The 71580-nt window shown below is 41.3% G+C and overlaps 5 protein-coding genes across 6 annotated transcripts; 2 read left to right on the top strand and 3 right to left on the bottom strand.

The window, feature by feature from the left end:
• Nucleotides 1-16721: 16721 nt before the first annotated feature.
• LOC145411678 (UPF0764 protein C16orf89 homolog) lies at nucleotides 16722-25303 on the bottom strand. The gene is made up of 8 exons (XM_080281684.1): nucleotides 25060-25303; nucleotides 24063-24164; nucleotides 22662-22838; nucleotides 21048-21202; nucleotides 20104-20275; nucleotides 19376-19528; nucleotides 17644-17872; nucleotides 16722-17100 (listed from the first exon to the last, which is right to left on the bottom strand). Exons 1-8 carry the CDS (start codon nucleotides 25301-25303, stop codon nucleotides 16722-16724), a joined length of 1611 nt encoding a protein of 536 aa, XP_080137810.1.
• A 1337-nt stretch (nucleotides 25304-26640) lies between these two features.
• LOC145411701 (transmembrane protein 208) lies at nucleotides 26641-32117 on the top strand. Its single transcript, XM_080281719.1, has 5 exons — nucleotides 26641-26664; nucleotides 27473-27628; nucleotides 28930-29066; nucleotides 30458-30542; nucleotides 31081-32117. Exons 1-5 carry the CDS (start codon nucleotides 26659-26661, stop codon nucleotides 31216-31218), a joined length of 522 nt encoding a protein of 173 aa, XP_080137845.1. The 5' UTR covers nucleotides 26641-26658; the 3' UTR covers nucleotides 31219-32117.
• Nucleotides 32118-35204: 3087 nt separating this feature from the next.
• LOC145411522 (uncharacterized) lies at nucleotides 35205-41400 on the bottom strand. Its single transcript, XM_080281534.1, has 8 exons — nucleotides 41317-41400; nucleotides 39990-40123; nucleotides 39205-39345; nucleotides 37933-37996; nucleotides 37340-37476; nucleotides 36780-36888; nucleotides 36153-36261; nucleotides 35205-35636 (listed from the first exon to the last, which is right to left on the bottom strand). The coding sequence occupies exons 1-8, from the start codon at nucleotides 41381-41383 to the stop codon at nucleotides 35432-35434; spliced, it is 966 nt and encodes a 321-aa protein (XP_080137660.1). The 5' UTR covers nucleotides 41384-41400; the 3' UTR covers nucleotides 35205-35431.
• A 5264-nt stretch (nucleotides 41401-46664) lies between these two features.
• LOC145411677 (uncharacterized) lies at nucleotides 46665-50454 on the top strand. Its single transcript, XM_080281683.1, has 4 exons — nucleotides 46665-46711; nucleotides 47309-47988; nucleotides 49330-49529; nucleotides 49875-50454. The coding sequence occupies exons 2-4, from the start codon at nucleotides 47335-47337 to the stop codon at nucleotides 50173-50175; spliced, it is 1155 nt and encodes a 384-aa protein (XP_080137809.1). The 5' UTR covers nucleotides 46665-46711; nucleotides 47309-47334; the 3' UTR covers nucleotides 50176-50454.
• A 2284-nt stretch (nucleotides 50455-52738) lies between these two features.
• On the bottom strand, nucleotides 52739-55344 carry ND-MNLL (NADH dehydrogenase (ubiquinone) MNLL subunit). 2 transcript variants are annotated; one of them, XM_080281589.1, is made up of 3 exons: nucleotides 55290-55344; nucleotides 53828-53963; nucleotides 52739-52892 (listed from the first exon to the last, which is right to left on the bottom strand). In XM_080281589.1, the coding sequence occupies exons 2-3, from the start codon at nucleotides 53950-53952 to the stop codon at nucleotides 52832-52834; spliced, it is 186 nt and encodes a 61-aa protein (XP_080137715.1). In that variant the 5' UTR covers nucleotides 53953-53963; nucleotides 55290-55344; the 3' UTR covers nucleotides 52739-52831. The 2 variants fall into 2 exon arrangements, with proteins under 2 accessions (XP_080137715.1, XP_080137716.1); XM_080281590.1 differs by lacking the exon at nucleotides 55290-55344 and adding an exon at nucleotides 55063-55279.
• Nucleotides 55345-71580: the final 16236 nt, after the last annotated feature.

Here is a 71580-nt window from a genome sequence, read left to right as displayed (position 1 = left end):
CCACCTCTCCTTCCTTCTAGCCATCACTTTCATCCCTCCCCTTCCACTTCTCTCTCGTTCCCCCACACCGCAAAACCTTAAATATATATATATATATATATATATATATATATATATATATATATATATATATCTATATATATATAAAACCTTCAGTCCCTTTTATCCTTCCCGACTTTACCTTCTTTCCTTTCCTCCATCCCTTTCTCCTTCCTTCTATCCCTTCCTCCGGTCCTCCATTGCCCCTTCGTATCCTTCCTTCTCACCTTTACCTATCCCCTCTCTCCTTTTTACCCTCCCCCCTGTGACTAGTAATGCCCTTTTTTTCTATTTTCACTCCTCTGACATACCTCTCTCTCTCTCTCCTTTAAAGCGGCCCCCTTCAGGTCCTTCCCCTTGCACTCATTAATTTGGTCAGACCAGTTGACATCCACCCACTGATGACGTCACACCCGCGCATGCACATATTTGGCGCCATAACACCCCTCCCTATAATTACTTCCAGACTGGGCAATGGCGCATCACAGGCAGTGGCGTTATCAAAATTTTACGTCCATATCCATTAATACATTCTAATGTTATCACACACACACACACACACACACACACACTAACCTACCTCCGCACGCCCTTACCCTCCTCCCAACATCCCCAATCTTCTCTCACACTACCCCACATCCTCAATCTATCCCCACATCCAACACACTGTCTTCCCCACGCCCCTGTCTTCCTCCCCACACCACCCTACATACCCACACCCTCCGGTCCCTACCCCCACACCACTACACATACCCACATCCTACCCTCTCACCACACCACCCTACATACCCCCACACCCCTACCCTCCTCCCGACACACACTCACACCCCTTCCCTCCCTTCCACATGACCCCACACGTCCCAGACACCCCCAGTCATGCACCTCGTCTCTATACCCAACTCGTACTCTGCGTCCAGTCCTGACCACTCCTAAGATACGAGTACCCTACCCACAAATAAATCTCTCCACGACAGCTTGGAGACCGGAGTAAAAGTGAAAGCGGTAGATTCGGTAGATCAGTACAGTGGTGGTGGTACAATAACAATAACGACATTTAATAATAATAATAATAATAATAATAACAGGCATAAATAAAAATCCAACAGTCCGTAATCAAAGCATTTATAAAGAGTAACTAGAAAGAAGGAAAACTAGATTTGTGGGCAGGATATTATTAAGCATGTCTGATAAGGTAACGCATTACCGGTATCAGTTGTCCATTCATAATGCCGGTGTTGCTGCCTCGTATGGCTGAAGTGGTGATAAGGGAAAGAGATTAAGGCAGGGTGGAAGATGGGGGAGGGGGGGTCGCGGTATAAGAAGTGGGGGATGGTGGGGAGATAACGCAGGGTGGGGTGGGTGGGTCTCAGGGGTGTAAGGATAAGGAGTAGACTGAGAATTGTGGGGTAGGATGGAGTGGGGTGGAGTTGGATAGGATTAGATTGGGTTGGGGTGAAGTATAAGTCCGAGAAGGAGATGGTGGACATAGATATTAACGCAGAATGGGGAGGGTGGGCATGGGGAGGTGTAAGTGTAATGAGCAGTGGATGGCAGGGAGATGCAGTTAGGCAGTGTGGGGAGGGTAGTGGTGAACGGTGGCAGTATGAGTAGTGGATGATGCTGGAACGGAGGGGAGGGTAGGCAGGAAGTGGAGCTCTGGGACAGGAGGGACTGAACACACACCAAGAAAAGTAAAAGAAGTATGGGAGACCTTGGGATGAAAGAATGGTAGAGAGTAGGAAGGAAACCATACATTCCTGGAAACAAAATATGGGAGAGGTAGACACAAAAACATAGGGGGGAAGGAAACAGAATCAGAGTATAAAAAGCGAACAGGTGTGAGAAAGAGGGAACCATACCGGTATATTTTGGGTACTGTAACAAAATATGGGAGAGGCACATAAAAAAAAAAAAAATGGAAGGGGAAGGGCATGGTATATGGTATTAGAGTAAGGAAAGTGAAGTGGGTGGGAGGGGTACCATACACTGTTAAGTTGCCAGGCACATAAGAGAAACATTAATGAGTCTAATGAATGAACAACCTGCTGCAACAATCCCCGTACCATACTGTTCCTGTATAACACAATTACGATACTACTACTACTAATAATAATAATAATAATAACAATAATATACATACCTGGTTTAATATACATACCGTACCTTGTTCTGATTACAGTATCCCCTTACCTGACAGCAGTACTGGCTCTATAGTTCATGGAAGTGGTGCTGCGATCAATACTAAGCCATGTGGTGAGTTCTGTCATTATTATTTACCGATCAGCTGAGAAGGCAAGACGGCGCCGTGTGTCTGGGTGTTTGGCTGCAATGACTCACACAAAATCTCTCATCTGCTTCCTTAAGGTCTAACATTAACTAACTCACTCTCAACTAAGCCAACCTAACCTACTCTAATCTAGTCCGGCCGGCAAAAATTTAGCATATTTTAAAATCAACCTATCTTATTCTACCAACCAATTTATTTACTCCAATTTTATCGCTTCCAATCTAAACTAACCTATCCTAACCTTTTTTTACAATTCACCTGACCTATTTCAAACAAAGGTAACCTAATCTGAACTAGCCTGGTCAATTTACTATTAACCTATTCCAAATCTGCTTAATCAGACCTACTTCAGACTAACCTCTATCCACACTAACTTATTTCAAGCTAACCTAACATCTCAAAAACCTATCCTAATCAGACCTAACGTATATACTCTAAGCAAATGTATCCTAACCTAATCCAACCCAACCAAACCTCCAGTATGTTATTCTATGCCTGACAAATGAACGCCATTAACTTCATCCCTACCTGAAGTGGCTATAACATAAATTGCTTGCTATCTTCTCGTGTGACGTCTCAGGCCAGATAAACTTGTAGGCATATGTTGCGTTGATAAGAAAGCTAGAGTGCTGAGTGAAGTGAGAAGGGGGAAGGACTGACGTGAGTTTTGGAGTGATATGGGTAAGCTGCAACGAGGTGAGGCAGTGCTGAAATGTGAAGTTTTGATTAGTGTCGCAGTGAGATTTTTAAGGTGATGTGAGATGATGTTGAACTATGTGTTGCAGAATGAGGTGGGGTAAGGCGGTGTAGAAGTGTGAGTTGTAGTGAGGTGTGTTGCAGAATAAGGTGAGGTGAGGTAAGACAGTGTTGAGGTGTGTGTAACAGCAGGGTTGAGGTATGAGTGCTACAGAATGAGGGAAGGTGAAGCAAGGAAGTGCAGAGATGTGCCGTAGTGAGGTGTGTTGCAGAGGTGTGAGTGTTGCAGAATGAGGTAAGGCAGTGTAGAGGTGGTGCGACATAGAGGAGCCACCACACCACCACCACCACTTGATCAATATGGCATCAGCCACCTTACTCCACCTCCACTCCCTATCCCTACCTCCATCCACACTACACTCCTCCACCAACACAAAGTCATTCTATTTCCACACAACCATCACACTCACAAGAACATAAGAAAAGAGGATAACTCAGGAGGCTGCCTGGTCCATGCTAAGAAGTTCCTGTGTGGCTAGATTACAAGAACATGACACGAACAGCAGAAAATACTTGTCTCTACTACTATGCTGTTATTATAGCCTAATCCTCCACCACCCCAAGTCCACCGCTGCTATAGCCTAGTCCACCCCCATTATACCACACCACCTCTACCACTTCTTATCCACCACAACCACCACTACTGCTACTCCACCAAGACGCCAACATTCTACCCCTACACTCTGCCTCTACCTCCACCCCTCCTCCATTAACACGCCCCACCTCTACCCTACCCCACCCCACTATCAGCACCACTACTCCGTCTTTAGTTTATGGCTATACCGGTACTCTCCACCACCTACCAAGCAGCCCACGTGGTAGCTACGTCTTGCCTGCAACTGCGTAGCATAGGTCCAATATTTACCTTCATAATTCCAACACTTTCTGCACGATGATGTTTTATTGTGGCCCTCTACTGACGGTTTTATTCTGCTTAGGTGAGAATTTGAAACTAAGGGGATAGACACACACACACACACACACACACACACACACACACACAGGGCAGTACCGTTAGTTTCACATAACCAGAGGCAAATTAACTTACATACTATCTTTATTTTCGTACTCGTCATTAACACACCCACACCCACCCACACACACAAATGGTAGTACAGATGGGTTCACATAATCAGGAGCAAATTAACTTACATACTATCTTAATTTTCGCACTCTAGCCACTTCCCTTTGTCCTAAGGCGTCCTGTAACAGATATAAGTCAACCAACCATTTGTAATTACCGTCCTCACTTCTGCTAACATTAACTAGCCTTGCCTATGAGATGGATGGAGAATGTCGAAAGATTAGGTTCTGTTGATTTTCTGCTTAATTCTCTCTCTCTCTCTCTCTCTCTCTTTCTCGTGTGTGTGTGTGTGTGTGTGTGTGTGTGTGTGTGTGTGTGTGTGTGTGTGTGTGTGTGTGTGTGTGTGTGTGTGAAGGAGTCTGAGATATGATGCTGGTACGAACAAACTCGCCACATAAACTGAGGCAGAAATCTCATAACTTACACGTTCTTACAAAATTCAAAAATTCTTCCGGCGCTGTGATATGGTTTCAGAATATTTTAAAAACTCTTCCACTACAAACGATTCCTCCTTGCTTAATAAAATGGCCTGCAGTTACTAAAAATTAAAAACATATGTACAGGGGAAAGTTAACCCCTTCAATCCCACGACGGACTGTTTTAAACATGGCAAAAAATATTCAATCATGGCAGAGCTCTCGTAGTGAAAGGGTTAATGGAGGACTATAACCGACCCCTACACTTCAAAATGCATGAAAGCTGAATAAAATCATCTGGAGGCAGCAACTGCGAAATATAAATGTATTACCGGAGTCATTGGATTACGGTAAATAATGATGATAATAATAATAAATAATAATAATAATAGATCAAAGGAAGCCAGTGTCTAGGCCTAAACTAACTACCCTAATCAACCTTGCAACCATTATGCAACACAGCCATACTAGGAAATTCTCTAAGTTTCACTATTTAGTTGTTCCCGGTACCGGTAGCAAATTAACTATCTTATAAATACCGGTAACCTAAGACAGTAAACCACTTCGACGGCCTAATTGTATTCATTAACTAACTCCTGATTGTTATTCATTAATGTGTGCTAGGAACGCAGTACAATAAAGCAATCTAATAGCGAACATGACCCAACGCGTAGGCTACCTAGAAGAAAAAATCGGTTAGGCTACATCCTATGGACCTAAAAATGTGTGTACTAAAAAATTACCAACATCCCCTAACTAATGCGAGTTCAGTGATAACGCAGTAATGCACACCGCAAATAATAATGACCAAAACCGATAAAGAAACATGCTTCTCCTCCTATGGCAGTTAAGATCGTTACTATTTACGCGGGCAGTTTAAATCCCAGGAATGATCAAACTCCAATTAGGCCTACCAATCTCCGATACATCTCGATTAGTTAACCCATCAGCTCCCATCCACGAGAGGAAGTGGGTAATTTTAAACCATACATGCGATTATCGTGTCCAGCAATGGCTTGGTATGGCGGAAAATAAAGGATATGTTCTGCAGCTTTCATCAGCTGATCAGCATCATCGGACCTACACAAAAGCATCCGATGAACAAAGTGGCCATTATAACCAATTCTGGGACAAATGCAAATGAATTTTGGCCTGTACTTACATAACTACTCTTGACAGAAGTGATGAGATCATTTGTGAAGCAAGGTAGTCCTTGGGTCCACCGTAATATTGAAAATCCCCGGGAGCTTGTCATTCGCGCACCTCCCGCACTCTCACCATTTTGAACTGTGACGTCACAGTGTTGTGTCACGTGACCACCAGGCCAGCCAACTCTCCCGCCTTCATTTATCTTTATTCTCTTTAATCTCTTCTCTGCAGTAAAATAATGTTATAAAATTAGAATACTAGGTTATTTATATTTTTCGTACTCGGATAATAAATAAGAAAGCTATTACATTTAAGTTATCTTTGTCAACCAAGATGATCAATACCCAGCTGATCATGCTCGGTGTCATGCAAGAATGTGTACGATCCTTTCAATGATTACGCTTCGCACATGCACCATAATATGCATAGACTTAGCTGCAGTGTAGACACCATTCATTAGCTCAGTATAACGCTACCCCACGCTGTATAGTTGTGTGTGTGTGTGTGTATGTGTGTGTGCTGCGGGGTTCATGATGTGCAATACTATAAGCGTTCTCTCTATCAGCTTTTATATCCTTTTTGCCTGGTCAGTCATTCAAGGCGGCAGTTATTTTACACATTTTCAGCGTACCGCGTTAAATGTCACACGCTTATCGTCAAAATGCAGGGGAGACCATCCGTTCACTCTTTATAGCACGTTCACTTTAACCTGGCAAATAACTCTAACCTTTGAAGCTAGGATGATTAGTCAGAATGGAAGGTTGATCTCACACACACACACACACACACACACTGAGGTGACACTGGAATAGTAGAAATACTAGAGCAAGCTAGATTAACCTTTAGTACGATTTAATTATATTTTCCTATCTTTAGAAACCAGGTACTGTATACCTGTAAAACCAAAAAGGGCAATTTACGTCAGTTCTGAAGTATGTGGACACCCTCACCTACCACAAAATTAATCATCATTGTCACCATAATCATTTTTATTGATGTTATGTAATACGGTTATGGTGATGAAGGCCACATTCTCAGGGAAACGATCTCACCTTGTGTCTTCAACATGACTCACACCCTCTCCACACAAGGATTCTCCCCTCTCTCTCTCTCTCAGCCAGTGTACAAGCTATAACAATGACAGATATAGGTGAGAGAGAAACAGGTACAAACTTACATTCTGGTCTGGAGTAGTCATGCACATCATTAAGGGGTGATGGATGGAATATTTTTTGCCTGATGACAATAATGCATATGTATTTCCATGCAACATTTACTCACATTGAAAACCACAAACTACAGAGTTTGTTGGAATTATGATTCCTACTTCTATTTTGTTACTGAAAATCTGACACAACTAAAAAAAAAGGGGGGAGGGAGAGGGAGTGGCATTTATAGCCCCCTGGACTCCACCCTTCTGCATCTGCCACTGTTTAAATCACCATGACAAAGGTCCTTCATGCTTTAATGAAACTGAGAAAATCTCTGGAATGAACACTCCTATTTTCAGTCAGTAAGTATGAACTAGAAAAACTGCACAGGAGGGAAAGGCACTGTAATATCATGTGTACAGTACTTCATGTAATGTGTAGGAGGCAAAGCTTAATTTTTTAAAATTTCACAACTGAGGATATGGAGATCCAAGTAATAGCAAGCATAAAGAAGGTAAAATGAAAAACGATATATAAAGCACAGCCTGTATTCATCACAAAAGTACAATTTTACACACAGTACACCGATGGTGCTGGATTACTGTAGGTGTAAAAACAATCATACAAAAACACTCGCACATATATAGCATTTGTGCCAAGGCAAACATTTCCATTCATCATATATGACATTTATCCCTCAGCTCTTTTTATTATGTGTAAATATTGGTCTCAGATGGTCTCTTGGCTTCTCCTTCAAAGATGAGACCTACCAGAATATAAAGGGTGTCTATGGAGGATACGGCATAACATTGGGAAATGGCAGATGAGGAAATTCTAAGTAAAAAATGTTATATCAGCATGGTTTCACATCTTGAATGTTACTTAGCTATAGTTACTAACATCCTTAAGGGCAAAAACGGTTTCTGTCATATTACACCTAGAAGGCAAGCAGTAACTGTAACTCTGTATGAGTTAAGATTTGACCGCATGTTGATATAGCTCACCTTATCTATCATTTCTCATTACTGTACTTAGAATCACCTCAGTTATCATTTCTCATTACTGTGCTTTGAATCACCTCATCTATCATTTCTCAAAGTTATGCCCTTTCCTCCCAGGACGCCCAGTACACTGCACACCTTAGTGTATATGTCCTGCATTAACAACTGGCAATTATATGACTCCCACCTCTACCCATACTCTTTTTACCCTGACTTGGCCCAGACTTTTGTCTTTTTGCAGGTAGAGTACAGTAATTTCACACAGCTCCTCAGCAGAACAAGTCAGTACTACATCTCTACACCCTTTCCATAACACTTCTTTGTGACTAGCATCATATTCTAGTGCTAATTCATTGTTACAACTAAGCAATCAAGATGGGAGATGTCACTTTTAGGCCAAGTTCGATTAAAAAGGGTATAGTGGCTGTAGTCTTGAACAATACGCATTAACCTTCTAGGTTTGGGGATGTCCTTTTCAATCTATTCTTGACAGCTCCTGATGATTTAGCTTAGGTTAAAATTTCTCAGGTAGAGGGGTTTGATATAGCACTGACAGTAGTGGTAGCAGCAGCAGCAGTAGTAATAGTAGTATGGTAAGAATATAGTGGTAGCTGTAGTAGTTGTAGTAGTAATAGTAGTTGCAACCAAAGGCTCAGCTTAACGTGAACTCAGTGGACTGCAAACCTACAGTAAGTTCCTCTTCTCTCACAGTCCATCATCCTCATTTTGGGGGACAGAAAAGTAACTGAGAGACAATTGTATAACCAGGTAGTTGAGTCCCGTGGTTATGTCAGTGCCACCACATGAAGGCATCCCTCTCTAGCACCACAGCATTGACAAACCCTTTCAGTGTAAGATGCCTTTCCTAAGCAGAATCAAATTATCCAGAAGCTGTAAAAATAAACTAAAAAAGGACATCACTTGGATACAAGAAGTTAAACTTAGTGCAGCCTAGTCAATTGATGAGCTGCAAATTCATATGGACTAACATATCAAACTTTTGTTAAATACTGTATTAACAATATACAACATAACATGTGAATTCAACATCATATACTAATTCAACATCATATACTTTAGATACAATATAAACTTCTAAACAGTGCTGTGCTGCAAATACTTCACAAACAGTGCAGTACAGCAAAATCCCATTTTAACAAAGATACTTCACCCAAACAATTTGTTATTTCCACTATATATTTCTCCAAATATATAAAGTGTTATGGACAAAACTCTCATATCTATTAATATCGCAAATTATACTTAACTACATTAAGTACAGCATGAAAATGAATATAACTACCTTACAAACTTTACAAGGAACTATACAGTACAGTATAATGTTAATCAGTATCTGGCATCACATTTTGTTAAAAGTCCCAGACCCAAAGCTATTAGCACTGGTTGGCCACTGGCACAATAAACAACCAAGAATAACAGAATGTGAAATACGTGGGAAAGGACGCAAATCTTGAATGAGAGGTAGTGAGTTGCAGTACTGTATATGAGAATGAAGAGTTACACAGACAGACAGATGAAGAGATTATGGATCATTGTGGTGTCAATGTGGTTATGCTGGAAGTGTCAGAAGTCATCATCATCATCATCATCTAATCCTGTGTTGCCCCATGAGAAGCATAGGAGACCAGGGCTAGGCAAGTTGGTTCTGACATTTAAAATGAGTGACCAAGCTCACATATCCCTGAGTGGCATTATGTGTGCAATAAACCCCAACCATAAACTTGTACAGACTCAATCTGACTGGAGCGAAGAATGAAGGAAAGAATGACAGATGAGGAAGGAAAGAAAGACAGAAGGAAGAGAGGAAAGGGCAGGCACCCGTAAGCAGCACTATATCGAGTGAGTGGATGGTGAGCGCCCCCACCTATCACTTGGTGTTAGAAGTATCCTGAGATAATTGACCTGGGCAAAGTATGTGAGTGTGGTGGAGAGGGACACCAAGGATGAGGTGGAGAGGTATATGAATGAGGGTATGAGTTAGATGGAGGGCTGCATGGTTGCAGGGAACAGGGCGAAATGGAACCAATCTATCTGTGGCCACCCTCTCTAGGATTATGGTGTCTGGCTACAGACAGATAGAATGGAGATATGTCACAGTCACAGGCCATGAACACAACAATAATTTCTGAGACAGCCTAGGAACTTCGCTCCTACCAATTCTGATACTGTTTTTACTCTAACTTGGCTAAGATTTTAGTCTTTTAGCAGCTTATTTCACAAAGTGCACTGGCTGAAAATGACAGTACTACAGCTGTACATTCTTTCCATAGCACTTCTTCTTGGCTAGCACCATATTCTAGTGTTAATCTTGATCACAACCTTCAAGGTGGAGTGATGGCAACTTTAGACCAAGTTAGAGTAAAAACAGTGCAGTCATATTACTCTAAACATTACTATACATAACATTATTTCAGATACCATGATTTACTGTTAAAAAATACACAAATTCTTCAACCTAACTCTGAATATTCTACCCAAAATAGGAGATTTATTTTTTGAGAAGAGATGGCTGGAATAATATAATCACACAAAAATGGTGGCAAGGGGTAAAGGGGAAATATAATTACTAACAAAGTATGCTTCCAGAATTATTTTTGAGCACTGTATCTATTTTCTGGCCAAGGGGATTCGTGGTCTGCATCACCCCTTCACTTTTAGTTAATTCACTAACAAATCAGAGAAGTTTTGCATGTAGTGGAGATTTGTGGTTAACGGGTAATTACAATATACTCTCTTCACTCTAACTTGGCCGAGAATTTGCATAGCTCAAAGTAAAAAAATAAAAAATAAAAACAAATAAAAATAAATAAATAAAAAAGACAATACTACTGCTCTATATCTTTTCCATAGCACTTCATAACTAGCACCAAAGTCTAGTGCTGATCTACTGTCACAACTTAGCGAGATGAAGAGGTTGGAATTTCAGGTCAAGCTAAAGTGAAAAGAGTATAACAAAATGGGATTCTGCTGTAGCATTAAACTACCTAAGAAAACCACACACCTGGACAACACACAATACGCTGACCACCTTCATAAATCACAGGAAGTACTGGAAGGACACATTTACCAATATCACATACAAAAACCAGTGACTTAACAGCACCACACACCAAAAATATACACTAGCAAACCAAACCATCAGCCAAAAATATACACTAATCAATCAAACCATTCTCCAAACACTGTACTAAATGCAAACTACATTAAATTAGCAAAAAAATATATAGTATTCAAAAAGCCTTCTTCCAAACACAACACTATGCTAACTCAGGCCACACTGTGTATTCATAACCTAGAAAACTATCTGAACTTAGAAAAAAATCAGTAATGTACCTATAAACCACATTATTAAAAACCGAACAATGATCTGAACTTAGAATAAACGAAAAATATTACTATAAACCACAATACATATTAATTAAACAACTATTTGAACTCAGAATAAATCAGTAATGTAACTACGTATATTTATGACCTAAACTAGCTATTCCTAATCACCTACAAGCATCACTGATCATGAACATTAATGATATAGGTGGCTATGGTAAAGGTGTGATCACTGCACCTTCAGCACCTTTGATAAATATCTGGTTTCTGCCCTCCTGATCATCACTGTGTCATTATCATCATCATCATTATTCTCCTACCTCTAAGCATTGCCACCCTTAGCTTCATCAACAACAATGTCATTATCATCATCATTCTCCTCCTTCTCATCATCATCATCATCAATACCCCCTAAATAGTAAATGGTCAAGGCAGAACAATCTCTAGGCTGCAGACAAAGCCAAAAGTGCTGATGGTATTGCAGTCACAACTGTTTACCTCTGGAAGACAAGAGACATGAGAACCTGCTGTGGAAAATTATGGACCACTTGGAGGGAGGGAGGGGGGAGGAATCTATAATGTGAGGAATTAAACCCTTCAGTACCTTGATATCACTTTGAAGTTTATTCTTGCTATATCCAGACAATTATATTCAGCTTAACCCTTGAGTGTGATGACATACTCTTTATTGGGTTAAGATAAAGCTTTGATTAATGCTTCCATTTCAAGAGGTCTTTCTTAAGAAGTATAAACTTGTCAGGAAGTTGCAAGGATGAAAAGAAAAATGCAGCTCAAGAGGTTAATGGGGTCCCTTAGTAGTGAAGGAGTTTATCAAGGCTATACCTAACCCCTCCAGTACAAGTCCAGAGCTGAATAAAACTGTCTGGAGATAGCATGAGTAAAACAGATGTGACATAGTCAGTCTAAAGGCGTCAAGCAGAGCAACATACTAAGCATCATCCTGCACACTGCCTGGATTTAGAAGCTGTCATATTCCAGGGATCTGTTCCAAAATATCACTACATTTTTCACACAACTGGTATGGTATTGAGAGAAACAGCCAAATCAACTCTAAAGGCACCAATGGAACTTTAATAAACAATTTTTCTGTGGACTCAATGGCAAACACAAACACTAAGGCAACTTACAGTAACAAACAACATAATTATTATACTTATTTGTTTTGCCATCATTCACATCAACTCCAATCAAATGATGCCATCTACTGTACTATTTTACTGCAGCAAATTAACAATGAGTAGTATTCATGACAGCCAAGCACTAGAACCCTTCTGTGGAACAAGGGATAAGAGAAAAAGTATGAGGAGTAAATTATATGAAAAGAGCACAACATGGGTTATGGTTTTGAGGAAGATAGTGCTAGGCTCCTTCAATTTGGCTGCATCTTTTTACAGTTACTACTTGCTACCTTCAGATGATTTTATTGATCTCTGCACTGATCTCTTCAGTGTGGGGGTAGGGATAATACAGACTATGAGCAGTATTCTGCTGTGGTCTGAAAGCTTACTAACATCTCTTCCTTACTGGTTTGTTTCTAATTCTGATCTGTTACTACATTCTTGTTATTCATGCAATCCATGTTGATATTAAAAATATATAAGAAGAAAAAAAAGAGGACTTTAATGGGTCGTTTGGAAAATAATTCATTAAGGAAGATGTGCTAAAGAGCCTCCTTATCCAACGAGAATGCTGGGCAAAATCTAACCCCTTCAGTTCAATATGTCTGTCCCGAGCTGAATAAAATCATCAAATGGCAGCGTCCTTAAATGTAAAATACACCAGTTCAGTGGAAGAATTAATAATGTTATTCTACTTAGCCCATCAAGTTCCATAACCAGGGAGATGAACACCGGCTGAACACAATATGGTCGATGCTACTCTATAAACCCGACACCACCCAGCATGTAAAGCATGGGTTATTTTATCCTACATTTTGTTCAAGACTAACATTAAAGTCTGTGCATTTTACACAAACACCATCAGTTGGCAGTGCTGTACTGTTCCTAACACTGAAACTTGCACTGATGATTAATTAACTGAAATTCTTTATCCACCTTAGATTTCAGAATGATATGTTACCATGCTTTAATGATTTACCTATACTGTATTATAAACTTTGACAGAACACACGCAACTGTTTACTGGTAATTAGTGGAGAGTCTTTACCTGACTGTTTTTACAATGATATGTTGCCATGAATAATAAATTTATCAGGAATATAAACTTAACAGACCCAGCACAACAAATGGCTGGCTGATTAATTTTTAGTTACTGTATGCTGTTATAAGCACACTACACATACTGAAGCTCCAATTTTATTTACACCAATGCATAAAGTGTGATTATTTTAGAGACAGCAAAGAAATGAGGTAACCATTTGGAATTATGCTGTACAATGCTTTTTAACAATACCATAAAGACAGTTTCAAGTCAATAAAGCAGAGTTAAAAAAATTGGATGCCAAGAATGTACAAGACAACAGTGCTGATGTAATAATAATACAGCACAAGGCTAACACATCAATATCACTCCAGCTGATAAACCATATCAAGCATTGTATAATAAATTATTGTTACTATGCCATCCATGCACACATACACCCCAGGCAAGTGACCACAGGAACAAGAGACCATATTACTGAACTGTCAGTTTAGCAGGCTCTCCAGTACCTCTTCCTCATGATTTATTATGCTTCTTACGAGGCTAGGGAAGGCAGAGGATTGAGCTGGTTGGATGAATTTTGCATGGTGGAATGTATGACAAGGGACTGACATCCCTGTTTATACTCTGTAATGTTACAGATATTGGACTGACTCTAGCTGGCACGAGTGATCATGCAAATGAAGAGGATTTAGTGTCTTGAATGATGAATGTATGGGAAAGTGGTTCGTTTAACTTGACACGCTGCTAATCAGTTCTCCTAAATTTTTTATTTCCCGATGAACACTCTCTAACCCCACCCCTGAATGGAAAAAAAAGATTGGGATGATAACAATGATGATATTACACCTTACTACTTCCTTGTCTGTGATTATGTCTTTTTTCATAAATCATCAACAGTTTTCAAACCTCTTTTCCCACCTATGGAAGGGGTGAGGTAGGGTCCAGAGAGCTAAAAAAAAAAAAAAAAAAAAAAAAAAAAAAAAAAAACTGACAGGGGAAACTAACCAAAAGTGTTCCCAATTACATATGTCACATTCTCATTCACTCACCATACAGTAACATATACAAGTGAATATCGTTGTGTCATATGCAGAAATACAGGGTGGTCCATATATAATGCTCCTCTTCCACCCTGAAATCAACTGCTCGTCGTTTTGCAAGGACAGCTAAATCAGCGCTGTCAATGTCTATCCTGCATCACTTATTCATTTGCAACACACACATTTCAACATTACCTGCCAATACAATATGTGTACTAATATCAATTCCAGTCTTTAGTAACCTTTCAAATTACAAAATTGAGCATAAAACCTGATATGTCAGGTTATAGGAAAACCCTGAAGATATTTCAAGTGCATAGAGTCACCATAAGAAAAAAAACACACACACAAACACAAAATCAGGAGCTAAGCTTCTATATAAAAATAAAATATGCTAGATAAGTCTTGGTAAATAGTTAATCACACCACTTAAAAAATAAAAGCGTACATCATTATGAAAACAATTACATACAGACTAAAACAGCATGTTTGCTCTCATCTGACAGAGATTCCTAACTGAGATTCCAAACAGTGATGACAGACTGGAATTTCAGTCTGACACATAATCACAAAGACTCGTTCCTCCATTATAGCTAGGACTGTATCAAATTTCATTCAACCATAAATAACTCTGTATTCAAACTGAGGGAATGGCTCAGTTCCATCAGATGAAAACAAACCAACTACAGTACATATTGTGCCCGCTAAATAATAAATACTTCATCTAGTTTGTAACCTTGAAAATACCCAGTGAATATAGGCAAATTAAACATATAAATAACACATCACACAAGTAACTGAACAGAAATCCCTGCCCTAATCTAATGCACTTATGCTCGTATTCTTGTTGGTTGAGAAAGCTCCCTCACATCTTTTCCTAAGAGAGTTATATTGTGCATTACACCTTACTGTCCCCTTCTGTCTTACATAAATCCTTCCAATACTGTCATACTTGGCTTAAATAACATGAAATACAAGAGGATATTAACCATTTATATTAAAAAACAAATCGCTATGGAAACGGTGTTAGGGAGCTTCCTTAACTAACAAAAATATGAGTCTTAGATCCTAAAGCAGTGCCTGAAACTGTTTAAGCCACACACAATGAGGGGGATGAAACAAAACAAAAAATCCTGTGACCATTAAATATTCAATAATAAATATTCTAAGGCTACTCCCAAACCCAATTCATTAGGCAATGCAAATCACACACACAGACTTATCTTTTGTTACTCCCTCTTCTCAATGTTTCTTTGTAATATTATGGTATTTACCTTTTACAATTCTACATTTACTTACCTCTTTTCCACCCTCTTCTTCTCTCTCCTGAAAAAAGAGCACTTAGTAAATGTGATTATGATAACAATACAGACAGTCCAAATTATCATGCCAGGGATATGTTCCAAAATAGAGTTTTTGTTTTTTTCATAAAACTGGTGCTATAAAGTTGGGGGAAAGATATATCAGCTTTATAGGTGGCAATGGGACTTTCATGGGTATGTATTTTGTAATTTACTGTGCACTTTCTAACAAAACAAGACAAAAATGGCAATATAAAACAAAGACACATTGTACACTCTGGTATCGGATGTCATTCACATCCCCAGAACTAAGCTTTGGTATTATTTTTGTTATTCTCAATTTTGTTCGAACTAAAATCCTCACTGTTCATACCACTTTTAAAAATCTACCAATAATACTTGTGGTAATGTACTGTACTAACCACATGATTTCATATGCATCCGCACTCACATATATTTTGATTTCTACGTTGTGCCTCAGGATATTCTGAAGATGGTACTGTACAAGAAAATAAGGGTTTACAATTTTACTGAACTTGTTTACAAAGTATGGCACAGCATACACTTTTGTCCTTGATTATTTAAGCTAATATATATTTTGCTGTTAGTGTTTCAGTTTACTGTAACTAAAGGGACTCATATTTGAGAAGAGACTTGAGAGAAAAATTGTGACTCACATAAGATGGGACGAATGACTGACTGGCAGCAAGTAATTATTCCAAGTATACAGGCCATTCACCTTTACTTGGTATAAATCTACATCCTTATGTGGATTATTTCACGTAACTTAGTGGCAGAATAAGAAATGTTATGGTTCTACATCCTTAACATTGGACTTCTTTGTGACTATATCTTAGTGCTAATCTGTTGTTATAAATAAGCATTCAAGATGAACACATGACAATTTTAGGCCAAGTTAAAGTGAAATGGGTACCGTATATTAAATGTGTGTAGGGATCATACGGTCAGGGCCTGAAGCGGTTCCTGAAGAGTGTGTGAGCGCGCCTCCTGGCATGGATGTAGCGCAGCATCACCACAGCCACCAGCACCACACTCGACACCACAAGCAGCAGCGGGTTCAGCCAAGGTTCCTGAGTGTTGGCCATCTGAGTCGAGGAGAGATAATCCACAACTGGCATGGCTTGGTTTGATCCCACAGCCAGCCTGAATTCATTACCTTTATTGGGGAAGACTGAGTTCTGATCTCTCACCCTCCCAAACACAGCTGGAGTGAGAGGCATCTGCTCTATGTGATCTCTGAACTTAAAAGTGTGCTTCTTTTCCTCTAGGTGCTGCATGACCAAATCAGCCTTATCCTCCAAGGACTTTTCCTGCTCAGCCACTCTGTAAAAATTTTGGTTCAAATTAATACAGTATCAAAATAAACTGTTTTAAGCTAGATGCAACTCCAACAAGCAGTTCCTGAATAAGAGAGATGAAAAGACACAGTATGAGAATATGTGAACTGAGACATTGATACACTGACAGGTTGTGGTAGAGAGACATTCTCAGTCCAGTATACTAAACTAGTTTGTTAATCCAGTCCTGTCTTATTTACTATATTTTAAGGCAACTCTCCAACATCTACTGGTCTAGTGGGTTAAGGCACTTTACCTGATATTACTAATGAGAGTTTACAGATGAAGAATGATTGGGGTTTACTGCTCATATAATACAATTCATGAGCAGGCAACTATTCACCCAAGTCTTAAATATCTTGACAAAGTAGCCAAGCTCTGGTCCCTTATGCTCCTGATGGGGAAATAAAGGACTGCATAATACAAAGATAGACTGATTACCGTTCACTCCAGCCAAGCCTAACTTACTCTAACCTTGCCCATCTTGCTTACCTGCTTACTTTAATCTACCATAGCCCATCTTGCTCACCTGTTTATCCCAGGAGTTATATCCTCCCTGAAGATAGGTCCATTGTCAATAACCCCTGACCCTCCTACCAGTGGGAATGAACCCTGTGGAGGCCTTAGAGGGGACACCTGGAGGTTCCTGGAAGGATAGCTGAGCATGCCCAGGATTGCAGGGTGAGGGTACAAGAGGTAGTGGAGGTGGACACAGAGGGCGCAGGATGCCACGGCAGTCAAGTGTGTTAGGCAACCATCTGGACAACACACCAAGGCATCAACACCACAGCAAACATTTATGTATATCATCAAAACACAATCTTCCACTCTTACAATGGGGTATGTAGGATTAACAAAACAGGAAAAGAGACATACAGAATTATGGAAATATATACTGTAAATATATATAAACTACACCAGACATATAACAGACGTTGTCTGCTTCAGAGACAGACATTTTTTTTTTTTTAACACACCACTGCCCATATGGATACATAGTTAATATTATACATCAAGCAACAGCTAAAGACTACACTGGACAAACAAAAGCAATACTGTATATGTTACAGGATAATACTGATTGAATCTTGACAACTCCAATTTTTTTTCATTTTTCTCAACCAGGTTCAGCCTTTATGGGCTCCATCTGAGGAATGGCTGGGGTTTACTGCTCCCACAAAGCCACTCAGGGACAAGTGGGACTGGTCACTATCGCCCAAAGCGTCAGGACTGAGTATCCTAGACCCGGGTCCCTATACTCCTGTTTATATGGGCCAAAATGGGACTGATGATGATGAAAATGACGACTTACCACAAAGGCTAACAGCAAAAAATAGTCTCAGTTCTTTTCCCTTCTCCATCCTTAACCCTGTCATCTACATCTCCATGTCTACTCCTGGCAACCTCCAACAAAAGGGTGGCCTTGGTGAAATCTCTCCAGATTACCCCTTTTTTTATATACCGGTACTTCTATTATTTTACTCCTTCTGTACCCATTTTTAAATGGTTCTCTCATTACCTCAATTCTTATTTTCATCTCTGTACAGGTAATAAATTATTCCTCTTCCTATCTCTTTTTTTTGTAGCACATTTTCCGATCGATCCTGAGTCAGGATATGAAACAGTTGTATATACAGTGATAAAGGAAATTTTCAACTGATGTTTAACCATCCATCCATCATCCAATCCTACACTGCCCCATGAGGAGCGTAGGAGCCCGGGGCTAGGCAGCTGGTCCCGACATTTAAGATGAGAGTGAACATACAGCTAAAAGTGATTATTTAAAAAAATGCATGAAGTTATCCCAATCTAATTCTCCACTGTTACACAAAATAGGACCAACTCATTACAAGGTTGTGTGGTCTGCAATATACCGTATCCCAGTATCATGTAATAAGCTCCAATATCCTGGCTCTCCAATCTTCACCAACCTACCAGCACTATTATGAATATTACAACGGGCATTAATAAATGTGTTGGCTTCCTTAACCTATTCACTGCAGCTGGCACGATCTATCTATAGACAGATGCCCACCCTCTATCAGGCTACAGTAATAAAGTCTGTTCATATATGAGACTGTGAGACATCACATTCTTTTATTAATATATATATATATATATATATATATATATAGATATATATATTGAATAACCCGTTGTTTACCATTGCTGCACCTAAGAGTTACATTTATGCCACCACTGGAAGATACTGAAAGACTTCATTCAGCTAATAAATTCAAGTAATCAAATGGTTAACTAACCTGCCAGCCTTTCCTCCTCAAGGAGCTTGCGGCCAATGGTGAAGTGTGGCCGTGAGGCTGGATAGCAGCCTGATGCACTCTGCCACCCCAGAATGCTCACCAGCCAATCACGTTGCAGGAAGTCAACATAACCCAGCATCCCACACACAAACTCTGTGACAAAATTACAAGTTACTTCACATTACTATATTAACCCTCAAACTCGTGATGTCTTTTTCCTTTTCACTGGAACCACATTACAGGAAGTCTACACAACTCAGCATCCCAAGCAAAAACTCTAGAACAAAAATTGCAAGTTATCTGATACTTAACCCTTCAATATAGCTAGTGATGTCTTTTTCACTTTATCTGGGACCAACTAATGATGTTATGGGAAGTACACATTACCCAGCTCCCACACATAAACTCTGTCACCAGATTACAAGGTATTTTAGAGTAAGTGTGGATGCTTATGCCTGTGAGGTGGAGCCAGGATTCTAAGGGCTTGAATGGTGCATATATGAGAGTGTAGCCCATTGAGCTGTGCAGATTTTGGATGGATTCTCTTAACATTTTTTTTTTCAAGCTCTCTGGACCCTACCTCACCCTATTCTAGGCTGGGACAAGAGGTATTAATAATGATGACATTTTAACTTCTCCTTTTTTTTTTTTTTTTTTTTTCCCTTCAAGTGGGCTACCACCCAATTTGATCCCATTACAACTGCATCACTACAACATCCAAGACTAACCCATTTCCAGGAAGAGGTCCCTGAAAGCCATGTTGTTGTGCTGAAACATTACTACTGCGAGTGTGACCAGCTCAGTGTGGAGGTTGGAGCACATTTCTTCTTGTAGCTGCTCCACACTTCCACTACGTTTGTGCCGCACCAACCAACGCTCTAGCCGGCTTCCACACCCACTCTGTAAGTTATGTTCATCAGTTATATGTATGTCAAACATTCTCTTAATATCCTGTTACTTTCCCATACAATCCTACAATCTGTTCTTTTATGTCTATGAATCACATCACACTAGTTTATCACTAGCAGTATTTCCTGTTTACCTTTCCTACTAAAATATTTCATCACCTCTTTCCCGTTACCACATAGGGTTGGGAAACTCAAAGCAGAACTTACTGATCACTGTAGTATTGATCAACATAACCAAGGATTAAACAGCTTCAGTTTCATCTCTCCTTTTCATGGCACAGGAGATTGTGTGCAGCAGGGCTACCAAGTTACCTCCTCTGTCAATACAAGGAGAAGGGGTATCTATGTTCTGTCATCTAGGAACAGATTGAGAAAAAGAGCATAAGACTGCAAGCTGAAGTTGCCCTTACCCTGAAGTCAGCAATATTCCTTTCTGGAGACAAGAAGGGAAATGAGCGACATTTGTATAGCTGGGCACCTGGTTATATCAGTGCCACAACTTGAAGGCATCCCTCTACAGCACCAGGGAAGAGATTAAAACACAGAAGTATGACGATTAATATGCCCAAGCACAGTGAAAGAAACAACTATCTTCCCAGCTCCACCTGAAGAAAATTTACAACTAGCAAAATACAGTGGAAACAGTACAACTACAATGTGTGTTTCAAATGGTTTGATTTTTCCACTATGTATTCACAAAACTTAAGGAAGATACTGTAGCTTGTGTCAATCTGTACACCCTGTATGAACAAAGAAAGGCTCACCATTTCTGCCACGACAGTGTAGAGTATCTGATGGGTGAGTGCGTACTTGTCACGTCCTGGCTGTGTCATGAGGCGTTGGCACGCTTCTGTCATACTGCACGGTGCACCATTCAATGGCTCCAGCAGCTCGGACATGCAGTTGTCACTCTCTATTTCTGATGTCATAAATCATACCAGAAAATATTGGATAAGTTTATATATACCCATAATTACTTTCCTCATATGTATATAATACTTCCATGTGTCCACTACATACATGTGCTGCATGGATATGTAGTTTCATATGCTGCATAAACATACTCATGTGAACTGGTTACATTAATGGGTAAAATATGTGTCACAGTTTTGTCCGAAGATTAAATGTAACTTGTGAAACATTATGGAAGCCCTACCAGACAGTGGAATATACCAGATGTTTAGCTCGTCAGCTTATGTTTTCACCAAATATCACAACACGACTATTGGCGCTCACTGTACAATGATGTACCTTATACCACTCTTTACCTTAAAGTACCATATGCAAGTTTGTTTTTTATTATTTACACAATATGCATGTTATTTTTCCAGGCAAATACAAACCCTGTTAAAAACACAATTGCAATACCGTGCAAGCAGGCTCTTCTCACTACCACTGAGGCTGAGCTAGTCTATCTAACACCCTTAGTCTTGCTGAATCCTCTCTTCCCCTCTCCATTAACACCATCATCCTTCACTGCTTTGCAGGCAATATAAATGTTGCTCCTCACACCAAACATTGTGAAGCAAGAATAAAAACTTTTTACAAGCTATTTCCTTCAGAACTTCAGGGAGCTCCCATATTATGAATGAGTAATGGTAATTTCAGTCTAAAGGCTAGTTAATACTGACTATAAGTCAAAAATACTTTGAATACAGCAGCTAGGAAGCTCAGTTACCATATGTCAACAATCTAAAGTGTGATTTTAACTCCTTTACTAAGATGAGATATTTTTAATTTTACTCTTGTCGATGGTAAATGTCGTCAGTCACTGGCTAAAAGTGAAATATTGTTAACTCCTTCAGATACTCCTTTTATTCTAACTTGGCCTAAAACTGTCATCTCTCCCACTTGAATGCTGACCTGTAACAATAGATTAACACCAAAATATGGTGCTAGTTATGAAATAAGTAGTACAGAGAGGATACAGAGCCAAAGTACTGTCACTTCCTCCTCCTAAGATATGTGAAATGAGCTACAGAGTGATAAAAATCTGGGTCAAGTTAGGATGAAACCTATACCATATTATTTTATGCAAATTAAGAATGTGCCCAAGAGGTAAAGGGGTTAATAAAACTTTCAATTTAACTCTTAAATTTTGCAGTTTCTCCTATACCAGTACTCAGTAACATCTAGTGGTAGCAAAACCAGCATACAATATATAAAAATCATCATGGTATTGCAATACAAATTTAGCCAGCTTATGAGAGACCTCTTGTAATCTATCCACAGTATATATCCACAGCTAGATACCTTAATCCTGAACAGGGTGGACATAAACAAACTGCCTTCATGTTATCCCGTCCTTCACCATCAGGCTGCCCTCCCTCATTCTCACACACCACAAACTTCAAATACCCCACACTGCATCCACTAACCATTTAAAGGCTCTGGGTGAGTAAGGAGGCGAGTGTGGTCGGACCAGAGCTGTGAGACATCAATGGATCGATGTGAGTGTCCCATGTCCCACGACAGCTGCAGCAGCCGTCTCAGTCGCTTCATGTGGCTTGGGAACCTCTGAGTCAGGTGAGGTATGGCCTGCTTCACAACATGACCTGAAAGACAACACACAACAGTTATAAATAATTCAGTTTTCAGTAATGAACATTAATCTGAAGAAAATACTATAAACTGTAGATTCACTTCACTGTTCTCATAATACTATAATCATCACATTAAATACTACCCTTCTATACCAACCATCATCCTAGTACAGTATCATACAAATGGGAGATGACAAAATTTTTAAAATTCAAATTCTCTTTCTTCACTCATCACATACCAGCACTAAGCTACAGAGTACAGCTTAACTCTCTTGATGACAAACAATGCAGATACATTCTGGCAACAACCACATGATTAGGCCTACATTCAGCTCAGGGGAACCTCTTGCATGTGGAGGTTAAAAACTCTTGATTAATCCTAGCTCTTTAGCTGCCACAGATAACAAATTTTAGTGTATATCCTAGCAAATTATTTACTTTCCTTAAGGAAACCTCTTTAACAGATGGACGGCTACCACCAGTCCTGGGAGGTATAGCATTACATACAAAGGAAATAAGGCTATAAGCTTGGTACAGTAACTAGCCACATAATTACCATTCTTAACAAGGACTCTCAGCCAACAGTATATATAATCAAAGTTCAAGACGAGACTCTCACACAGTTACGAATTTTATTACATAACTTGGATGTCTTTTTCGCCCATAACTTCCAACAACTTTTGGAAAGTAGGCTAATCAGGCTAGTTTTGGTACTTGGTTTAATGCCCAATCCACATAAAATGACAGTAGTACCAGGCCATCTTCAATATGAAGATTCTTTAAGAGGAAGCTTAAAAGAAATTAATATAATATTCATGGCAAACCCTTGCAATCACAGTTCATACACCAATTTGTACATCCTTATATATGTATACAATATCTATGAGGATAGTACTCCTGTCAATTATCACTGTCAATACCTGAAGTAGTTGGTGTTGATAATTACAAAGCAGCCAACCTAACAGTGTCACGGTTCAAATCCAGGTGCCAGCCAGGTGTATACTTACACTTCGTGGGTCAGTAGGTAAAATAAGAACCTATAGTAACACCTGTGGGAGGAAACTGTGGTAACTTGGATGATGTGGCCCTGTATTCCAGGACAGTTGGTGAATAACTTACCATGGACTTAAAAGCCTTAGTCACAGAGACGAGCACCATAGTTCTGCATCGTATGACATTTACCACCACTTCTGCCTTACTTTTAAACACAGTATAGTATTGTACATCTTGTCTTACCTGCCCTGGATGCCATCTTTGCAATATCATTCTTCATAATGTCATCCATAACATCACTCATGAATCCTTTGTTGTACTTGGCAACAACCAAATTCAACTGTCCTGTAATGCAACAATGAATTAAACACTGAATTATTAACATGATCATTATATATAAATTAAAGAATAACACTAATGCTGTACACTTCATGGTAGTTAAATGTACTGGTACACATAGGGAGGTTCCTCAATGTTTTCACAGTAGTGGCAACTCAGAATGTGCACACCATACACATTTGCTGGGTAGTGTTCATTAATTTACTAACACAGGCCTGTACATTATCTGGATTCAACAGTTTTGCAGGAATCCTGTATAATCTGGTATCCTAATTTTTTATTAACTGATGTTCTAATTGTTTTAAAACACAATTCCTATGGTACTTGCTATTTAGCAAAGTGTATTGTACTTCAAAATTGTTATTTCTCTTCTCATTTACTCTACACATTTTAGCATCACCTGTAAATAAGCTGGCACTAGACTGAAAATTTGTGACCAAATCATTACTGTAATATCCTGCTGGTACAGCAAACACACAAGTATATATTAACTCTGTAAGAAAGCTGGTAAGACAAAGAAGTAAAAGAACTAATACAACCACAATATTTTAAATCTCAGCTGTGTAGAGTCCTCAAAACTGTGATGTAATCTGTGCCAGGAGGGATGTGGTGCCAGAATAGGAGACTATCACTAGTTTAACCCCTTCAACTCAATGATGCATTTTTCTATATCATTCTTGCTGTTTCTAAATGATGTTACACAGCATACAAAGGATCTGCTAGGAAGAGGTTTAATTTTGGCTATATCTAACCCCTCTGATTTTAAAAGCCTCTCCTAAGCTACAAAAAAAAAAAAAAAAAAAAACTTTGGAACTAGCAAGAATAAAGTACAACTGACGCCACAGACGTGAACGGACTGTGTTCGTGGAAAATGAAACCAGATGGCTTATACTGTACTAACCTTCAATCACTTTAGCACCGAATATACCATCGAAATTCATGACTTCATAATTCTTCTCGTAATAGTCTACCACCTTATCAAGGGCTGCCAGAACTCGAGGGACCAACTCGAATGCTGAAGGCTGTCGTTTCTTCTTCACGTCTTCATTATCAATAGGATGGACATTATACACACTAGCTTTCACCTGTGGCTGTATTTTCACATTCCCTTCGTTCTCACCGACGCAGTTCGCCTTAGACAACATAAATATACCTATAGCCACCCGTAGTACTATATAACACGTCCACATTATCGCCTACCCTTGCAACATACCAAACCTAATTATCGGTTTGTTTACACTTGTGGTGAACTCAACTTTCCCTTGGGCCATCTCATCCGCTACAAATTTAATTTCCTATTTTGTGATAGAATTTTTTTTCCATAAGTAGTCATAAGAGTGCCTCAAAGTAATACAGATATATGTATAAACATAAGATATTACAAGAAAATGCGGCCATTATAAATATTGAAGATATAAATACTTGTCCCACTTCTAATACAAGTTCTTCATTTACCGCCAAATTCAAAACTGACTCCACCCTCCAAGTTTCAAGTGTGAAGACTTGTTAAAACAATTCTCAGTCGGTAAGAGAAATAGGATCACATGATAACTAGAACAGATTGCCTAAAACATACTTCGTGACTGTTTTCTAAAATCAGGTTGTCAAAGAGTTGGATGCTGGAAAATCCCTGATTGTCTACAAGGGGGGGAAGGGACAAACTTCGCCCCCTTTGGATTTATTGTTAGCATATTGTAATTTGTGACGCCTGGTGGTCTAGTGGGTTAAGGTGCTTCAGATGGATGGGGTTCACGAGGGTTTACATTCAAAGTGTAGTTGGGGATCAATTACTCAATGCCATTTAGGGGCGAGTGAGACCGGTCATTTTCATGTCGGCTTCCTACCGATGGTTCCCTGCGCTCCGGGGATTAGATAATGGATGGATATAATTTCGGAAGCGTGTTGTATCAGATCCAGGGAGAACGCCTGGGAGCATCTATTACACAGAGAGGGAGAGGAATCACGATTTTCAATTCATAAGGTCTTCATTAACCTCTTTATTATCAGGCCGTTGTATTAGTAAATTAAATCGTCTGAAGATAGCACGGATAGAATAGAAATACACGGTATCGTGTTGAGAGAGAGCGAGAGAATCATCTCTCCCCTCCCCCCCCCTTTTTTTTTCATATTGCCAGAGTTGCATCCCAATTTACACGTTCATAACTTCCTTTCATTTTAACATCTTCCCTTGTTTTAAAATAAAGTGATAATATGTTATTGTACATGGTTGCTAAATACGTTCATACAGTAAACTTCTGATATGTTGATGACACTCGCTCAGTTGTCATCCACTGATATTTTCTGCTCATATTGTATATATTTCAGTGAATGAAAGAATAACTCATATGCACCAGTATTATAAATATAAGCATTTATATAGTTTTCTTAATAAATTAATGATTTTGAAGCAGTGTAGATGTGCAGAAATAAAGTAACATTCCTTTCGATACATCACATAACCTGGATATAAGACAGCGTTTGAGGCCAGAGAAGTGTCAAGATGGTGGTATGTTCCTGCCTTATTTTATGCATTTGTCCATTAATATTCCCAATAATTTTTAATGTTCCAGTGAGATAAACCAGAGTAAGGCTATGCTGATGCATCTGTTACTTAATAATAGTTGGAATAGGACCGCAACAATTTTTACACTTGTTTATACCTAAGGTTTCTCGGCAACATTGCATTTTGCCGGCCCAGCGATGAACAGGTGTGTTTTTACCCCGAATATAATACAGCTGATTTCAGATATGCACAGATATTTTATGCAGGTCAGCTTTTGAAAATCTAGCTGTAATACCGGTATCGTATAAAGTTACGTTACATTAGGCCAACTGGGTGTGTTTGGGAATCCTGTTGCTTACTTAGATTTAGATTGAGTGAATAGTATTAGCCTCACTCCTGTAGACTCCATATTATGTTAGAATGTCCACTTACAACATGACAGTTTCATCACGTTGCTCAAGGAAGCTCCGAATAGGGTTCATGACTGTCATCCCAATTCTGGAGCACCATAGATTCTACCATAGCAGTACCTTACCTTATTTTCCAGGTGCCAGCCAGTAACTGCTGAATTGAATTAACACTGGAATATTTAATGCTAATTTTTTACCTTTACACCAAACTCAGCTGGAAGAAGCTGATTGGCCTACATTTTACTGTACTGTATAATTCTAAGCATATTTTCTGCTATAAACATTCCATGGAAATTAACAGTTTCCAAGATATTAATATACAGTATTTCTTTTGCACATTTTTTAATTTTTTACATTAAAAAAAAATAAGATCAATGTGTTAAAAAAATTTTACTTTACAGGTTCAGAAGGGTAAACCGGGTACAAAAGGCCAGAAACAGATCCTTCAGGAGAACAAAGATACGCTGGCTTTCTACCGCAACATGGCGCTGGGGGCCGTGGGGGGGTACCTTGGCATTGGCATGATCCTCTTCACCACCTTCCCGGCCCTTGACTTGGTGAGATCAGGCTGGGTTGTGTTGGTGTGATGCGTAAGGGAAAACACTTGCCGCCTCACTGTGACACAGGGGCTGGAGAGGGACGTCTTCCTGTGGTGGTACTGATATAATGAGGCGACTCCACTGCCTGGTTATACAGACATCCCTCAACTACTTCCGTATCCCTCAAATGGAGGATGATGAACCTCAGAAGGGGTAGTTTAAGCCTACATTCTACTGGGTCCACATTTCAGATGAAACGGGGGTTGCAACTATTATACTCAGGAACTGTCTCCTTCTGTCTTTTTTTTCTGCTGTCTATGATCACTCATTCAAATGCAGTGTATCCAGACATCTCAAAATGAACAGGTCTTGAATTGGATCTCTGTTATCTTGTTTTTGTTTTTTCATGCAACAATTTTGTGGGGCTCTTGGCCTTTGATTCCTTCTTTCTTGCATAAAAAAAATAGTACCGGTACTACTACTGTGGTATTTCTTTTTATTGTAGTCAAGCAAGCACCAGATGATTTCATTTACCCAAGGAAAGACCTCTTGTAGTGAAGAAATTAGTGAAGGTTGTGTCCAGCCTGCCCAGTTCAGAAACCCTCCCATTGCTGGCATGAATACACCGGAAAACACATACTCTGTATGAAGAAGTTTTGTTATTTCTGTGGTGATTAGACAACACAGAACCCATCCTCAGAGAGAGAAATAATGTAGCTAAATTTTGTAGATTGTGTTCCCTCCCTCCCATATCGTTTGTCACTGTGAATCAGTCACATACAATGCTTTTGGTATATATATATTATACTTTGTGCACTATAATAATATAGTACCTATATAGGCATCCCAGTTTGAATATTTTGTATACTGAACCCATTAGCTTTATTGTTTTATTGCTTCCAATTTTTTTACACACTTTTCTGGTTAACAATACCCATCATTCATTTTAATGGTAACCAGATGAGGCAGAAACCTGGTTTCATAGTGGAGATGCAGATTTGGTTCTTAGCTGTCTATCCAGCATGGCTGCCATGCAAAAATGTTACCAATCCTCATGGTGATTTTTATTATGTGGTAGGTGAAATTACAAGTGGAAGATGTGTACATGAGGTAGAGCCAGGATTCTTGAGATTTGAATGGTGAGTGATTGAGTGTGTGACTCATTAGGCAGGGTACCAATTAGTTCTACCACTGTCAAGTTTCTTTTCTTTTCCCAGCATTCTGGCCCATCCCTCACCTCACCTGCAGATGGGAAAATGAGATGGTGATAATGATGATGTATTATGACAGACCTCTTGATGTAGTGTCACCCCCTACAGACATTCTTCATCCTGGGGTGCCTGGTGCTGGGGGGCTGTTACCGCTTCATGGCGAGCATGGCCACACCAAAACTGGCGGCAGATGGCACACTCCTCGATGAAGGATGCGACTTGAATATTGAAGGGGGGATTGGCGAGTAAGTGGGTGAGCAGGATATGGAGGACACAGGGCTGTATTATTAGAAATTATTATGCAGTAGAGGTCTAGAGCTCAGTATAATTCCTTGAGAGCAACAGTGATAAAATAAGAGAAGATGTCCTCAGGCTGAAGGAATTAATATGTTCATACTTTTTTATTTTTTACCCCTTCAGTCTGATATTCTGATTGTGTATTTTAATTTTAATACCTCCAGGCAAATATATTCAACGTAAGGATTTCTTATTTTGAAAGGGTTAATGAAGGCTGTGCCAAACTCCTGCAGCTTAATCGTCTCTTGAGATTATTAATAAATCGTAGAGGTAGCAAAAAAAAAAGAGAGAGAGAGAGAGAGGAAAAAAAAGAAAGAAAGAAAGAAAAGAAATTTACAGAGTTCAAGGAGTAAACTTGAATTTAGTGATGTACTTTTTTTTTTCTTTTTTTGTAACTAATAAATTAATAAATGTAGCTATCACTAGGCAGTTGTTTTTAAGTTTAGGGGAGACTTCTCATGAGTAGAGGGTTACATACAGACTTGTAGTGCTGTCTACTTCTTCATTTACCTTTATCACTCTGTTTTTGTCTGTCCCCTCTCTTCCTATTTCTCACCATCATCCACTCACTTGATGTTGTGCTGCTTACTTCTGCCTTCACTATTATCACTCTTTTTCTGTGTCTGCCCTCTTCTCTTCTTTTTCTCCCATCATTCCTATCACATTTTATTACTCCTCTTTCCATTTCAGTTGGCTTTACATTGAGTGACAAGCCTAATGGTTTCCTATAAGCCAGGAAATCATTTACAATGCTGGGTGGTAACCATATAACCAACCCACGGGTTCCCTACATGTCATCAAGTGGGTTGGCAGAGGGTTAGTGCCCCTCCCCGTAAAACAACTAACTTAAAGACTAACGGCCACCCCTTACGGGATTATGGTGTCTGGCAATAGATGGATTATACAATACCCTATATAATTTTTTTTTTTTTTTGAAGCATGTGGTGAGGATAGACTAAGTCTGAGCTTTCTTCATCATTCCTGGTTACAGTCTATAATGTGGAATACAGGCTGAACACATTAATAATTACAGGTTTTCCATGGCTGTCAGAAATCAAGGGCTTGCTTACACCTACACTCCTAATAATATAGCCATGAGTGTAGGGTTGGAGAACAAGTCAGAAAGTAGGATTTTGAGGACTTTACCCATTAAGTATGATGGCGTCCTTTTGGGTCCATTCTTGTATGGCATAGCTACTTCCAGATGGTTTTATTCAGATTAGTTGTCAGTATATTATAACTTGCTTTCTGGACTCTACCTTACCCTGCCTTTGAGTGGGAAAGAGAGACAGAATGATGATGATGATGATGATTTTACTTATGGATTCCTCCTTGACAGACACGTGAAGGACCTGGTCATCCTCACGTCCGGGGTTATTGTCTTGGCAATGTTCTCGTCGTATTTCTGGCTCATATGGCTCCTGGTCAGTCTCTGGCACATGCTCACATGTTTTTGTCTGAGAATTTTTGTTTTCTTTTTCAGCGTCATGCATTCCCAGCTACTGTTTTCTGGCCCAAAAGTTAAAGTTGGCATTAGTCTTTTTTAATGTAATTTGGTTGTATGAGTAAAGACAAGATGAAAGGATGGATATAAGAAACATTTCATGAGCAGTATTTTCATTACATCCCAGCCTTGTAGATTTACAGAGCTGGGCATATGCTTTACATTTATGGTGACAGGAGGTCATATGCCATATGTTAAGGATGTACCGTAAGTTGATGTAACACATGGCTAATAAGACAGAAAATTTCACTCCCTTTTTTTCTGTGTACAATAAAATTATCTACCTCCTATTTTTAATGTAATATTACCTACTTTTTTTTCTGTCACTCCCATTATTCCAATATACTCTAATGATATCTGCTTCTACCTTTTTTAGTTTATATATTAACTGCCTCTTTTTTTTCTTTTTTTCTTTTCTTTTTTTTTATGATGTAATAATATCTGCCTCCTCCAACCAGGCACCAATTCGTGGTGCTCAGATGCTGTGGACCAATGTGTTAGGACCGTGGTTCTTCCAGCCTGCACCCGAGGAGCCTGAGGAGCGGGTCCTGGACAAGAAACAACTGAAGCGGGAGCGCAGGATGAAATATCGCTAGTAGTGATGGGCAGCAAGGGTGTGACAACTTATGTCACACATGTTTTATCCCCTTCAATCCAATGACATATTATTATACAGAGTAGTCTTTAAATAGTACTCCATTAGCATCTCACTTGGCAATATCTTGTATGGCTGGCCTGACTCAGTTTGCTGGTGTGGGTGTAGGTGTGGAGTGGAAGGAGGGAAAAATAAAATAATGCAGGATGGACATCAGTAATGGTGACTGATTCATCCCTTTAACATATGAGACATTGCCGAATGGAATGGAAGTGTAGTTTGTTTATGTACTCCCCTGTATTTATTATTACTATCTCCAAACAATATTAATCGCTTAGGAGAGATATGTTTGAACACAAGAAGTAAGATATAGCCTTCATCAGCCTCTTCACTTCTTGAGGTCCTTCCCAATGAGAATAAAATTGTTTGGTGATAGAATGAGTAGAAGTAAAAAGCCATCATCAGATTGCAGGGGTGATGAGCAGAAAGTATGGTATTTCAAGTCCTCATTATAAGTATCCTTTTTTGATGCTCATATTTTGCTATTTAATCCACAGTAGATTATGAAGAAATTACCAGTCTAATGCTACTTCTGTACCAGATGCTTGCTAGAGTAGGCAGGAGCAGACAAAAGTTTTGCATTATTGAAATCGAAACAAGTGACTTCATGGGACAGAGGCAGGTGCAGGCAGGAACTTCTACGGGTCACAGTGATACAGGACTCCAGCCTGCATCAACAAGCATTTGGTGTGGACATAGCCTTAGTTCCATTTCTGGCTATAAAGCTGATGTTCCCATTTCCCCTTGTTACAGTATCTTTTGTGTAAAAAAAGTTGTGATTTTTTTAACAATCCTGACTTATGTAGAGGACTACCTGAATGTGTGTGTGTGGTGTGACTGTTGGGGATGAGGGAGGGGGAGGGGAAGAGGGAGATGTTTTTGGGGAAGGGGTGGGGATGAGTACAGGGAATAGAGGGAAGGGTAGTAGGGGAAGTAAATTGTAAATAAGTTGAGTATTGGGTGAGGATGGGGAATAACTATTTCACTCCTGTGATTTTTTGTTCTAATATTGTTACCATCAGATTATTTTATTAAGCTCTGGAGAGACTTTTCAAACTGAGGAATTAGATATAGCCTTTATTGATTCCCGGTTATGATGAGCAGTCTGTCCAAAAGCTGAATAAAGTTGTCCATTGGTAGCAAGATTAAAATACAATTGTACACTGTGGGGCTTGAGTTAATGTTGAGAAATTGAGAGCATACTGAAAACCGAAGATCCTGGACTATGATGTGTGGCAGTGTTGGTTCCTGTTGTATATTTAATCTCCAGGACTTATGTATTATATAAAACAATGATGGTGATAATGTGAATGTGTTAGTAGATATAGATACAAGTATATTGTGTGTTCAGATAAGGAGAGATTATGTAATGGGTGTAATTGAATTGTAATGGATGTAAGTGAATGTATCGGGTTCATTACGTGAGGCATGTATACTATAAATGTGTGATTTCAGAGTCAAGAAAAAATACTTTGCTCCATATTGCACAAAGATATATATCAGTGTTTGTCATTTTTGTCTCGTGATGGGGCAGAATAATATTGGATGATGGATAGCTGGTTATTTTCTTGGCTTATTTTGCATTTCATGGGTAGTACATCTTGGTTAAAAAGACTTTAATGCATTTTCTCAAGACTGATTTCACTCATCCATTCTTGTTGTGCTGAATGCCTCCTGAGAGTATGGTATGGAAGTTTATAAGGGCTTGTGAGCTTAGACTTAACGTACCATTGTTGACACATCAGGGTATCACCCAAGGTTCTCAAGCAGCCTCATCAATGTTGATTTGTTGTTGGTTGTATTTTTTAACGTGGATGTATTTATTTCCTTCGTGCATTGATTACATATTTTATATAATCAGGTATTTTTTCTTCCCATTATCCATAAGGAATATATAATTTTTAAAGTACCCATTGTAATTATAGAATCAAGGATATTTTTGATCAGTTCTAGGAAATCATCATCATCATCATCATGACCCTCTCTCCTACTCTTTCTTTTAATCAGATGCTCTCTTAACCAGTACAGTAGTTTCTTAAAGCCCTTTCCTTCAACTTGCATACTTCATTCAGTTCTCAGCTCTTGTATTTTTTAATATCTTCATTTTTTCCATGTCCATCTGCCTGGGGGTGACTTTACACTCCCTCTTCTGTCTTTCTTTCCTTCATTCTTTCGTCTTCCTTCTGCCTGTGAGTGACTCTGCACTGAGTGACAAGCAATGGTTTCCTGTACACCAGGAAACGATTTACTACGCTGGGTGGTAACCATATAAACAAATATTGGCACCTGGTGGTTTAGTGGGTAATTATTGCGCTCCAGTCGGATTGAGCCGGTGAAGGTTTATATCCAAGGGATGGTTGGGGTTGATTGCTCATGTAATGCCACTCGGGGATGAGTGAGGCTGGTCACTCTCATCTTAAAAATCAAGACCAACTGCTTAGCCCCAGGCTCATGGGGAAATGCAGGATTGGATGACGGATGGATGGACTTTTTCTACTCTAATCTAGAAATGACACCATGTTTCCTCCTAAGGAATATTTGTAATGGGGTCAGCTATGGTACAGCTGATGTTTTTTATGAACTGTAAGCTAAACCAAGCACCAAAATCAGCAAATTACTTCCCAGCATTTGTTGGATACTGTTGGGAAAAAAGGGATTTGAGACTTGCAATGATATGTAACAGTGTGGGGGTCTCAGCTTGGTGTTTTATTCTATGTACAGTCACTTAGAAGAAAGTTTATCAAGTGACCTTACTTGCGGCTGTTTCCTGCCTAAGAGCGATGATTGTGTAGCTAATTACCAAGGTTGTAGCCGCATTTCACTCTCATGGTAGTACCTCCCACGGTCAATGGTAGCCACGCATCTACATCCCCCTCACATATTTGTGCATATTACTGGCCCAAAGATTTACTGCTGTTATTCATATCTTAGTACTTTTACAAATGATATAAGGAAGGGATTGAGAGATACATTGGTTTAGTTTTATTTTTTACTAGAGGGTAACAAAATATGACACACATGCTCCTTCCTATCAGTACTAGTTTCTGATTACTCACTCATGTATAGCAAATAGTAACTAGAAATCAATACTATAGGTTATACCATTTGGTTTTCAGGAGTACTTAATGTGAGTGTAATGCTCTTGTTATTGTGGTCAGCAGTTGGTAGAAGTGTTACATGAACACTTCAAGCACCAACACCAAATGTAAAAATCTCACAAGATATGCAAAGTTGGTAAAAGAACAACAATGGCAGTGATTAGTAGAACAGCTCTTCTTTGTGGAATCATTTTAGGTGCCATAATGATGTAGGTGGTCCATACTAGGTCATGTACGGGTAGTGCCTCATGAATGTGAGCTTGATGACAAAGACAGTACAAGGTGTAAAATAAGCCCGAGGCATCCCAACTGGTTGAGCATGATGTATCATTATATCAAAACAAATAAAGAAGCATTCATTTATTCACCACTCTTTCAGCCAAACTGATGTATAAACAAGGTACTGGACATAGCTGCACATGGATCAGCCATAAATCCATTGCTATGAGACTAGTTAGGAACTGTAGAGGTTACTTAGAATAGGTAAAGGCATTACAAGGTAGGTTAGGCTTGACAGCTTCTAAAGTTACCAGACTGATAGCTTGTACAGCAGGTACTTCTCACCAGTCACTGGCATGACAAGCAAGAGTAGCAAAAAACTTAATAGGTGGAGATATTTGGAACCTGGTCGATTGTAATGCCCAGTAGCATGTATGTTACCTGACAGTCCATTTGTCAGCAGTCACAGAAATAGGGATGAGTGGAGACAAGAGACTTGGATGCATTTTTGTCTTGACACCCTGGATGAATAGGTTTGAATTTCTGACAGTGGATGCAGCAGTATGATGAGAGGAGCAGACAGAACCTCTTTTCATTTGCTCTTGTAGAGATCCCTAACCTCTCCCAGCTCAGTTGATGGTCAGGTTTTGTCAAATTGGAGGGCCAGTTTGACTAGTTACCAAGGAGATTCACTCTTACCTCATAACTAAGGCTCATCAAATTTCATGCAAGCACAACTTAGTACATGCATTCATTTTATGAGAGTGCCTCAGTTCTGTCAGGTAAAATCTAGCAACTGTAGTAACTACAGAGTTCATTTGTAAATTCATGTTTGAGTTAATTGGCAACACAGAGTGGACTCTTCTGTCGTAGGCAGTCCTCATCGGTTATGTAGAAGTAGTGCTTGTATGAGAGAGCAGCGCAGTAGCCCAGCTGGTCAGGTTCTGGTGCCTGGCGGTAATGGTAGCAGGTGGACCCATTTGCCTGCCGGGTGGTGTGGGAGGCGGTCGTCACATTTCTCGCTCGACACTCATCATAACGCCTGTGGTGTGAGATAGATTAGGATAGAGGGGTACTGTATGCTTGATGTTAGTGACTCCACAGTAAATATATTGGACAAATTCCCCTACTGTGGTACTTCTGTGCTCCCAACTGTATATACAGATAACTTGTGATGTGTTAATTGATGGTATGCAATATTGGAACATCTGTGGATGCATAGATGTCTTTGTTTTCCTTGCTAGTTTTTGAACAGAAAGTAGTTTGATATATTCCTCAAATATGGGGGTAATACTTACAACACTACTGTAGCCCACATAAAATGATTATACAGCAATGAATTGAGGGAAACCTCCTGAACATGAAAAGTTAAATATCATTCAACATATTTCACAAGTTTACTTACTGCAGCATGTAATTAACAGTTTAGTTAGCATCAATGACTATGAGTAAAAACAGTAATTATGATATGAGGGAAGAACGTAAAGTGAAAACAAAAAGGCCACATACATAAGTGATATGAAGCAGGAAGAAACAGTATAGCAGAGTAAAGCCTCACCTGACAGCCCAGTAAGGTGAACCCATTGCCATTGGAGAGTCATCCAGCCAGGCCCAACCCCTCCCCTTTTCACGTTGACGCCCGCCAAGCCAGAAGTCTGAGGTTAGTTCTGCCACGGAGGGAATGTTTGGTGTATTTTTACTGGCAAGGACAGTATATTATCTTTCTCTTCTACTGGATAAATTAGTATGTTCTGTCATGGAAATGTTTGCTGATGTTTAATAGGAAGAGGGTGTATTATCTTCCTATTATTGTATTTACTGGAACAGAAAAATTGTTTTTTCATATACAACTTGGGAACTTACATACTGTATTACATAAGCAGCCATTGTAGAGAAATGAATATCCTGCTAACAACACTGAGCACTGTATCTACAACATTACATATACAGTAGCTTACTGAATACAGTACCTGATGAAGAATAAATGCTAACCTCATATTACCCCGTGTGAGGTATAAGGGCGTGACTGTAGATACTAGATGATAGCAAAACAATTACAGCTATGTATATGTGTGGCCTGGAGAGATTATCAAAATTCAAGATTTGGCCAGCTAGTGATAGGAAAGAGACTCTGATGTGGTAGATAAACTGAGATATAAACATCAAAGGTAGAGAGGATACTAACGGTGGTTCTGGAGATGCTGTAGGATGGTGGTGAAGTGGTCAACACTCTGGAGGGTCAAGAGATCACCCCCTAGCACACGGCAGAATGCCCTCGCCTCGCCCCAGCTCACCTGGATCAAAACAGATTAAGCACAGGACTAAGAATTCACAAGTTAGGGGCAGGGAATCTGAACTGAAAATTAAGGACAGGGAATCAGAATTGCAGAGTAAGGACAGGGACTCAGTACAGACAAGTTTGGAAGATGAAATCAGTATAGCAGTGAAAAGTCCTTTGAGTATTGCTGAACATTCCTAGCCAAACAACTTGTGTTTTGTCAATTTTAACCTAGCCTACTATTACAGTCTTGCCATTGTGAATATCTACTGAGCTGTAACAAGAGGTTAGCACTAGAATATGATGCTGGTCATGAAGAAGTGTTATGGGTTGGATGTAGTGCCAATGTATTGTCTTATTCCTCCACTAAGTTATAGAAAATAAGCTGCAAAGGGATGAAAACTGCCAAGTCAAGGTGAATAAACTATAATTCTCCCCAAAATTATGCTGAAGTGAGTGTGGCTGACCTTGCCGACAGAAAAGACTGAGAGGCACTGTTCGCCGACCATGGTGAACATCTCGGGGCAGTCAGGGTGGCTGAAGGTGTTGTTTAGGTTGGCCACCAGGTCCTCACCCAGCGCCTCACTCATGCGCCAGCTCGGATCTGAGGATGGACAATTGCGGCATATTAGTAACCACAGCATCCCTTATTATGAGTCAGAGATGTGATCTAAATACATTTTGTCTTTTTCTTAGATTCTAGGATGTGAAGTCATAGTAGCAGTAGTAGTAATAATAGTAGTAGTAGTAGCAATTGTAGTAGTAGTAATAGTGGTAGTAGCTTCATCACTAGGCACATCTGAATGTGAATGGACAGATTGAAGTTCCCCTTCTCCACAGTTCACTCTCTTTTCAGTGGATAAGGATGGAATTGAGGGACGTTTGTATAACTGGGCATCTCTGCCACCTGGTCATATTGGCGACACCATGTGAAGACGCTCCTATCCAGCATCCTATGTTGTGTGCAGGCGAAATGGTACTCAGTGTTAAACCCCCTCCCACTCATTCAAGTCCCACCCCTAACACCTCTCAAACACCTGCTAACCCCACCAACACTCACCAGGGACACCCTCTGCTGGCATGACGATGGAGGAGAACCTGTGTATCGTGTTGTCCTGTAGCACCTGGAAGTGAACATTGGCTGGTCAGTGGGCCTGTAAGTAGGAAGATAGTTCAAATGATAACTGCCAGTCCCATATTACTTGCCTTGAAGTGTTAAGGCTCAAGATAAGGCAATCATAAGCTACTCCTGTACATTTAAGTGAAGATGACTACCCTACTTCCCTTACTGGCATCATATGATGCAAAACCTATGCAAAGCTATCATTCTAACTGGGGCACCCTGACCACTAGACCACCAATAGTAGTGGGTCATGAAGAGCATAACTGAGCAACATCTAAATAAAAAGTGAGCATGTAGGTTGGGAGAGGGAGGAGGGAGGGAAGGTGCAGGGAACAGAGAGAGAAGGGAAAGGAGGAAGAAAAAGCCAGAGAAGAGGAGGAAGAGGGGGAGACAGAGAGGAAATGAATTATAAGGACCATGTAGGAGAGAAAAGGTTGATGAGGAAGTTCAAACAATAAGGGGAATAGAGGAGAAATAGGGTTAAAGAAAGCTAACCCTTTCAACCCAAGGACATCATTTTACTCATGCTACCTCCAGCAGTTTTACTAAGCACTGGCTAGACTTAAAGAGCTGGAAGTATCAGATGCAGCCTTTATAACCCTTTCATTACTAGAGATCCTTCCTAGTTGAATAAAGTTGTCTGGCAGTGGACTGATTAAAATGATAATTAGCACATCTGAGCTGTTGCTGCCAGATCCTCTTGGTTCTTGGCCCAGGAAAGGAAAAAAAAGTTGAAAGAGGCTGCTTTATGAATCTAGATATACCCATAAAAATGTAACCTTATGAAAAAAAAAAAAAAAAAGCCTTAGAAAGCAATTTTATTATCCTCAATTATCGTATTTAGAAAGAATTTTAAGATTCATATGAAGATTCTCTACTTGATAATCTCTGTATATATGGCTCATCCCTGATAAGCATTTTGAGGGATCATAGGAAAGCATCTATAACTAGCCTATCCTGGAAGCTCAAGGGGGGTGGGATGCAAATGGCCAATTTCAAGTTGATCTCTCAGTAAATCAGTTAAGTCAGCAACTCACTGACTGTTCCAGGCCGGCCCCTGGGAGAAATGCAGCAAACGCATTATCAGTATGGCAGGGTTAAAAGTACTTGTAAGGGAGAATTCTGCAAATAAACCATCGGACTGGGAGGGTTAAAAAATACTTGGAAGTCAGGGAGCTACAGTCCAGTATTCCGTACCACCTGTCTCACCTTGCACATCTTGGGGTCTAAGCTGCCTTCACACGGGGGGTCTGTGTGCTGGCAGTATGATCGGAGGGACATGCACTCCAGTTCTCCATTGCGACGACACGCCACCTCCTTCCGTCCGCATCCATAGTGGCTTTTGAACACCTGTAGGGGAGGACACGAAGATTAAGGGCGGTAAGTTTTGGTAGGGCAGGGTAGGGTAAGGTAGGGTGGGTTGGGTTAGTCTAGGTTTGAGTAGGTTGAAGATATATTAGAGTGGGGTAGGGTAGGGTTGGGTAAGGGGAGCTGGGTTGACCTACTTTTGGTCTGAGTACGGTGAGAGAGTTTAAGCTAGGGCTGAGTACGCTAGGGTAGTGTACAGTAGGTTTGGGTAGAGTACTAGGTAGGTTAGGGTTGGGTAAGGTTGTAGGCTAAAGGAGGTCGTTACTCATCCACTTAGGCTAGTTGTAAGAAATTCACCTCATCAGCCAGATATTCGTTTTTCTATTTGTACTGTCAGAGAACTGGGATGGAGGTAAAACATAAGGTGTGGGTATAAGGACTGAAGACAATAACTTTAAGGTCTGTGTTATTTAGCCCGGGTTTAATTATGCATGTGTCGAGTAGAGAGGTATATGAGAAGGGGAAGTGTAAGCTGGGGGGGGGGGGGCAACGAAAAGGCAGATGACCGACAATGGAGGCGATTCGTTTGTGGCCAACCCTTACGTGATTAAGGTGTCTGGCTATAGATAGATAATGTCGGGTTTAGACAGATAGACAAATATGTGGAATGTGTCGGGTTTACTCACAAGGCAAAGATCGGGGTCCTCGTCCTCGCCACCCTCGCAGTCACTTTCACCGTCACACACGTAGCTCAGGTCAACACACTTGTCCTCAGACGAGCACGCTATCTGCTCTGTAGGGTCACTGCACTCTAGCGTCTCTGCAGGTGGTGGGTAAGAATCATCATCATCATCGTCGTGGTCGTTATCATCATTGTCATCATCATCATCATCATCATCGTCGTCGTCGTGGTCATTATCATCATCACCGTTGTAGTCGTCGTCATCAAGAATCATCATTGATCACAGTTCCATCAAGCTTACTTACATTTTGAAACCAAATTCTTCCATGTTAGAGAATATCTTGACATGACTGCCTCTCTCAGGAACATTAGCCAACAGAGGTATATCAGAAGAGGTGAACTATTAGGCGAAATTTTGCATCTTTTACCTTCAGAACAAAACATTTCGATTTGTTTGAATTTTTAAAAGTTTGCATATTTCAGGATAAAGGAGAGCTTAACTGAATCACATAACATTTATTTTTGATCCATGAATGTTTATTGTTTAGGTGAATTTTGAAAGTTTGAACGATGGACGAAAAGGGGCGTGGTCCATTTTCGGAGGGATAGGAAATTCTTTTAGTTTTGTGGTTTTCAGTTTCTTGTTTATGCAGATTCAGTTTATAATGGTGGGAAATAGCGTTGGGATGGTTATGGTGATGGAGAGTCGCCATTAGCGAGTGAGTGACCAAGGCCGACGCATGCAAGCATGACAGAACCTTTATAAACGATACGATACAAATGATGATAATGATTTATGAAGGTGATGTTGATAATGATGATGATGATGATGAGGGTGATAAGGGTGATGATAATGATGATGATAGTGATGATGGTGACGATGAAATTGGTGATGATGATGATGACGATAGTGCTAATGATAACGATGCTGCTGCTGATAATAATAATAATGTTTTTTGTGTCAACTTTTTCATGATAGCCAGTCAGTGGCAGCAATACTGAAAATGTTAAGATAGATAAAGACTCTTATTATCGGTACTGTTGACATGTTTTTAATTTCAGTGTGACCATCTGTGCTTGAGTCACTGTAATTGAATGTCAGACGCGGTCCAGTACCATTGGACAGCACAGACAGCACACCAGACAGCAGGCAGTGAGGGGAGGATGGCTAGACAGTGAGGAAATGACCAATGACCACCATATCAACAAGAGTTCCATCATGGCGTCGACGGAGCTTCAGGGAAGACCCCCAGAATCAAACCAGACTACCTGTAAGCTCTCAAAACTCCTATTCACTCACTCAGCAGAGATTATACTCAGCAAAAACTCACCAGAAGAGGCGCAGGAGACCAGGAGAAGCAGAAGGAAAGAGGAGAGTGGAGACGGTGTGGCTAACATTGTGGAGGCCGGGACAGGACTGAGTGAAGGCGGGTGGCCATTCCATATGCAACAGCCGGGAGGAAAGGGTAAATCGTTTGCATTTCGCTCACTCCAGTATTCTTCGTCCCTTTTCAGCCACTTATCATCATCCGAGGGTCCATAGGGCTTCGTTCCCCGTCTTCTGTGTATTTGAGTCATGTATTTTGGATCCATTTTTGATGTTTATACTAATCTTCATTTCTATAACACATACCTGCCAATAATATATCTCATTTATTCTTTCCTAGACACTTGCTATCCTGTTGTCTATATCTATGACCCATAAGACTCACATTTGTCATCTACACTTGTAATTCGAATATACTAATACACACCTGTCATCCAAACAACCACACCTGTCATCCAAACAACCACACCTGTCATACAATCATCCTCATCCCACATCCACACCTTACACAAATCCACATCTGTCGTACTTACACTTTACATCTGTCACTCTTCCCTAACACACACATCTGCTACTCATGTCCACATCTGTCACCCACCACCACACCTGTCACCCACCATCATACCTGTCACCCACCATCACACCTGTCACCCACCACCACCACACCTGTCACCCACCACCACACCTGTCATCTATTCTATTCACAATGGTCACTCCAACAGGAAGTTCCATCTTTGTCCTTGGTCACATATTACTGCTTTTTTGCATATGGGTTATTGTGTGTGTGTGTGTGTGTGTGTGTGTGTGTGTGTGTGTGTGTGTGTGTGTGTGTGTGTGTGTAATGGGGATCTATGGGTATCACAGGGGTACAGGATATGGTCTATAGGGGTTTTGTAATGAGGCGTTGGGTACATTTATACACTACTCTCTCTCTCTCTCTCTCTCTCTCTCTCTCTCTACACACACACACACACACACACACACACACACACACACACACACACACACACACACACACAAAGCAAGGCCGCAAGGATGTTTATGCCGCATGTCTGAGTGGATGAGAGTTTATGAGAAGTTATGTGTGTGTGTGTGTGTGTGTGTGTGTGTGTGTGTGTGTGTGTGTGTGTGTGTGTGTGTGTGTGTGTGTGTGTGTGTGTGCGTGCGAGCTCCAAGCAAGCGAGATAGGATAATGTTTGTGTAAGGCGCCGTGAGTGTGAAAATAAGTGTTTTAGGGAGCGGCAGGAAGGAGCTATGCGGGTAGGGTAACAAGAGAGGAACACACCATCCGCACACGATCCATAGCCCTACACTCACAAGTATGTATGTATATATGTATGCATGTATATATGTAAGTATGTATATATGTATCACCTATCCACACACCACACTTCATCAGCTGTGTTCCTGTTGTGGTGTGTGGTATGGGATGTGTGTGTGTGAGTGTGTGTGTGTGTGTGTGTGTGTGTGTGTGTGTGTGTGTGTGTGTGTGTGTGTGTGTGTGTGTGTGAGTTGTGATGTGTTGTGTGAGAGAGGGTATGTGTAGTGGTGTGTGTGTGTGTGTGTGTGTGTGTGTGTGTGTGTGTGTGTGTGTGTGTGTGTGTGTGTGTGTTTTAAGAATGAGTGAGTTAGTGACCCTTTAGCTTGACTTGAACCCCCCCCCCTCCCTTGTACAGTTTGGTGCCATCTGCAGTGTTCATGCCAGGTGCCACTCTACCCCCTTCACCCCCTCCCTTTCTCTCCTACTCTTTCCCTCTAGAATACTCCTTCCTTCTTTTCCCTCCACCGTCCCATCTTTTCCACATCCCCTCTCTCCTCTTCACCGTGTCTCCTTCTCTCCCTTGTCTCCAGAATTCCCCTTCCTTCCCTCCCTGTCTCACCCCCCCCCCACCCCGGCGGGTCTGTTCCCACGCCCCCCACTGCCCCTCCACCACAGGAAGCACTTGATTTACTGCCCTGCCCTGCCCTGCCCTGCCCTCTTCTGCCTTGTCCTACTTTACCCTGCTCTGCTCTGTCCTACCCTGCCCTATCCTGCCATACCCTACTCTGTTCTGCCCTGCCCTGCCCTACCCTACCATGCCATGCCCTGCCGTGCCCTATCTTGCCCTGCCCTGTCCTGCCCTATTCTGTCCTGCCCTGGCATGCCATGGCATGTTTTCCCTGCCGTGGCATGCTTTCCCTTAGCCTACCTTGTCATGCTCTACCCTGCCCTCGCTACACACTGCTCCGTCTCACACTGTCCTGCCTTGCCCTTACCTGCCCTGCCATGCCCTGCCTACCCAACCCTATCGTACACTACCCAATCCTTCCCTTCCCTGCCCTGCCCTACCCTTGCCACACACTACCCCGTCTCACACTGTTGCCCTGCTTTGTCCTGTCCTCTCCTTCCTTACCGTGACCTGCTCTGCTTCGCCGTGTCTTGCTCTGGCACCGAGTCACCCATCTCTTACCCTTTTCCTACCCACCCACCAATCCTCTCTCGAGTGAACTCTAAAGTCCCCCCCCCACACACACACACACCCAGGCCACCATGACTGGCTTCCTGCACAAACTGGCCTGTTCAGATAAAACTAAATGGGCATCGGTTATAGAGGCAGCCCTGCACACCAACGGAGAGGCCGACAAGTTGACTCCACGATCCAGCGAGTGTGCTTATCGATGTTAAATTAGGTTTCGTGCGTAACAGCCATAAATAAGGCCACGAAACTAAATTATTACTCCTAATTTTACCTTCACAATTCCTTCTCCGTCATTGAATTTAGTTACTGGTATCAAAAATTCTTCTTTTATTCGTAATTAACTTTTGCGTCATAGTACCCTCTTTGTTCTTCCCGTACCACTCTACCTTTTCAATGTTTGTTGGTTTATATCCTTTCACTGACCCTGACTACACTGTGACCTTAAAGCAGCACTACAGCAAGAACCACACACACACACACACACACACACACACACACACACACACACACACACACACACCTTTCCTTCACTTCTCACAATACAGGAAGCAGCCAACACACATCACACGCAACTTGTCACGAAGATGGAAAATAATGAGATGTGTGTGTGTGTGTGTGTGTGTGTGTGTGTGTGTGTGTGTGTGTGATTCCCAAGCCAGTCTCTCTTAAAAAAAAAACTCTTTCCTGGACACACTCAGCATAATCCCCCATTCCACACCAAGCCACCCTGCCTCATACACCCCCCACAAATGCAGCCACCCTCCCCCCCTTCGTCAGTATCCGGGCAGTACCGTACACAGGAAAAGATACTTCCTGGCACACACACACACACACTCACACACACACACACACACACACACACACACACACACACACACACACACACACACACACACACACGGCGGGGGTGGTGGTAGGGGAAGTACTGTGAAGGATGGCGATACCAGACTGCTTTCATGGTGGTCTGTCTGTGGGCGGGGTATGGTAGTGGTGGTAGGGGGGTGGGAGGGGTTGTTGGTGGGGGTTGACGGGATTTAAGTTGGGGGTTGTGTGTGTGACAGTTGGTGGAAAGGGAATGGTATAGCGTTGAGGTGACTGGTGTAGAGTGGATGCTAGCATTATGGTGTGTGATAGTAGTGTGGTGTGTGGCGGGTGGTGGAGAGAGGGATGGTTGAGGGTACTTGTGAGTGGTAGTGGTGTGATAGTGTGGAGTATGGGGATGGTAGGCATGGCAGTTTTTCATGGTAATTGAAATCTAGTGGTCACGTATACTTAAGATGGCAGAAGGAAACCGAAGGATGGTAGCGAGAATGGTAGGAATGATGGTAGGAAAGGAAATCGCGATAGTTAATATTTAGTGATGATGTATGGTAGGAATGGTGCAAGGAAAGTATGTGGAGGAATCGGTGAGTGTGGAGGGAGGGATGGGGGGAAGGTTGGAGGGAGGTGAATCATGGAGGAAATGAGATAAAGTGAGGGAGGATAGGGTGTCTGGCTCGCTGGCTAGTACCCTGCCCTTTCACCCACGATGACGAGTTTAACGTAAAATATGGCATAAGTTTAGAGCAGTTGAGTTTATAATAAAAAACATCATACATCCATTTATCCATCCGTCCATCCAGCCAGTCAGCAATCCATCCATTCATCATTCCATCCATCCATCTATCGTTAAAGCCCTCCATCTACCCCATTCTCCCTCCCTCTCTGCATCCAGCATCCATCCGTGCAGGAGAGGTACGCCTTCAAGTGATGGCACAGGTGACCAGGTGGTTGTACAAACGTTCATCAACTACCTCCCTATTCCCCCAAAAGGAGGATGGTGGGCTATAGAAGGGCAATTTAAGCCTGTAGTCCACGGAGTTCACATATCAGATGAACCTGGGGTTGCAACTACTACTACACTGCAACGACTGCTAGCACTACTACTACTACTACTACTTCTATTGCTACTAATACAACTACTGCTACTACTACTACTCCTACTACTACTGCCACTAATGCTCTTGCTCTTACTCTTACTATTATTACTATTGCTACTACTACTACTACTACAGCCACCACTACTACTGTACTGCTACACAGCTTTCGGCAGTACCAAAATACATCGTAATAAATAAAATGTTGAACACGAACTGATATGAAAAATCGCACAAAACTAGATAAGGTACTGGTTTTATAGTTTTTATTTTTATTTTTATTGCCATTTCCTGGGTTGGGTTGGGTGTTATGATGCATGATTCCTTGTGACACTCCTCTCTCTCTCTTTCTCCCCTGGTAGCTAGATAGACAGAGAGATGCATAGACAGAGTTACAGATGCAGACAGACAAACAGATAGATGGATAGGCAGATAAATACAGATAAATAGATATTATAGTGGTAAGAGGGGTGCCAACCATCCACTCACTCAGTGTAGTGCTACCTTCATGTGGCTCTACAGTACACTGAGTGAAAAGCCAAAAGTTTCTTTTAATTCAAGAAATAATTTACTGTACTACTTTAGGTGGCAGCCATTAATCCGAGTCGACACCTGATGGCCTAGTGGGTTAAGGCATTCTAAAGACGTGGCCTACAAGGGTTTACATCCAAGGAAGGGTTCAGGTATATTGCTTACGGAATACCACTCAGGCATTTGGAACCGGTCTCCCTCCCTCTCTCTCTCTCTCTCTCCACTGTATATTGATGAATATCTAGCCATTCATTTCCTCTCGCCATTCTCTGAACAGAATTATAAGCTAGATCTTTTTCTTTTCATTTGCTTCTGCTTATAATACATATAGGCCTTACTTTTTCTTTTCTTCATAGTTCTCATTAGAATGTGGTAGGTTTCTCGAATTTAAATCTGGCGCCACCATAGCAGGCGACAGGGCTGCCATCTGTAAATAAGAATCAGCTGGTGGTGGCGGTGGGCGCCCTGCACTTTGACGTGTGACGTTTGGAAGGTATACTCCATTTTGGCCATATTAATCATCTTTCAATTCAGAATGCCACCATTTTGATCATCAGATGAGTGTCTGAACATACTTGCACCATATCAGGCAGTTGAAATAAGTGACATTTTGATTTTGTACTAAATATTCGTTTTTAAAATGGATGAAGTACTGGTTACGGTTGTCAGGGTCCAGTCCATACATTCCGTGGCTCTTTTGGGAGGTGTTCACTAGTTACTAATATTCACCAACTTAACTTTACTGTAAAGGACAGTCAGTAAACCAGGATGGGTTTCAAACTGAGTGAGTAAAAGCGATAAGCTATCTTGAACACGCCAAATGTAATGGACAATTTTCGTCAGCGTTAAGAAGTGGGGTATTATTTGGAACAGTCTTCATGAAACCTCGTTGAATTCTTTTTCATATTTTTTATGAACTTACTCTGTTCCAGACAAATTTGTTCAGCGTAAGAAAAATTCTTTGGTTTGAAGGATTTTATAAGACTGAGCTCTGTAAAACTGAGTGGACTTTTACAAAGGACCACATATTAAAATGCAGTTATGTTTACATGATAATTTGTTGTATATATATGTGTTCCATCTCTTCCAGATATCTGTGAAACTGCACCAGAAGCCATGTGGAAGCCACACAACATTAGTGAGCAAAACAAATCTGCTTTTCAAGAACTGTGTCTGAAATTCCAGCAAAATCCAAGTGTGTTCCAGTGCCGCAGATCCCAGACAGAGGAAGGACAGACTACAGACAAGAGGGATGATGATCACAATGCCAGCATGCCCTTGGAGGGGGTAGAGGAACCTCAGAGGAAAAAAGCTAAAACTGAGATGACTACACATGCACAGGGGATGGAAGAACCTCAGGAGAAGACAAAAACCAAGATGACAGAATCACCAACAGAGATTGTAAAGGATACAAGTAACACCCAGTCACCAGGAAATACTACCAAGGATATCAGTAATACCAAATTGCCAGCAAAGTCAGCAGAGGTCACCAGTAATGCCAAGACACAAGCAAATATTAAAAATGGTACCAGTAATGTAGCATCAGCATCAGCACCTGATATAAAAGTTCTGCAGAAAAAGATAATTACATCTCTCACCAAGCGAGAGGCACTTAAGCCTTATGATTTCCCATTGGTTAAGCCTGAGGATATTTGTAAATGTGAAGCACCATCCCTCACAGATGACGCCCTGATGGGATTGTGTGAGACAGGTGAAAAGTATGGTGGTCTTTGTGTGGCACTGCTGGGAAACTTCATACTCTTGCCCAAGGTACCATTTTCAGTAACTGTGATTTTATTTACATGTTTCTCACACTTCCCATGATCATGAGCCATCTTATTTTACGGGATCAGAGGATGCATGCGCTCCTGTTTGATGGCTTTAATTATTTTTTTTACCCCCAGGTCTTAGAGTCATTGGAGTTGTTGGACACATTCGATACTTCTCTTCATACAGTTTAGCGTTATGCCCCTTTATTCACCATTTTTATTTATTTTTTTTAAATCTATTCCCAGTAACTTATCTGTTTTTTGGTCTGTTAATTACTTTGTAGTCCATTTACCATAACTTGAACCATATTTTTGTCCTTTTGTGGCTTTCATCACAGATCTCGGTGGCAGGCTAGGACAGTACGATGGCACTACATCCTTTCCACAGCACGTGATATTAACTTCATTGTTCATTTTGTTCATTTTCACTGTCAGAATTTTAGTGCAAAGGTTAGGCAGAAATCGCTGTATAATATTGATTGCTCCCCAGGAATTTCGAAAGATCCTTATGTACAGGCATTCCCCTCCATACAATCCATGGCTATACGATACCCTGCCTTAGCAATGTGAAAAAATTAACACCCTTCCCTGCCTATTGATGGCCAGTCTCTGGTTATCCATTGGGTTTTGCTTTTTTTAACCAATTTTGATGATATTTTAGACTTAAATTTTGTGTTAGGTTGATTTATAAACTTTCTAGACTAAAGATTAATGTGTTTTAGTCAGGTGGGGTGAACACTCATTTTTGGGTACAGCTTACCAAGTTTGAGTTTTTTCCAGACATATTTTTGATTATTATCAGATTTTATTTATGGGTTTAGGTGAAGTATACTGTAAACTACTTTTAGGCTTACTTTAACTTGTGTAAAGCTATTTGGGGGTTTAGATGAATTAGAAACATGTTTTTGAACTCACTTGGGTGGGTTTTGGACTTGGTTTTGGGGTAACCCCAAAGCTCCCGAATGCATCCCAATACTTTCTGTGTTATAATGTCCCCATTTGATGATACCCTGGCTCATCGATGGGTTTTCCCAAGCGCATCTCATCGTTATAGCTGGGCTTAACTATATCAGTGGAACGTTCCTGTTTTGATATCCATTGGGCTGCAGGAGTGTGATACTGTTTTGTTGATTGTGCAATTGCCTCCAAATTTCCGTTCACCCTTTTGCCCATCTTTAACTCATTGTATTAGCTAGGGTAATTAAAACTAACTTTAACACAGACAGAGTGTAGCCGACTATGTAACTTTTCCCAGACTATCACAGTGTTACAAGTTATTGAAGGACAGGAAGAGGAATGGAACTTCTGGAGGCAATTGTCCGTAACTGTTGCCATATTTCAGCTGTATCACCTGCCCACCAAACTTGCCATCCCAGTGCAGGTGGCATTGAACCAGTTGACTCAGCGTTATACAGAGGAAGTGGTGGAGACAGTGCTGGTGCCGCTGCTACGCTTGCTGCCCACCATCAGGGACCAGCACAAGGAGATGCTGGCCCACTGCGTCCCTGGGGTTGGATCACACCACATCATAACCATGCTTAGGTGTGATGGACATCGTGTACTTCCATGTTCCATCTGACATAGGAGGCTTCATAGCACTTCTTCCTTAGAAGTTTATTCAGTACAGTGTATCTACTCTAACTTTATCTTGTATGTTATTTATTTAGTTTAATATCTAGACTGTTGTGTCAGTAACATACAACAGGATACTGAGATGTAATTTTCAAATTTTTAGCTAAAGAGCTGCTGTAAGAGAAAATGTTTGCACACTCGAGGCCATTGGCCTTCATATGTCTGAGAAAAGTAAATTCTTGATCTTTTCTTCAGTTTGCATACCACAGTAGGGTAACATTCATAACTGTGTGTGACAGCCATATTATTTTCCAGCACTTTGTCAACTCGTGACCACCCGGGTAGCGAGAATGACTTTCGTGTACTGGAGGTACTGTGTCAGCACTGTAGCCCTGCCTCTCCTGACATCCACACACCCACCCTGGCCTGCCTCAGTAGACTGGCCCCACAATACACCACCAACGTCGGGTTTGGACAGTGTCTCCTCTATGTGATCAAGAATATTGCAAAACATTTTGAAAATATCAAAACTTTCATGTTGATAGTAGATTCTCATAAATCTCGGTTGAGGAAGGTAATTGATATAGCCATGAGGAAGATAGGGTATGATACTTGACATTGATTGTACAGTTGTAAACTGATAGAATACTGGTACATGTGTAGGTAAGAGTGATGGACTGTAAATATGAATATACAAGTGGTGAAATTGAGACGTATGAAAACATGAGTACAGTGCTGATATCAAGAGGTACCATGAACTGTGCCCTTGAATTTAGAAAATTTAATTTGTGTTTAGCATGGAAAGATGTACTCCTCATTATTTTATATATGCAAATATAAATGCTTTTTCAGCTCTTGTGGTGAAAGAGATGTCCAGTGAAAAACTTGCTGAAATTTAAACCAAGGAGAGGTAACATTGTAGTGTAATGGTTATATACTTGAAGGAAAAGTTTTAGTTTTTTTTTTCATGTATTTATTGTTTAAATTCTCCATATTTACAGTGGTCATTTAATTTTTGTTTTTATTTATTTATTTTTAAAATTCTGCTTCATATTTACAGTGGTCACTCTTGTGTGATGGTTGTTAATTCCAGGGCTTAGTCATCCAACCCCTTTTCTCAATTGGATCACTCTCGTATAACACTACAGTTAGTACTGTATGCCAGTACATTATGTGCAGTAAATAACTGTGGTTGATTAAAGTTGAGTGTACATTATAAAATTGTATTAAAGTTTGTACATTGGTATATGCAGTACGGTACATAATTTTGGATGGTTAAGCTGAATACATTATAAAAATGTACAGTATTTAAGTTTGTACTGTACAAATTTTGATATAAGATTTTGTAGTAAATGAAGTTCTTTGCCTCTAATTATCCCAGGTAATATTATGCTTGGGCATACTGATGGTGGTAGTGATGGTCCACAAGTGTCAGTGGCAAAGACGGTAGTCGTGATACAGCAGCTAGACAGTGTTGAACAGTGTGTACATTGTGACCTGAGCCATGGACAGGTGTGATAGTTTTGGGGGAATGAGCATTTATCCACTCACTCAATGTAGAGCTGCTCTCGGGTGTCTGCCCTTTCCTTTCTTCCATCCTTCTGTCTTTCTTTCCTCCATTCTTTCCTTGTCCTTCTGCCTACGGGTGACTTTACACTCCCTCTTCGGTCTTTCTTTCCTTTTCCTTCTGCCTGTGGGTGACTCTACACTGAGTGACAAGCCAAATGGTTTCCTGTACACCAGGAAACCATTTACTACGCTGGGTGGTAACCATATAACCAAACTTTGGCACCTGGTGGTTTAGTGGGTAATTATTGCGCTCCAGTCGTATTGAGCTGGTGAAGTTTATATCCAAGGGGTGGTTGGGGTCGATTACTTATGTAATGCCACTCAGGGATGAGTGAGGCCGGTCACTGTCATCTTAAACGTCAAGACCAACTGCCTAGCCCCGGTCTCCTATGCTCCTCATGGGGCAATGTAGGATTGGATGGTGGTAGAGATGCAGCAACATACTAAACCCATCTTTTAAGAGCACCGTTAGTGGTAAGTGGATGATAAACAATTAACTGAGTGGATAACCAGCTGCGGGATTCCTGAGGAGTTGGCGTTTTCATCTGCACTTGACCTAGAGAGGTTCTGCAGCTCGTATGTGTTGTTCATCCTTTGGAGGTGGTGTCATTTGTAGCATCTGTTCCCTGCACCATTGCTGCTTCACTTGGAACAGTAGCAAGGTTATTTCCTTAAGTGGAGAATTTGCACAGTACAGTATTTTGAACATGATTTTGTCCATTTCAGTTAAATAGATGCCACCATGAGAGACTGCAGTTGCATCTTAAAAAATGGAACACTTTAATTTTTACCCTTTCTCTTCTTTGCTTGCAGGTTTTTGTTTTGTTCAATATCTTTTCTAATGATTCTGCAGTGAATGAGGTAGTCTGAATGAATACTGCATACCTGTGGAATATAGGCAACCATTTAAGTGTTTACAATTACAATATAGTGACTATGTGTGTTCATTAAAGAAAATATGAGCATAGCACCACAGCCACAGCAAGCCAGAGTGATGGAGAGTGTTGTCCAGCGATGCCTTGCTGCCAGCACACACACACCCTCAACTGGGAAGCACATGAACTCGACACACGCTTCTGAGTGTGGTATCCAGTGTAAATTGCCTTCTTCTCTGGCATGTCAAGTACAGTATAAAGGTAATGTGTACCTGGCAACTGTGTTAAAAATTTTTCATATTTTCACATTGAAATTTAAGGACATAACCCTTGCATAAAGAAAATTATGTTTTAATATGTTATCGAGTCATTACATAGTATTTTGTGCTTGATTATATATCCTATGACTTTATTTAAGGTGAATGACCATCATGCATTTTTCCTGTGTTGTTGTAGTTCTTTCCATCCCTGTCCACCTACCCTCAGCAAGTACAGTAGTGAACTGGCTTGTTGCAGTATTCCCTATTTATTTAGTTCTTATGTTAATTAGTGTGAGGCTTATGTTCTTATTTTTTAGCCAGCTGTATTACAAGAGTTAGTCTTGGGCTGTGTTGATGACACCATGATTAAATGCAGTACAAGGACCCCTCGGTAATTATGTCAGCTAAAGTATATCCTGTATTGGTACATGTAGAAAAACAATATGGAAAATTAAGGACAAATAATACACAGTACAGTATTTCTTAATTTATTATGAACTGTATAGCTGTACATGAGTTAACTTACATATTGGTAATTTTTTTTCAAAAATGTAATGAGGTGGGGACATCAAGGCCATGATGGCTTCTCCCCTTCTGCCAGTTCTCGACCATACAATGCTGACTTGTCCCTGAGAAGCAAGAGGGAATACCATATAAGAATCATAGTAACAGTAATGGTGAATTACCTAACACCACTCCAGTGACACCTTTTTTTTTATATGGTTCTTGCTATCTCCAACTTTTCTCACCTTGAGAGAGACTTTTCAAATGGGAGAGGGTACATTTAGCCATACTTAACCCTTTCCCTACAAAGAAAGCCTTCCCAGGCTCTTGCTCTCCAGTGCCTTGCCTCTTCCAAAGAATCCTCTGACTGGGGATGGCTGTGCTGGAGTCATCCCTATGCTATTTTGTCCTTACATATTACTTTCCTCATTTTTTTTTTTAGTCACTCCTCTTCCTCCTCAGTGCTAATGCACTATTACTCTTTTCTACTAAGCCAGTCTCACTTTGTAAGACGTTCTCTCGTGCCTTATTTTTTATTCAGTGAGGATACCTCTATCATCCTACCATAATTATTCCTTTTAATCCATTCTGGAATGCTGTATCTCACTGGAAAGATGGGAATGAGTGTGTAAAGTTGTTGCAGTAGTGGTAAACAGGTGGTTAAAAGGGAGTGGTGAATGGGAGTTTGTGATGAAGGCTTAACAAGGACTGAATGACAATATGCTCAAGGGAGTAGAGTACAATGGTAAAAAGAAATTCAGAAAGTACAGTACTAGGATATGCACTGTAGTGTGAAAGGGATGAGGTTGCAAGGGTGTTGATATTACTGATCTACGCTCCATCCATCATTCAATCCTTTGTTGTCCATTTGATGAATATGGACCTGGTCTGGATATTTAAGGATTGAGTAATCTCTTATTTGGGTACCATTTAGTGGCAACAAACCTCAACCATGTTTCAGATTCAATCCCTTATGGGCCATTTCTAAACATAACACCTTAGCCCCACTGGATCACCACATTATAAACTTTCATATTTCCTTAAGCCAACTGCGACTCACCTGAACATGGTCATACGGTTGGTCTCGGTGCGGTCCAGGAGCACTCCAACATAAAAGCTGCCCAAAAGTGCTGCCACCATCTTGAGGTACTTGAGGTCAAATTTGGTATGGGCGAAGAAACTCATGGTGGGGGGCTCTGTGGAGGGAGAATGTTGTAGTTACTAAGGATCATTATGAAGTTAAGGAAGCTGATCAATATATAGGGGTAAGGTTTTGTTGCATTCAACCTGGATGAACTCTGTGATGGATACTAGGCAACTAATGAATAGCTAGACTATAGTCACTCAATACTTATCATGTCTAATGTCTAGAGGCCAAGGTTATTATCCAATATTTCAAGGAGAATGTTAAGTAAAAGTACAACATGCTTAATTATAATGGCAATGCCAAATATATTAGAAAATGTAGATGAGCAAGCTCAAAGGTAGCATCAGTTTTGCAAATTACTGGTATGTCCAATCTTTTTATTTTTCTGGAGAAAGTTTTGTCTGTTTTATAATGGTGTCCATAATACCAATGTTTTACTGAATTAATTTTGACAGAAGTGTTATAGATAACTACTGTACATGCCACAAAGTTGTTAGATCTTGCAACTGCAGAAACAAGAGCAAAAATTCCCAGTACTCTGTGGGTGGATACTTAAGCTTCCCAGTACAGTAACTTATACAATATCAAATTTATAAGTACAGTACAGTATAGGTCGTCACTTACATTATGACTGTTTTATGAACCATTATTCTAACAGTCTGTTTTTGGCTTCTCAAACACGACGAGACATATCGTTCTCTAATGATGCTAAGAACCTTAACACGAAGACAGTGAATGGTATTGTCAAATCACAAGTAAAATAAGCTAAAGGCCAAGGATCAATAAGACTCCTACTGGTAATAACTGGAGACTAACAAATTTGCAAATTTAAAAGATAACCACTGTGATTCATGGTGGCACAGTTTGTAACGCATTACCTTCACATTAGTCTGCCAGATTAAATGAATGTTTTCACCTCTTAATCATGGAACATGTTACTTTCTTACTGATGCTCTCACATGAAACTACGACATAATTATCAGTGACCAACGATTTAAGAAGAAAAAAACCCACTGGCTAGTTAATGAATAATACCGACCCTAACTAGGCTATATGATACTGGGCTGTCAAAGACTAAAGTTTCCCTCATACAGGTGGGTCAGTCCCTGTGCCACCACCTCCACCAGCTTGCTGACGTTGCTGTTCACCTGTGGGTCACTGCAGCTGCACTTCAGCAGCAGCGGCGGCCGCCTTCTGTGCCTTCCACTGTCGGGTGTTCCACAGGTCAGCGCCGATGGTTGTGATGGTGAACAGCGGGAAAAAGATCACCACCTTGTTCCTCCGCAAAAATCTGAGAACGGGGGATTGCTGGGGCTTCATCTGTGGGCTGGGGGGAAGCTAGACTCAATATCGTGGTGAGTGGCCGGATACTTACACAAGAGTCTGCCAGGGTCAATATGGCGAGTGCGCAGCGCCAGCAGGGTTAATTTGTTTTGGTGTTTACATTGTACTTTTTCTTTACTGTCTTAGGTTTAAGATAAATCAGGTTATAGTAATAATGAAGAATATAATCAGCGGTAGTGATAATGAGCTAAAAGGTCGTCAACCGGCTGAGAAATCTGTAAATCGTACAAACCATACCGAGTCTTCTATAGAGGATTATGATGGATATTTGTATGCAGGTTATCAAAATGTGCAATAAAAAGATGCGGATTAGTTCTCTATACTCTCATATCGCAGTTTCCTTTATATCTTTTTTATTGTTACCCAGTATGTATGAAACGTTTTCTTTACAGCACAGCATAACCTGTGAAAGAAAATACAGCCAAGTTAGACAATTTTGTTTGAGAAATAATACATTAGCTTGATTTCTTACATTATGGCCAAGTTGTTCTCTCTTGCTGTATGTCTGTTTATCTGTCCATCTGTTTATACATGTATATAGATCTAGCGGGGCGTGTGGGAAAGGGAGAGAGGGTTGGTAGGGGAGGAGGGATGAGTAAAAGGAAAGTTGGAAGGGGAGCAACCATGGTGTGCGTAAGTTAGCCCAGCTTCGTCAGATAAAAACAACTGACTACAGCACCTCCTGCTAACCAGTTTACTTTTTCACTCTGTACTGTAGCATTCACTTGTATGTTATCCATGCTAAGTATCGTATTATTTTTTTAACTATATGTCATAGAAAATTCTTTTCTACTGACGTGTGAATTGTTGTGTGGTGGATCTGGCTCCCACCATCCACTCATTTGATGTATTACTGCCTTCAAGTGATTCGACACTGACAAGCTAGATGGTTTACTGTAACCTAACCCTTTACTACGCTGGGTGTCAGGAGATAACTATACCGTATAACCAAATGACGGCTGTTGGATTAATGGCTTAAGGCTTTCCAAACTTATAAGACCCCCAAGGGTTTACTTCCGTAGGCTGGTTGGAATTTTTTGCCTACATAATGCTACTTAGGGGCGAGTGAGGCTTGTCACCCTCACTGTCAGGACTGATTTGCCTAGCTCCTGGCTTCCATGCTCGTAATTGGGCAAAAATGGATTGAACGAATGAAGGAAGGATGGATGAATGAATGGATGTGTGTGGTGATTATTATATTGTACAGATTTCCGGGTATGCGTTACAGAAACGAGACTACCTCTCGAATATTAACAAAAACTCCCACCTACCTCTGGGTTGATTTTGAGACTTTGTAAAGGTGTAAAGAAGTGCATTTTGAACTGTGAAGACTTTCTCCGTATTTTCCTCATTTTTGCACTGGTCGCCCTCCTTATTTAAGGCAGGTTTCTCCTATATTTCTTACCCTAACCTTCGACATTTATGATCTGCCCAACGTAAGAGGACGGGGCTTGAATATGGATGTATTATCTTGGACTAAAAATGTCAATTTGAAATCTATATGGTCGAAATACGTTCTTAATGCGCGAAATAAGGGGATCGCGACACATTGGCTGTTTTCCCGCCCAATCCTTTACAATGACGTCACAGATTTATAGATGCTGAAACCGCTCTCCTTGTCGGATTCAATGCTTAATGTGTAGAGGTTTAGATTGTAATAGTGATAGTCTTTTATTCTTAATCGCATTCTTGAATCGTTTTTGTACGTCCTCTATCGTCCTGAGTCTTTTGGCGCAATTTTTGAACTGCAGCGACAGAGAGAACTTCATGTTACGATCGCTCTCAGATTTTGTTAAGTTATATTGTTTTTTCGTGCAGTGAGACTTACTTTACCAACGCCTAATAGACTACAGTGTGTTTATCTCTATTTCCACGCGCTCAATTGCGGTGTTTGAGTGCCTGTTAGTTGGAAATACGAGTACATTTGCAACGGTTGGCCGCGCATCATGAGGGGACACTTCAATTAAGGTTAGTGCTGATACGACAAATAGTTGAGTTAGGGTTGCTATATATGTTAACTAAGATTGTTGTTAGGCTAGCTTAGATCAGATTAGGTAAGTTTATATCAATTAGGATTACACTGAATTAGATTAGGTCAAATTAAGTTCTTATTTTCAGATTTTCCTTCACAAAATTAAAGCTATCGGTACTTGTCCCTGTTCTTGAGTGTTTTTGACCCATGATTTCCCTCATTCTTCAAACATTGCCCCCTACGGGAGTTTTCTTTTAAAGTAACTTAAGAATAAAGAAAGTAAACATTAATAAACGAATGAATAAAATAAATGAAGACACTCAGGAACAAGTCAGAGCAACTCAAAAATGGTTGCTGTAACTCCCATGTTCATCGGAAACATGAACCCGGTGGACTTCAGGATTAATTTGCCAATCCAGCATGCCGGGGAGTAGTGTAGGGACGTTGGACTGTATTTTCGTCGGTTGAGGAAGCTCCCTAACACCTTTCCTCAGCGATTTATTTTGCGTATGCGTTTCCGTCCTCCTCCTTGATGCTTAAATAATTCCATTATCGCCATACTCTGCATAAGCACGGTAGAAAAATATATCAACTAGCAGGATGCAATAATAAATCGCGAAGGAAAAAGTGTTAGTAAGCTTCCTAACCTCACGAGAACACCGCCCTTTGTATGTACCAGGCACTTGATCCGGCAGTATATTGGTGCGACCAAGTGAAGGGGTCATCCCCAGTATCAAAGTGTAAATCTATTGAAGCCGCAAAATAAGGTCATAATTATGTGTATTACCAGTTGTGTTGTATTTTAATATTTTTTTTATAACGAGGTTTTGTATCGTATATACTTTTGTCTATATCTGTGTATGCCATTATCCATCAGCTATTACATTTATAATCTGTGTACAGTATTTCTCTCTCTCTCTCGACACCGAATCGTATCAGGGATGGCCTATAGTTAGAGCTTTTAAACATTATTTTCCCTACTCAGTGACGACCCTGGGTGGCATAGAGGGCATCGTCGCACCTCTTCCTTTGCAATTTATTTTGCACCTTATTACAAGAGGATATTGAGGTGAAATGTACAAAATAAATCGCCCAGGAAGCGATGTTACGAAATCCGTAAATCTACGTAGCATGCAACCTTTATTCCCACGACACATCACCCTCCCTCATATGCCCTCCCACCTTGTCCATCCATTTCGTTCTAGGGTTATTACTCCTCTTCCCCCTCCTCCTCCTCCTTCTTATTACCTCCTCCTCCTCCTTGTACTTTTTCTCTCGCTTCATTTCTTTTTTTTCTTTCTCCGCCTTCACGTCCCCCTTCTCCTCCATCCTTCACCTCCCCCTTCTCCTCCATCCTTCCTCCTCCCCCTTCTCCTCCTCTTCCCTTCGATTTTCAGTTTTTTCTTCGCCTTGTCTTCCTCTTCCTCGTCTCTTCTTACCTCCCTCTCCTCCTCCTCTTCATCTCTTTCTTATAGGAGAGAAGGGGGGGGGGATCGTGTTGTTTTGGTGGTTCTGCATATGCTCCCTGGGGCCCTGCTTCCCTCCCCCCCTCTCTCTCTCTCATCTTCCTTTCCAGCTTCGTCTTTTCCCTCCTTTTCCTCCCCTTTCTCGTTTCCTTTCACTTTCCAGCTCTGACTCGTCCCCGTCAGCGTTTTCCGTCTCTCTCCCCTTATTCTCTCACACCACTATGCTTTCCTCTTTCATCCCCCTCCCCTCTCCCTTTCTCTCTCAAGGTACAGTACATATAATTGGTAGGAGGTAAGAAAAATAAAATACGCAAACTCTTGTAAGATGACGTTCGAGACGAAGAGGTAAGGAATTATTTACTTATCCGCCTACCTCATCTTATTACTAGTGTTCAAGACCACATCTGCGGTTTGTAGTTACGCAACCAAGCCACTGCATTAAATCGGCATCCCTCACCCCATTTTCTCCCTCATTCTCTGTGGAGCGGGGGCGGACTTCCCAATATATACATATATCGAGACAGGAAATTATACTTTAAAAATGGGACGTCTAAAACCTGTTGTATGTTCCTTATGTGACGACAACGCGACATATATTCCGGGTATTTCAGCCTTACGATAGGGGGTTTAAAGGTTCATATTTGGATAACATGCAATAATTTATATATTCTGCTTATTCATACTTATGACCAGGTGCCCCAAGGTTGTTATTTAGATCACGTGCAATAATTTATCGGTTTTGCTGATTTCAGCCTTACGAAGGGGTGTTCGAAGGTCCAAATTTAGATAACATTTAATAATTTTTTTAGATTCACGTATTTCAGCATTACGACGGGGGGGTTGCAAGTTTCAGACTTAGATCACATGCAATAATTTAAAGATTCCTCGTATTTCAACCTTAAGGCGAGATGCTCCAAGGTCCATATTTACATCACAAAGGCGGGCGAGTCGGGAAGCCCAACTCGGAAGGTGATTGGTCGAGCCATAACCTAAAGGATTTTTAACCCGGCCCGTGATTGGTCGAGGCCATAAGATTGGGTGCAGGAATTTTACCCGCTCCCTGATTGGTCCAACCATGAGGCGTATTTACCGAGTGTCTTAGCGCTGTTTTTAAATGGCAGTACGTAACACATCTTTCGTGGCGATTTATTGTGCATATTGAAATGTATTTATAAAGCATTTTAGGGCTGTATTTCAAATGACAGAATTCGTAGAACATAATATACATACTGAGATTATTTTTAAAGCATCTTAGGGCTGTATTTTAAATGGCATATAATTCGTAACATCTTCCTCAGCAATTTACTGTGCATATTGAGTTGTATTTATAAAGTCTCTTAGATCTGTATTCTAGGTGGCATAGAATTCATGACACCTCTTAGCGATTTAGTTTGCACATTCTTCCGTATTTATAAAGCATCTTAGGGCTGTATTCTAGGTGACTTCGTAACACCTCTTCCTTAGCGATTTATTTTGGACATGCGGCCGTATTTATAAAGCATCTTAGGGGTGTATTCTAGTTGACAATTCGAAACAGCGAATTAATATGCATATTAGGGCGTATTTATAAAGTATCTTAGGGCTGTATTTTGGGTGGCACAGGAAACTCCGCGACACCCTTTCCTCAGTGAATTATTTTATTTGTTCTGATCTGATTGGCCGAACCAGAAGGTGCTGCTTTGGAGGGGTGTTTATAAAACATCTTGAAACTCTAATCTAGGTGGCATAGATTTCGTAACACCTCTTCCTTAGCGATTTATTTTGCTTATTGGGGCGTATTTATAAAGTATTTTGGCTGTATGGTGTCAGAAAAATTCTTAACATATCTTCCCCAGCGATTTTGTTTGCTTATTGGGGCGTATTTATAAGGTATCAGAAGGGCTGTATTTAAAAAGGCTTCGTTGCACCTCTTCCTCAGCGATTTATTTCGAATACTTGGGTTTATTTATGGTGTATTTTAGGACGGGACTTGGAAACGTTTAGCTTAGGACCCTTTATACATATGGCACTTCGTGATTGGTCGAGCACGTTTAGCTTAGGACCCTTTATACATGTGGCACTTCTTCGTGATTGGTCGAGCCGGTGGGAAGGTGATTTGGGCGCGCGAACTGACCGCCTGGGGGCTTTTTGGCTGGAAATGCGGTTATATCAATATTTTGGTGCGCACACACGAGTCCACCGCCGAGCAAAAAATGTATGCAAATGAGAGGGGACAAATGAGTGGGCGTGTGGGTGTCGGAGGGAAGGGTGAGGGGAGGAGGAAGGGATGAGGGGAGGATGAGAGGGGAGGAGATGGAACGGAAAGATAATGAAGAGACGGTGAATAAAGGAGAGAGGGAAAGAGAGGAGACTGAGGGGAAGAGAGAATGGAATGGGGATAGATGAGGAGATGTGTGGATGCTGGAAGGGGGGGAGGATAGGAAGGAATAAGGTGAGGAAGAGAAGGGAATGGAGACGGAGGGAAAAAATACTGAAAAGAAAGGGATGGATGAGGAAGATGGAGGTTGGAAGGGAGAAGGGAAGAAGGCAGACAGAGGAAAATGAGAATGGAGAGGAAATGAAAGGAAACATGACTGGGGGTGTGGATGCTGAGGGAAAGAAGGGATAAGGAAGGAATGGGAGGGGATGGAGGAGCAAAGGCGGCACTGGAAGGGAAGAAGGATGGAGAGGAGTTGAAAAATAAGGAAAAGGGTTAATGAAAGATATAAACTGGGTGAAGGAGGAGGAAACAAGGGCAGGGAAGAGAGAGGTGAAGAGGAAAATAGGAAGGGAGAGGTGAAGAGGAAAATGAGAGAGCAGAAAGGGAAGGGAGAGGTGAAGAGGAAAATGAGAGAGCAGAAAGGGAAGGGAGAGGGAATGGAAGAGATAAAGAAAAGACCTGGAGAGAAAGGCTGGAGAAAGAGGGGATGGAGGGAAAAAAGAGAGAATGGAAGAGAGAGAAGGAAAAGGGGAAAGTGAGAGCGAAGGATGGGAGGAGGGACTGGGACAGAAGGAAGTATGGAAGAGAAAAAGAGAGGGGAGGGAAGGGATCAGAGGATGGATATAGAGGGCATAAAGGGAAGCATGAGATGTGGAAGGATAGAGGGAATGACGTATTATTAAAAACAGAGGCCACATCAACACTGCACAAACTTCCTAAGCCCAAGGATAGGACGGGGATCTTGAAAAAGCGCTGGGTAATCCGGATTCTCAAGAACGCGCCCAAACCAAACCAGACCCTTTAACTATGGGGCCACGTCAGCCATTTTGTATCTGTTTACGTCTTGTTTACCCACGGTCCATCATTAGCTGAGTCGTTTTTGGTCGATAAAGATGCAAGTCTGAGGTAGACTGGGTTAGTAAGTGGTTTAAATTGGGTTGGAGGTTTAAAACAGGCCAAAAAGATGGTTATGTTTGTTTGCCCTGGCTACAAAATGGCAGACTTGGCCAAGATGTGGTGTTCCCTCTTGGCTATGCTAATGGTAGGCCTAACAGCTGCTTTGCATAATAATCCCTACGGTTTCATTATTAGGCTTGTTGAGAGAGAGAGAGAGAGAGAGAGAGAGAGAGAGAGAGAGAGAGAGAGAGAGAGAGAGAGAGAGAGGTTGTTTTCTTAAGATCATCATATTTCATGGTGGCTTGAGTTTGCTTCTTTTTTTTTTTTTTTTCCCCCGCTTTGCCTTTGTTTCGTTTACATATCGAGTTGACGTATTTATTTAATATTTGTCTTTATTCTGACTTTGTTTCACTTCAGTTTTGTTCAAAGGTTCTTCTTTTGGTTCAGTTTTTTTAGTTTCATTTATTTATTTGCTGCGTCTCAATCTTTGTCTTCAAGGTTGGACAGGGATTTCTTTTCACCATGTCCATGTCCATCCAGCAGTATAATTGGGGACCTGGTTGTAACATTGCCTGTTGCGAGTCGTATTCTTGATCGAAATTGGGGCTTTGATATTAGTGATTGTCTGCCTTAATGACCCCTGACATAGTGATAGGTGATAAATTACGGCTTATTTTTTTTCTTAGGCTCTTTTCCAATTTCATTTCTTGCTGTGTTTCGTGACTTTGCTGTTATTTCTACTTCTCTCTCTCTCTCTCTCTCTCTCTCTCTCTAGTTCTTTTGGAGGCATTTCTTCCGAATATTTCTCTCATCCTTTTTATCATTTATGCATGGTCTTCCTTTTCTCTCGACTGCTTATACCCTGATTTTTTCTCCACTCCCTCTCATCTGTCGTTCACCATTATATATTGATTCTTACACCCTACTTTCCTTTGATTCATGTATTTCCTGTCAGCTTTTCATCGTATTTTCCATTCTCAAGTCCGCGGTTTTCAGTGCAATCGCCACATTTAAGGAAGACAGGAAACTCACACTATAAAATCGTAACGCGCCTCCAGTTGGGAATCCCGCCGCTAGATGGCAGCAGTCCTCGGGTACAATATAGTCACACCCTCGCCGGGAGAGCTTCGGAAATTTATAAGTTTTGGAGTTTGCTTCCCCGCCCTCCACCCCCTTCGGCAAAACCACTCCCAGCCTCGCATCTGTCCGTCCTCAGCCCCAGCGCCCCTCCCCTCCTCTTCCCTCGTCCTTCCTTCTCTCCTTTCCCCCCTCCCCTCCCTTCCACAACTTTGTCCTTTTCCCCCACCTCCTCCTGCTTTTCCCCTTTCCCTCCCCTCTCCTCACCCCTAACTTCTCTCCCCTTAAGTTCCTGCTTTTTCTTGCCCTCTCCCCTATCTTCCCCAGTCCTTCTTCCCGCTCCCTTCCCGAACTTTTTCCTCGTCTCCCATACTCTCCCCTTCCCTCTTTTCCTTATCCCCTTATCAATCTTCTTCCTTCTTTCTTCTGTCCTCCTCCTCCTCTTATCCTTCAGCATGTAGAGTTAGATCTTGTAGTCGTGGTCTCCTCTGTAACAAGCAGCCTCGAAAGGACCGTAAGGTCTGTTGCTGTTTGCTTTCCTGTGTAATCCTATGTAATCCTCCTCCCCTTATTTCTACTTCTCCCCCTTTCCCACTTTTTCCACCCCCTTCCATTCCTTCATTCCTCCTACCCTCTCCAGTCACTCCTCTCCTCCCTGATCCATCGCTGTTCCTCCTCTCTCCTATCCCTTCCTTTCTACCATGTTCCCTAGCTCCTTCTCCGATCTTCTTTTCTCAGTTTTCTTCCCCTTCTCTTTCCCTGTCTCCTCCTCGTCTCACTTTCAGTCACTCTCTTTCCTCCTCCTACTTTTCTGTCTCCTGATTGCTAATGCTTACTGTACACCCCTCGTCTTTCCCCTCCTCCTCCTCCTCCTCCTCCTCCTGCTCCTTATGTTCTTCCACTTTATTGTTTAATATATTCCTCCATATTTTCTTTTTCACCTTCTCTGTTCTCCTCTCTGTCTGTCTCTGTCTGTCTCTGTCTGTCTGTCTGTCTCTCTCTCTCTGATTCCTTCCCCACTTCTTCCTCCCCTCCCCAAATCAGCGCCTCAAGACAGTAACGAGGGGTGGTGTGGTGGTGAGGGGAGAAGGGGGGATCTGAGGGAGGGGGAGAGGCAGGGGAAGGGGGGGATTTGAGGGAGGGGGGACCTGGGGGGAACATGCATCTTTCATGTGACCCTTCCGCTTCTCTGCTCAGCCCAGGGGTAGGTTAGCAGGGGGAGGGGAGGGGAAGGGAGGGAGAGGGGTCAGTGAGAGGTTAGGAATAGGGCAGGAGCAGTGAGGGGATGGGGAGAGGAGGAAGAGAGGAGAGGGGCAGTGAGGGGATAGGGAGAGGGACGAGTAGTGAAGGGATGGAGAGAGGAGAGGGGGATAAGGAGAGGAGGGGATGGGGAGAGGGGAAGGGTAGTGAGGGAACCGGGAGAGGAGAGGTGGGGACAGTGATGACATGGGGAGACTAAGGAAGTAGAGTAAGATGCCGTGAGTAAGTAGGAGGGAAGGTAGAGGAAATAAGTAGATAAAGATAAGAGAGAAGGTAATTGTAACATAAGGGTAGATCCATATCCAAAAGATCTCCACTCATCCACTACCCTATAACCAAATCACTTCCTCCACCTATCTCCTTAACAAAACACTTTCTCTAACTGGAAGACATTTGTGCAGAAGAGAGGGAAGAAGGAGAGAGGGGAGGAAGAGGACGAAAGCAGAAATCAGCAGGAAAAGAGGGAGGACATTAAAAAAACAAAAACAAAGATGGAGGAAAGACATATGCAGGGAGAAGGAAGAAAGGAATGAGGAAAGAATGGGGTAGGACGGTGGGAGAAGAGAAGGGCGAAGGAAGAAAGGTGAAGATAGGAAAGAGGAAATACAGGTGTAGGAGGGTAGGAGGAGAGAAGTAGGAAGGAGGAAAGAAAGGTGTAAGAAGGTGGGAGAAAAGAAAAGGAAGAAAGTAGGAAGGTAAGAGAAATGGAAGATAAGTGAGAAGGGGGGAAAGAAGCCAAGAGGATAGTAAGGGTGGAGGACAGAAAGGATAGAAGACAGAAAAAGAAGGAGGGGAGGAAGAAAGAAAGGAAAGTAGGACGGAAGAATTAAGGGAAAGGAAGGAAAGAAGACGAGGAGGAGGGAGGTGCGGAGAAGGGGAGAAAGATAGGAGAGATGGAAAGAGAGAGGAAAGGAAGGAAAACGTTGGGAAGGAAAGAGGGGGGGGGAAGGAAACATCTCTTCCTTTCGCTGTTTCCTCTTCCTCCTCATGCTCTTTCACTTGTATTAATTCTCGATCGTCTTTCCTATTTTCCTTTATTCTGTGTTTCTTCCCCAGACTCTTCACGTATTTATCGTTTCATCTGTTTCTTTTGTCTACCTTTCTCTCCATTTCCTAACTTATTCTCCACCTTTCCATTCTCCTTTATCTTATTTACCCTTCCTCTTCCTCCTTCCTGCGCTTTCCTTCCTTCCCCTCCCTTTCTTTCTTTCTTTTCTTGCTTCCTTCCATCTACTCCCTTCAGTTTTCTTTCCCTTTCCTTCCTCTTCTTTTCTTCCTTCCTACCTTTTCTGCTTTTAAATTTCTCCATCCATCTTTACCATCCTCATCCTTCATTTTCTTCCTGCCTTGGTTTTCTCTTTTCCATTTCTTTTGTTCTTATATCTTTCCCTTTCCTTGCTTCCAGATTTTCTTACTTTTCTTTCTCTTTTCTCTTTTCTCTCTCTATTTTGCTTCATTTTTGTCCTTTTCTTCGTCTTTCTTTTCCTTTTTTCATTATCTGATTCCTCTTTTCTTCTCACCCCTTTTCGTCTATTTTCTTGCAAATATATCTTCCCTCTCATCCTTTCCTCTGCCATTTACTCTCTGTTCCCTCCTTCCTTCCGCCATTTCTTCCTTCTTTCCTCCTACTTCACTCATTCTCATACTTCTCCTTTCTCGCTCGTCTCTTTCCTTCCTTCCTTCCTTCCTTCTCTTCCTTCGCCTTTTGGTCTTTCCTTCGTTCCTTCTCTTCACCCCATTCTTCTTTATCCCATCGTTCCTTCGTTTTTCTTGCCACTTCTCTTCTTCCTCCTTTTTCTTGTATTTATTCCCTCCCCCCCCTCTCTCTCTCTCTCTCTCCATGTATTCACCCTCCTTGTCCACTTCTTTTTCTTTTCCTCCTACGACTTCTTATCCTCTTCCTTCTTTTCCAAATACATAAAAAAAGAAAAAGATGCAATGGAGACTAGAACTAAAGGAGAAAGATGGGAACACGAGAAGGGATAAATAGGAGAGAATAAAGAAGAGTAATAACCGTGGGAGATAAATGGATAAATGGAGAAAGTGGTTGAAGGAATAATTACCGGCAAGAGCTTAATACAAAACTATGTGATTAAGACTCGTGTCCTCATTGGGTAAGGAGGCTCCCTAGCACCTCTTTCCCAGCGATTTATTTTTGGATATGGCTGGTTAATATCCTTTTGTACATTATTCATGCTGAGTATGGTGATCTTGGAATATGTAACACAGGAGAGGACAGTAAGGTGTAATAAACAAAATAAATTGCTTAGGGAAAGGTGTTACGGATCCTCCTCTCTCGACGAGAATACCGGCCGAAGAGTTCATATACATTTATATTCTTTCCGGCAAGGAGAGTATGTTTTCACCCCTGCTTGTTTGTTTGTTAGTTTGTTTGTTAGCAGGATTACTCAAAAACTAAAAGAGAGATTTGGACCAAATTTTGTGGGTAGATAGTCCATGTCCCAGGGAACAATCGATTAACTTTTGGGACCGATCCGGATCGTATTACAGATTCTGGATCCGGAAACGGTGATTTGGAAATTACGTTGCCCTTGTCTGAGAGATGTGCTCCACTGAGTGCCCCTCTAGTTTAGAGTGTATAAAATTATGGTATTAGATAGAGGAGTTGGTGGCGAGATTGAAGAAGACGAAGATGATAAATTAGGTTTATTTCAAAGAATAATTATTGGAAAGTACTGAGCAATAATTCATACATGGCCAAGACAGTGACTGGTCTTTTTATTGCGTGTAAAAATTTATTGTAATAGATGAGGAGACAGGAGGCGAGATTGTGGAAGACGAAGATGAGGTGTAAGTGTTGTAAATGCAATTCCCTTATCAATATACGCTTTCCCAGCCCTTCTTAGACCGCACTACCGCCGTGACACAGAACCGGGGGAAGACAGGAGGCGGGAAGAGGAAGATCTGGGCAATAAACGAGGTAAAATGGAGGAGGAGGAGACGGAGAAAAGGCGGAGATACGCGATAAACAAGAGTGAGGGTGGGGGGTAGAGGCAAAAATAAATGCGAAAGAGGGAGACAAGGAGGGAGAATAAAACAAGGGAGAAGGCGGGGAAGCGAGGACACCCCACGCAGCAGAATAATAACGAGGGAGAGCGGTAAATAACGAGACAGAAAGGGAGAAATAACAAGAAAAGCGTCACCCAACATGGTCTGGGGTTTTTGGCAACACTCCTCGCTCCCCTGCCTCCCTTCCCAACACACACGTCTGTAAGAATATAAAAGGCAATTAATCATCCTCCTTGCTCCTATCTCCGCCCCACACCCAGTCAAATATTTAATCTCTCGCTCCTGGCTAAGAAATCAACCCCCGCGATGTATTACGGGGCCGGAAGAAAGGGAGATTAAAAAAGCGGGAGATGGATGAACTGGCTGTATCTGGAAACTGCATCAGGTCCCGCGAACCATCGTCTTTTCGGATTTCTTGGCCTGCAAATTCGTCGTTATTATTGCCATTACCTTTGTTATGGTTTCTTTTACGGTCCTTATTGTTTTCTGTTTGTTTTCATTATCATCCTCACCGTCATTATTATTATTATTAATGTTATTATTGTCATTATTGCAGTAATAGCTATTTTCTCATTCTTCTACTTCTTCTTTCTTTCTTCTTTCTCTTCTTAGTTCTTCTTTTGTTCTTCTTCGCTTTCTTTCTTGTTCTTCGTTCATCTCATTCTTTCTTTCTTTCTTTCTTCTTCCTTCAAGCTTGGTGTTTCACTTGGGTGTTTCGCGTATCGTCTAAAAATAAGATAATTGTTTCATACGACTCAGTCACAAGAGCACTTTTGTCATCATGTCTGTCTCCATGGCAAATATATTCACTAAACTTAAGCCAAAGTTGCTACGGAGGTCACAGAGGTCAAGTTTTAGGTGACAAGTGAGAGGTCATTGCCACTGTTGAAGGTCTAGCCCCTATATGAAAGGTAATTGTTATCAATCTATCAATCTATCTATCTGCATCTGTATTATGTCTATCTATAAACCTGTGTCTGTTTATTTATCTGTCTCAACTATCTACCGATCTATTTATCAATCTATCTATATTGATGAACTAAGCAGAGTATAGAAACTGAGGGTAATGTCGGTAAATAGTCTAACACAAAACTAAGTAAAATTGCACTCTTGTTCTCTAAATAAATTCCTTCCATTCCAAGATCTGAAGAAAGACAATGTACTAACGTGAATAAAAAATAAGTAAATACTTTATACACAAGACATTTTGTTGACTGCTTATGAAGAGAGAGAGAGAGACAGAGACAGAGACAGAGAGAGATGAGGGGTATAGTTAACAATCGATTTTTCCCATCTAGTTAATTTTCAAGCCAAAAGAGCTTGCTTGACCTCAGATGTGTGTGTGTGTGTGTGTGTGTGTGTGTGTGTGTGTGTGTGTGTGTGTATGTGTGTGTGTTATTTGCCTTTCCCATCTCCACCACAATTCTCTCTCTCTCTCTCTCTCTCTCTCTCTCTCTCTCTCTCTGTGCCTTCCTTTCCAAATGAGCTCTCTTATCTCTCTCCTCTTTCTCTTCAAAGCCCCCTTCATCTCTTTCTCTCCAATTACTTTCATTCTTCTCATTCTAATTACTTTTACTCTTCTCGTATATTTTCCTCTGGTTAATTCCACGTTATGCTCTCTCTCTCTCTCTCTCTCTCTCTCATTTCATTCTTCATATCATAATTGCTGCTGATTAATCTCTGTTTAATTTCAGTGATTCACACTTTTTCTTTTCTCTCTTAATTTCCCTTCCCCCTCTTTCTATATATATATCTCTCTCTATCTATCTATCTATCCATCTAGCTATCTGTTTGTCTGTCTGTCTGTCTTCCAGAAATACATACATGCATGCATATATACTCTCTCTCTCTCTCTCTCTCTCTCTCTCTCTCTCTCCATTTCCCACCACTTCCCTTTTTCCCCAACTCTCCCCCGACCCACATTTCGTCAACTTAAAAACCCACTAAGTTGCAAGAGCAGTTTTGGTGAAGTTTGGCGGTTGAAAATTTGGCGAAGACGCAAATTTTTTGACGTTTGTGGCGGAGTCTGGGAATAATTTTGGTGGAGTTTGAAGGAGAATTATTCAGAGGGATTCCGGATTAGTTAAGGAATTTTCATTATTATTATTATTATTATTATTATTATTATGTTGTTGTTGTTGTTGTTGTTGTTGTTGTTGTTTTAGGTGGGGTCGTCCACCATCCACTCACTCGATGTGACTAGCGAAGTGAGCTCTTGTAACCCTGGACGCTGTTAACTACGTTGGGTGGCAACCATATAACCATATGACGCCTGGTGGTCTAGTGTTTCAAGGCGGGTCAGCTTATGGGGCACGTAAGGGTTTGCATCTGAGGTGTGGTTGGAGATTACTGCTTACTTAATGCCACCCAGGGGCGAGCGAGGATGATTACTCGCGTCTTACATGTCGGGAATGAGAATCCTAGCCCCGGACCCCTACGCTTCTGATGAGAGAGAGAGAGAGAGAGAGAGAGAGAGAGAGAGAGAGTGAGAGAGAGGGATAGTTCTCTTGGCCGAGGATCCCACTTTGAGCCCTTGGGACAGTAAAATTATGCCTTAGCTGCACAGAATGAGAGAGAGAGAGAGAGAGAGAGAAAGAGAGAGAGAGAGAGAGAGGTGAGGTAAAGAAATGAAGGATGGAGAGACGGAGAGAGGAGCATGGGAAGGAAGGAAGGATGGGAGGGAGAGAGAATAAAAGAGAAGGAGAGGAGGGAGGAAGGAAGAGAAAATAAGCTAGAGTACAAAGCATCTATACTACGAAGTTGTCTGTAATAAGGCAAGGCAGGACTGTGATATCTAGCCGATGAGGTGGAGGAAAGGAAGGAGTAGGTGGAAAAGAAAGGGAGTGAGAGACACGGAGGAAAGGAGGGAGTAGGAGAAAAGAAAGGGAGTGAGAGACGTGGAGGAAGGGAGGGAGTAGGAGGAAAAGAAAGGGAGTGAGACGAGGAGGAAGGGAAGGAAGGTTGGGTAGTTGAAGAGGGGGAGAGCGGGAGGGGGGGGTAGAAGGAAAGGAAGGTAAAAGTAGATGAAGAAATTCGGTGACTCAGTGGCCCTGTCGGTTTTGTACAGACCTCACGTTCGGAGGACGCTCTGGAGTGGGTTCGAGCCCCACTGATTGCCACTGAGTTTGTGGGGTGGACACTCACAAGGTAACGTCTGTTTGCAATAACCAGACCTACACTTTTCCACTGTCTACTGCCACTATCTCCTGTTAAGAGGGAGGGGGGGGGGACAGAAGGAAGAGAGAAGGAGGGAAGGTTAGGGAAGAGGATATGGGAGAAGGACAAGAGAAAAAGAAAGATGGAAATGGAGGAAAATGGAGGGAGGGAAAGGTAAATGAAGAGTGAGATTAAGAGAAGAATTAAGGATGGACTCTAGAGGGAGGGAAGGGGGAGCGAGGGGGAGAGGTAAGTGACAAGAGAGGAAGAGGTAGAGAAAGGAAATGGAGGGAGAGGAAGAAGGACGAGAAGAGGGAGGAGGATGGGAGAGGAAAGAAGAGTAAGGTAGGAGTAGATGAAGGGGGGGGGGGAAATGAGTGAGGGGAGAGATGTAAATGAATGGGGAGAGAGGGAAGGGGAAAGGGAGGGGAAAATGAAGAGAGGGGGAGAGAGGAGGATCAGGGAGGGTGGGAGGTAGATGAAGAGTGAAGGGGGAAGGGAGAGGTGGAGAGAGAAAGACGAAGGGCGGAGGGATAGGAAAGAAGATAGGGAGGAGAGGGGAAGATAGGTAGACGAAGAAAGGGAGATGTGGAGGGAAGGGAGAGGGTGATGGAGGGACAGGAAATGGGTGGGAGGAGAGGGAAAGATAAGTAGACGAACAGGGGGAGGAGGGAAGGGAGAAGTGGATGGTGGGGGTATGGGGAGGGTGGGGTAGGAGGTTTGGGGAGGGGGTGAGGCCCTGGGGGTGAGAACTCTCCAACTCTCACGATGCAAATCTCACCAACTTTTGCCGCATCAGCTGAGAGGGAGGAGTGGGAGTGGGTGGGAAAGGGGAGGGCGGGAAATGGGGAGGGAGGGAGGGAAAAGGGGAAAGGGAGGGGCATAAGAGAAGGATGTGGAATGAGAGTGAATAGAAGATAAAAGAGGAGGGGATAGGAGAGGGAGGGGGAAGGGGTAGGGGAGGGAGAGGGAAGAGGGTGGAGGATGAGAGAAAGAAAAGGGTTATTGGGAAACAAGGACGGGTAGGACTGGACGGGAAAATGAA

Source organism: Coenobita brevimanus, chromosome 90, assembly GCF_032717465.1.
Source record: "Coenobita brevimanus isolate Jiangsu-jjx chromosome 90, ASM3271746v2, whole genome shotgun sequence".
NCBI lineage: Eukaryota > Metazoa > Arthropoda > Malacostraca > Decapoda > Coenobitidae > Coenobita > Coenobita brevimanus.
The sequence above is the reverse complement of the archived record's forward strand: the minus strand, read 5'-3'. Positions and strand labels throughout refer to the sequence as shown.

Coding starts and splice junctions, on each gene's coding strand:
- LOC145411678 (XM_080281684.1), bottom strand. CDS start 25,303: ATGTTGTCTAAGGCGAACTGCGTCGGTGAGAACGAAGGGAATGTGAAA. Junction 24,165..25,059: donor CGGTGCTAAAGTGATTGAAG/GTTAGTACAGTA, acceptor GTTGCATTACAG/GACAGTTGAATTTGGTTGTT. Junction 22,839..24,062: donor AAAGATGGCATCCAGGGCAG/GTAAGACAAGAT, acceptor GTTGTCTTTCAG/GTCATGTTGTGAAGCAGGCC.
- LOC145411701 (XM_080281719.1), top strand. Junction 29,067..30,457: donor ATTGAAGGGGGGATTGGCGA/GTAAGTGGGTGA, acceptor CCTCCTTGACAG/ACACGTGAAGGACCTGGTCA. Junction 30,543..31,080: donor TCTGGCTCATATGGCTCCTG/GTCAGTCTCTGG, acceptor TCCTCCAACCAG/GCACCAATTCGTGGTGCTCA.
- LOC145411522 (XM_080281534.1), bottom strand. CDS start 41,383: ATGTTAGCCACACCGTCTCCACTCTCCTCTTTCCTTCTGCTTCTCCTG. Junction 39,346..39,989: donor AGGACCCCGATCTTTGCCTT/GTGAGTAAACCC, acceptor CCTCCCCTACAG/GTGTTCAAAAGCCACTATGG. Junction 37,477..37,932: donor GCCAGCAGAGGGTGTCCCTG/GTGAGTGTTGGT, acceptor GTCCATCCTCAG/ATCCGAGCTGGCGCATGAGT.
- LOC145411677 (XM_080281683.1), top strand. CDS start 47,335: ATGTGGAAGCCACACAACATTAGTGAGCAAAACAAATCTGCTTTTCAA. Junction 47,989..49,329: donor ACTTCATACTCTTGCCCAAG/GTACCATTTTCA, acceptor GCCATATTTCAG/CTGTATCACCTGCCCACCAA. Junction 49,530..49,874: donor CACATCATAACCATGCTTAG/GTGTGATGGACA, acceptor ATTATTTTCCAG/CACTTTGTCAACTCGTGACC.
- ND-MNLL (XM_080281589.1), bottom strand. CDS start 53,952: ATGAGTTTCTTCGCCCATACCAAATTTGACCTCAAGTACCTCAAGATG. Junction 52,893..53,827: donor AACCGTATGACCATGTTCAG/GTGAGTCGCAGT, acceptor CTTGCTTCTCAG/GGACAAGTCAGCATTGTATG.